General features: G+C 28.8%; 1 protein-coding gene across 3 annotated transcripts; it reads left to right on the forward strand.

The window, feature by feature from the left end:
• Positions 1-3,244: 3,244 nt before the first annotated feature.
• LOC129989278 (uncharacterized) lies at positions 3,245-58,636 on the forward strand. 3 transcript variants are annotated; one of them, XM_056097702.1, is made up of 5 exons: positions 3,245-3,370; positions 47,809-48,025; positions 49,373-49,516; positions 50,523-51,803; positions 57,234-58,636. In XM_056097702.1, the coding sequence occupies exons 2-5, from the start codon at positions 47,833-47,835 to the stop codon at positions 57,368-57,370; spliced, it is 1,755 nt and encodes a 584-aa protein (XP_055953677.1). In that variant the 5' UTR covers positions 3,245-3,370; positions 47,809-47,832; the 3' UTR covers positions 57,371-58,636. The 3 variants fall into 3 exon arrangements, with proteins under 3 accessions (XP_055953677.1, XP_055953675.1, XP_055953676.1); XM_056097700.1 differs by lacking the exon at positions 3,245-3,370 and adding an exon at positions 23,369-23,443; XM_056097701.1 differs by lacking the exon at positions 3,245-3,370 and adding an exon at positions 32,924-33,020.
• Positions 58,637-72,089: the final 13,453 nt, after the last annotated feature.

Raw genomic sequence — 72,089 nt, forward strand, 5'->3', positions numbered from 1 at the left:
TTTTTTCGGTAGGAAAATTGGCAGCAGCTTTAATGAATATATGAATTTTAGTTCCATAAAGTTTATTGAATTTTGATCCCAAATGTCTTTTGGAATCTTTTTATATATTGCTGTCGGTACCTTTGATTTCCTAACGCTTCAAACAACAGATTACGGCAGCTTAATTTATTTTTCAGCAATATTAGGCAGAAATGATCCAATATTATCGTTTTTATCGCTGAATAAGAAAAAATTATAGGATTTGAACCTAAATAACTCTGTTTAATTGTAAGTGATATCAAAGCCACTCTACTGTTTAGTTGATGGACATGTTTCTAGTACTATTGAAATTTCGATGCAATTAGTCTTCAAATTAGTATAGACTGCGAATATTTTCATTATGATCTTTTACATTTCAGCGGTTTCGCTGTAACCGTAACGGCTTCAATCGCTTAAAAGTGCAATTTACAATAGTGAAAAAATGCATCCATAAATCCCAGAGATTGAACTTTGCTATCTCCTAATGCTTTATACTTTTTTCTGACCAATCAAGGGGCACATTAAATCAGTCGGGGCGAAATGCCCTCACGCTGGTGTGGGGCGAAAGTATGGAGAGGAGGTGACTGCTCAGGTGTCGTCCACATCATCTAATCATGGTTCAAAATTACCGTCTAATTCAAGGACCGTCCCAAAATGTCCTTAGTGTTTCTTTAAAACGGGGAGGTAATATAATTAAACTAAACTAAACTGACCAATCAGAGATGCTTATTTGTTTATGTCTGTTGGTTCAATGTTATCAGTCGAAAGTAAGAATTAGTTCTCTCGTCGTTCATGACTTAGTTGTCCAAGTCCACATTCTTGGTTTGGAAACCTAACATCAGTCAGAGCTGAAAGTATTTTTAATCAGAAAGATTATTTTGATTAATTTATAATTGAGAATTTATACTAGAATTTATGCTTATAATTTATACTAGACTTGAGAATGTTTTCCTACTCAGTCGGCGTAGTATATAATCGCTTAATTTTCCTAAGCTAGACTGATGGTATGATAAAGAGCATTACTTAGCAATGCTTTTCCCTTTTAGGTATGTTACAAAATTAGGGATGAAAGAAAAAAAAAAAAAAAGAGTTCGGATAAAAAAAAGTCTAAACTAGTTATATTTTTTAATTTTTGTATATAAAATATTGGAAAAAAAAGAATGAAACTAAAATATGTCAGTTATATGACAATTTTTTAAAAATAAATTGGAAAAAAGGGCTTTTTTTAAAAGAGGTATAAAGCAAAAATCTTTTAGATTAAACGTTAATCAAATGATTTATTAAAACTATGCAAATAGCTTAACAAATATATTACTTAGTTCTTGAACTAACAAATAAGCTGTATTTCTATTCACTCTTTAAATATAGGCGTTCGTTTGATAAATAACACGAAATTTCCATTTTTTTTTCACACTGTGAAGCATTAAAGCAACTATAGAATATTTATAAATGAAATAGATTACTTATTATCTTGTTCAGGATTTGCAGAACATATTGAGAAATTATTATACGGAATTTTTATCAAAAAAAATATTCATTAGATTTTAATATGAGGGTTTTTTATAAGAAAATATAAACAAAGGAAAGAAATTGAAAAAAAAAATAACGTTCAAATTTGTAAAAAAGGCATTAAAACGTATATAAATGGAAGTATAAAAATCAGTGTAACTTCCCCCAAAAATAAGTTAAAGAAAAATCAAACGAATTTATAAAGAAAACTATTCAAATATTAATATTAAATAAAAACATTCAGATTTATGTAAAAAAAAAATGTATTTTCAACGAAATCACCTACCTTAACTATCTGTTGGAAAAAGATGAATTTTCTATTTGAACACTTCGACCTGGTCTGACAATTCATTGATTATATAAAAAGATATTCTAAAAAATTTTTTTATGACGGTGGTTTAATCGAAAGATGCGGAAGACACCAAAAATGATACAAAAAGGTCAGTTGTGTCATTTTTCTTATCTGTTGAACGCGTTAACGTGTAGAATTACACTTTAACGCGATAACTACAAAACGTTGAACAGAGGAAAAAATTTGATACACAAATTTAATTTCTAAAGTACAGATACGTATCAAATTTGGAACGATGTACGTTAAACGGTTGAACGTTAATTGGTCTGTGCTTACATTATAATATGTGATGCACTAACTCAAAAAAGCAATGACTTTAATATATAAAATTTAATTGATTTTTGTGACTAAAATTATAGTTATGAGTCTAATTTTGATTTTATTCGGTTGAATAAAAGGCATCCAAAATAAACAATCGGTTTTCTGACACTTGTGCATTAAACGCATTCCAGCGACAAAAAAATTGCTAAAGATTGCTCTTAAACGGGCTCTTCCGTGATTATTGTTTGCTAATAGCATATGATTAACGATAAACAAATACATTTGTTAGACGTATGGGAGAAAGCTGCGGGGAAACTAATCTTGTTCGTTATTTATACTTTCAATTTTTTTTTGTGTTATGATATACTTCTCCAAAATTGGCAGGCATGATTAAATTAATATTATTATGATGAATGAACAGTTGGTCGCCAAAGGCAGGCAGCAAATTTAAACGCCAAGACTTTTATTGATGCGACCTGATAACATTATTTAACACTTTCTAGGGCCGTGGGAAGTATGCTTCACACCAAATTTATCAATCTTTGTATGAAATTATGTAGGTTGGCATAAGTTCTAACAAATTGTTTCAGTAAGTCAGAAACTTAGATGCTTCAGTTCAAAATGATGTGTCTTGATTTGTTACTTAATTATTAATTAACCAAATTAATTAATTAGTCAAATTAAATTTATCTAATAAGCTAAATGAATTCCTTTTCTTATTCTAATTTCAAGCCCAAAAATATTTTAACTTAATATGACTAAAAAAAAATGGCCCTTTAAAGGGTTAAGAAACAAATAATTTGCTTTCACTTTCGAATTCGAAGACAAGATACACTTATTTGTTTATCAAGACTGACAATTTCATTGAATCAGTTAATAAAAGAATGTATTAATATGTAGAAAAGGATCGGAAAAGGAACATCTGATCTCAATGCACGTGCTATCGTGTCCGTGTTTTTTATTTTTCAAAGGCTTATCGTAAATTTCAGACTCGTGAATTAAATCATATCAGAAAATATAGATTAATTGTATTATTATTTCGATAAAGGAACCAAGATAGGAAAAATATTGTGGAATAACTTCCTTATTTTTACATGCTTGCCTTTAATATTTTTGCATTTCAGCAAAAAAAATATTTTTTGTTTTAAGTGCTTTTGAGATTAATGGAATCATTTGCTCTACATTCTCTGCGCATAACGAGGAATTTTTGGGAAACAATTTACTTTACAGGTAATTGTTGAATATATATATTTCTTTTATAAACCTGGTATTTTTTTCGCGTTTTGCAATTATTTTTTATTTTAGTTTAGTAAATACTCCTCTTTATAAATATATTTGTTGATCTTGGCATTCATTACAAGAAATTTTAAAGTACTTAATATAGAAATTTCCGTTGTGTTATTAATTTATATTTACTTATTTAAAAGTGATATTTTATTTTGACATATTCCTAAACTTTTTTTTTTCATATTAGCAAATTTTATGCCTATAAAGATGAAATTTTACAATTGATTTTTCTCTCATTTGTTGAAGTGTTATAGTTCTGAAATTCCGCCCGTTTGTGTGTATTTCTAAAGTAAATATAATATTTTAGTAATCATAGAACTCAGTTATCACCAAATTATTTAATTTAATTTAATATTGATTGATTACTAGTTAGCATTCTGCCAGTGCATTTTTTAAAAATATATTCCAATTTTTTGATTTAATGAAATGATAAATTACGAAATATAGTAATAAAAAAAATTAGAAAGTATTTTTTCAAAAATTTGTTGTTTAGGGGAAAAAAAAATGTGAAAAGCTGGATATTTAGTAGAAAAACAAGCCCCAACGAATATCATAATAAACATTCTTTAAAATTATGAATGGTACTAAATTTATGCGACTGATTTAAAATATTTATATCATCGCTTCACCCTTTTACGATTTATGTTTTGATTCCAAGATTTTAGATTAAAATTTATATATTTGAGATAATTAGGAAAAGGTAATATATTTTAATAATTACGGAGCTCAATTATCCCCAAATCGTTTGATCGAATTTCTTTTTTTATTACTAATTAGCATTATTACTAAAATTAAATCGATGTTTGATTTGATGTTGATGAGTTATCAATCCCCCAATTCGCAACCACAGATCCAATTTCGCTAATTTTTGATTTGTATGAAAATTTATGACCTTTAGATATGTATTAATGGTCGCCTGTACCCTTTCCAAATTTACAAGAAATTTAAAAAAGAAAGACTATTTAGTTAAATATTCTTCATAGGGTGAAAAGCTTACGACAGAGTCAAGTAGCTACATTTTAGTATGAAGACTCATGATCCCTTAGATACGTCATTAATGGTAGCCGGTCCCACCCCTACCCTCCCCCGCGTTCAGAGATATTGCAAGAGGAAACTTTGTCAAAATCTTCAGCTTTAACAACCAAAGCAAATCACCAATTTTATTCTTTCAAACATAACAAAGTAGTCAGAATGCTATAAGTTTATTGTGTAAATATAAGATAAAAATTTCTTTTGTTATGATAAATTGCAGTTCATCAAAATTGGTTGATGTTATTAAATTAATGCTGACAATTTTGTAAGCCAACAGCTAGTTACCAGTGGCAGATAAAAAAATTAACCTACATCATGAATAGAATTAAATACATATTTTTGATTTAAGAGGGAGATATTCGGGTCACGAGGGGTCAATATTGTTGGATGAAAGTCAGACCCCTCACAGAAAAAATCCCTGGTTTGAAACCCTGCCTGAGGTGAGACCCTTGAGAAAAACTTCAGGCAGGATTCATAATTTCTTTCTTGATTCTATTTTTATGCTTTTTGCTTATATTAACTTTTCTTATTAATTTGTTTTTTGTTTTAGGAGATATTTTCATCTATTTAGCACTCTAATACAAGAATATTAATTTTTTTGACAAATAGTATATTTTGATAACAATTATTAAATTTTCAATTTTTTAAGCATTTTCTCATGTGATTGGAGTTACTTTTTTATTATTTTGAGCCTTTTCCTGCTCAAATATTGAGACTGATAGACTGAAAATTCTTTTTTACTTTTTCGTATCCGAAATATACAAAGAGAAAGAGATTATCAAAAGATTAGATCTTGAGATTTCGACAGATTTCTACTTTTTATACCTCCCTCAGTCCCTCCCCCCTAAAAATGGAATGATATCTGTCTACCTGTCTGTCTCTGAATACCATTACTTAACCCTTTAAAGGGCCATTTTTTTCTAGTCATATTATGTTAAAATATTTTTAGGTTTGAAATTAGAATAAGAAAAGGAATTCATTTAGCTTATTAGATGAATTTAATTTGATTAATTAATTAATTTGGTTAATTAATAATTAAGTGACAAATCAAGACACATCATTTTATGTAAGATAAAGAACTAAAGCATCTAAGTTTCTGCCTTTCTAAAAAAATTTTCTCAGAACTTATGCCAACCTACATAAATTCATACAAAGATTGATAAATTTGGTGGGAGGCATACTTCCCACGGCCCTAGAAAGGGTTAAAAACGCTGTGAGTTCGAATGATGAAATTTGACAAGCGATCTTTACACCAAATTTGAAGAATTCTTTCGGATTTTAATCGTAAATCATACAGAAGAAATTTGCCTTTCTGTCTGTCTGACAGCAAGTAAATACGACAACTAGAAAACGTAATGGGACAGAGGGAGAAAATTTGATGCATACGTTTAGTATTTAAAGTATTAATCTGTATCAAATTCCAAGAAAATCTTTCAAGGAATTGACCGTCTGTCTGTACTTGCTCATGCATTTAAATGATAACTCAATAACGCTTAGAATTACGTGAGTGAAATTTGGTACGAGATCTTGACACTAAACTTGTAGTTCAGTATTAAATTTTGGTTTGAATTGGTTGGAAAAAAAAAAGGACGCCCAAAATGCTTATTTGTGAGACTTTGAATATAAAAATCTGTTCAATCATGGTTTTCACGGCCTAATTGAAGTTTCACAGTTTAGACAATCAAATTTTTCCTCCAATCCATCCAATTTTAAAAATTCATTGATATTTTTTTTTGAAAGTTTTGACGAATCAACATAGGATTTTAGTCGAAGGTATCAATATTTACATCGATTTCCAATTTTCATCAGTTTTTCTTGTTGAAATAAAGAAAAAAATAATGTTCAGATAACTCCCAGAGAATTAAAGTTACCGGATCTTTTTAATGGTCAAGCTGAATTTATTAATATTTGCTCCGAAACTTTATGAAAAATTCTATTTTTATGTTCTTATATTAAATTTTAATTCTTTTGTATTTGCCAAATATAGGGTGTTCATTAATTATTGTCGGGGTTTCCGTACCATATAATTTTCGAATAAAAAATATTACGCAAAAACCGATTACGTATTCGTAAATTACAACTCAAAGAATTATGAATACTTAAATTACAACTCAAAGAATTACGTATTCGTAAATTACAACTCAAAGAATTATGAATACGTAAATTACAACTCAAAGAATTATGTATTCGTAAAGTACAACTCAAAGAATCAATAAAATTCTTTGAGTTGTAATTTACGAATACGTAATCGGCTTTTGCGTAATATTTTTTATTCGAAAATTATGTGGTACGGAAGCCCCGACAATAATTAATGAACACCCTGTATTGCTCGTCTTTCAATCAGTTCTACATATACTTCCTTCATGGGTAAAATCAATGAGATATAAATAAATTTTTTTGTCATATCTTTCAATCAGTTTATTTTAGTTTAATTCTGCTGCACTCTAGAATGAAATAGATGTTCGATTCGAGATAGATATTAATTCTAATGTGTTACTTTATCTCCTAATTTAGCTGCTGCATTCAAAATTTCTAAACCAATTAATTTGATTATATTATTACCTATAATACTAAATCAAGTAAAAAATACTATACTATTCATTGGATTGCCGGAAAGTCATTATGGATGTTTCGATTCCTTCGAAATACGCTTCACTAATAGAGTTTTTATGCACCTTTGAAAGAAATGAATTTTTTTCTTTAATTACATTAAGCTAATGCAGTTATCGACGGTTTACTTGAATTAAGATAAATAATATTAAAACATCCAAGAATAAAAATAGCAGCTCTGTTTTAAATTTTTTGAATGCTATTTTTAAAGTAGAAATCGTTTGATTCAAATGCTATAAAAAAATCGTTTGGTGCAAACACATGGCGTTTAAATTTTTACCTCAGTTGGCTCAATATATTTGTTTTAATGTTTTTACTTTCTCGATTTAGCTCTCTTCGTTTTGTAGTTAGTGTGTTTATTTATATTCGAACAGCCAGACTTCCTCAGAATAAATTTTACTCAAAATTTGATAGAAATCTGCATAATTTGGTGTAAAGACGACATACCTAATTTCAACAATTTAGCTAAAAGCGCTTTTGAGTCATTATTGCTACAGACATGCAGACGGACATTTTCCACAAATATGTTTTCCTAACTCAGGCAGTTAGTTATAAAACGTGAAGATACATAAAAAAAACGAGTTCGAAATTTTTACGATTAATATACTTTAAGATTAATATACTTTACGATTAATATACGTACAAGAGAAAGTAAAAAAATGATTTATCTGATATCTAATATAAACCAATATTCTCGATGAACAGCTGATCGTCTGAGATGACTAATAGTAAATAAAATTTCTTTTTTTTGTAGTAAACTTTCTGGAGATTTACCGAAACTTTAAAAGTAAATTTATCTCCTTTCAAATTCCACACCAATACTAATGTTTTAATGGTAGATTCGTCAGGTTGAACAAATAATTTTGATTCGAAGAATTCTTTTTTTTTTATCAATAAATAACGATTTACTTTTGATTTTTTTTTTTACTTGATTGTGTATTTTTTAAATTTTTTTTATTTGACCTTGTGCGAGATCACAATGAAATAAAATGTTTTTTTTTTTATTGATTTGATTCATGACTGAGCTGCAATAAACAGCAATTTATATATAATAATCTAAGTTTGTTTGTCTGTATTTGATGCGCTGGAACACTGTTTCATCCGATGGCTATAAAACTTTGCCAACTTATTGCTTTGAACCTAGAAAATCCCTGTTTTTCAAGTGGCCAGTTGTAGGTTGGATGCTCTGAAGTCAGCAGCTACGATATTTATTTGTTTTTGCAGAAGATGGAAAAGCAAAAAATATTGTGTACCCTAAAGCACTTGAATAATAAAGTAAAAAAAAAAAAAAATAGAACAAACATTATTTGTACTTTTCCTTTATATATAATTCAATTTGAATGAATGTATTCGTTGCCGATAAGAAAATAAATATCATTCTTTCTATCATTTCCAATTAAATTAGACGGCTATTTCAAATTTCAAACGATTTTTTCTTCTGGGACAGCAACGTGCCGGATACCAGCTGCACTTAATAATACAGTATGTGAGAACATTGATGTTTTTCTGTCGGATTGATACCACGTGACTTAAAAAAGTGTTCTTAGATGCTAACTTGAAATTTGCGATAGTAGATTCTAATTTTTTTCTTTATTTTATTTTTTAAATATAATTTGATACTTTAACTGTAATGAGTTTAATGCTATGAGGAAATTAAAATTCATCGTTCAAAATATTCAATCGCATGCTTTTACCAGTGTTAAATTTGAAATAAAAAAATTGCTTTATTTTGACATTGTTATATATTTTTATATTTATTATTCTATTTTGCAGTACTTATTTCATAATAGCCAAAAGTTTTTTTTTTGTTTTGCTTGCAACTACCATCCGACTACTTCAATAATCATTAAAACGGAACACAACATCGTAATACCAATTTAATGGTCTTAAGTATGATGTAAAAATTTAAAAACCCATTTCCGACGTTTTACTGTACATGGGCGGTAAGCTTATCATTTAGTCATAAAAGCAAGAGCATAAATAACAGAGTTAAGTCCAGATGCTCTCCAAATTATAGGTCTTAAAAATGACGTATGGATTGCACAAATAACTTTTCTGAATGCTTCATCCAGATGATGTTAAGTATTCTTCCTTGTATTTAAGAATTACTCTCAGTAATTTTGCTTTTTACTTTTATTAATAACCATTTCTCCGTGAGTGAAATCTCCAACGGATAGAAAGGACACATTTTATACTCTCCGATTACTGTTTTTAAGGCTGTATATTTTCTTTGTGCTACAATTTCCCCATTTTTTCGGAAATTCCATTATACGAATGCTGATAATCTTTATGGCTCATTATTTGTTTTTATTTTTATTTTCTTATATATGAAATACATACAAAGAAAATATAGTAATGGCTATAAAAAAATCCATTGGGAGTGTAGTGTCCTCAAAATTTTCTCAAATTAAGACATTATTTCCTTTCCTACTTCCGTATAAAATTGTTATAGGAACGTGGAACGGCAGTGGATCTCTTGCATGGGTTTATTTTCCGGTTTATTAGTAATTTGTTAACTAATAAGGTATTCCAACATTTATCTTGCACAACCATACTAAGTAATCGCATTACCGTGCAATTACTCTATTCACATGTTATGTCCGGAGGTTAAGAAACTTGAGTTCAAGCACTCTGGTACACTTCACTCAGATAGGCAAACTTGCATGACTTTGGTAAATGACAGTTACGAAATACAGATCTTTGGCGGAATCTGGCCTTTCTACAGAATCTGTCGTGTGATCCTTGGCGATTTGTTTTAGTGATTAATTCCTGGATTGAAGTTAAGAGCACCCTAAAGTCGATATTTGAGTTTTAGACGCATTTTGCCCACTGATTCAAACCAAAATTTGACACAAAACTACAATTGTAGTCATAAAGTGACATATTAAATTTCATATATATAAGCCATTGCGTTTTACACCTATCGCATTTTTATGTTTTTGAAAGTACAGACTGATATAATGGTCAATCAAACGGTCAAAATCTGATAGGTATCCACACTTTAGGTGTTTAATCTATGCACCAAATTTTATACATCTAGAACTTTTTGTTTTGTAGTTATCGTCTTCATTATATGTGGTTTAGTTTAGTTATATTAACGTCCCTTTTGAAGCAACACTAGGGCTATTTTGGGACGGACCTCGTCATTTTGAACCGCGGTCAGATGACGAGGACGACACCTGAGCTGGCACCCCTTCTCCACACCACACCACACCAGCGGGAGGACATTTGGTCAGGACGGATTAAACGTGCAACAGACCCCCTTACACGATGGTTTTTCGGTGGAATCGGGTCTCGAACTGGAAACCCTCCAGTTCCGAAGCCGAGACCTTACCACCAGGCCACCACGGCCCTAACAATATGTGGATAACCAGACAGACGGACTACGGATTTCGTTCAAAATTTGACCTACCAATTTACCATATAACAACAATTTTCTACTTTTCTTTTTGTCACAGGTAGTTAGACGGATAGACATACAGGCATAATAAAATTAATTCATTTTATATTCCTTAAAAACAGTTTTCTTCTTCTTATCAATGCATGAGTTCTCATTTCATATTCATTTTCCACTGAAGCAAAAAAAAAAAAAAGAAAAAAAAAAAAGAATGCAATAAAATATCATTTCAGCTGCAGCGCAAAAAGAAAAGAAAATAAAAACAATCCGGCGACTGAGAAAAAAGATCGTCTGAAAAAACTGTAGAAGTAGTACTTTCGATATTTTATTTCCTATCGTTTGAGCTATTGACAACCACTTGGAATTTTGTCTTCAAAGCTCTAGTAAAGTGTTCGAAATCGAACTCTATGCATATTCTCGGTATTCTATATCTGATGCATTAAGGGAAAATGCTTTTTGGAATGTACGAAGAAAGCTGAAATATTTTTTCTGAATAACTATTGTTGTGTTGCAGTTCTCTTTCGAAAATCAAAGTTCTTTTTTTTATATCAAAAGAGGCTGTTTACATATAGTATAAAATAAATTCACTTTATATAAAGCTCTTCTGCGCCAAAGGTGAATCTCTTATCTTTAGAGTCTTGTGAAATGAGTGTTCGGTACAAAGTATAGGCTTTGCTCCTTTATTTTTCAGAACTTATTGTTTTTATGTGCAGAGAAAAAAAGAACTTAAAGTTATTTTCATTTTCTAGAATTTCACTGAACTAAATAATGTTTTTGTGCGATGTCCCAGAATTCATTTTTTAAAAATATAAAATAAGATAGTTTTGTAGAAAGAAAGAAATGAAGGACATGCCGTTTTCCATTAAGGTGTACCTACACACTAGAAGATTTTCTTTTTAATTTTAACTTTAAAAATCCAGTTTTTCCACAGTAGGTCATTAATATATCTTTGAGCTCATTTGAGTGAGAAAAAAACCATATTACACTCATTATTAATTAATTAAATAATATTTAATGAGCTAATGAGCATATTTTTTTGAAACATAATATCTTAAATTCTAATTTATGCAGACACACAATTCTAGTTGGAAATGATGCCTAATATGAGTCTTCATGTTGTCTGCCTCCATCAAGTTATAAAAATATATAGTTTTTTTTTTTAAATTTTTCCATCAACGATGAATAGAAAAAGTGAGATTTTTCTGTCATTTTAACTTTTAAATAGCTATTAAAAATTTATTTCTATAAATATAACTTTGATTGAGGCACAAAACATCCGCTATTTCATACAGATTATTTGGATAGATAAATAATTGCATTTGGTTAATTTCTTGTTGAGTTATGATTGTTTGAATGAAGCAACATAGTAGAAAAATATCATTCTTCATAAAATGAGTTTAAAAAAACCGTAACTAGAGTTTTTAATGAAAGCACCTCAAGAAAAATAATTATAACTCGAGAAATATTTCGAATATTGACAGCATCTTGGTATCATTTGAAAGCTAAAGGATCAGAGAACATTATTAAGCAATAAAAAAAAAATCGATATTTTGAACGATTTTCGAAGTTTAAAGAGAAGACATTTATTATATTAGTTTTAAACTTGCATATACAAAACCTTAAAATAAAATTTTAGCTCAATGAATTAAGTAAAATGTTGTCTCTTTGTTAGTTTTTGTTTTTCTTAAAGATTGAGTCAATTATTTCTACATTTTATTGCAAAATATATAGACATAAATTGATACATAAAATCATCGGTATTGTTTAAAAAAATAATATTGATTTTTCGATAAAAAAAAATGGATAAATGCTGATATTTGAAGTAACTGTGTTTGTTGTTCACTTTTGGGAAGAAAGAATAATTAAATCTGATTTTTTCAAATGCGAGATTACACTAAGAGAAAGAAATGTAACTATCGCAGAATTCATCCATTAGACTATGATGTATCTCCATATTTCCAAACCTTTATGAAACCGAAAAAAAAAAGAAAAGAAAAGAAAAGAAAAAAACATATTTGGAATTATGTCTGATTTTCTTTAACACGATAACTCAAAAATGCTTTGAAATAGGCAATTAAGGCTCACTAAATGGTGTTTGCATGGTATTTGTAGATATTTGTTAAATTTTGCAGACAGGATCCAATAACGGGAATTCTATCTAAAGGGTGTTCCAAAATTAACGCAAGATTTGAATTTGCCACCATTCGTGCAATGAAGTGTTGATAAACCTATAAAAAAACCCATTTAACAGCTGATAGTTTAGGGATAGTAAAAATGGTGCGTTTATGGCGAATTGAATGGAGCGAGGATAGAACCTGGGACCTTGTGGTTCGTAGCACAGTAACATGACCACAATACAAAAGCAATTCCCCGGATAGCGTAGCTGTTAACTGGCTTATAAGCTTTCACCACAGACTCTCCCTCCAGTGAGTCGGAGGTGAGACGAACGATATGGTTGTTGAGTGGGGATGTATTATTTATTAGCTGTTGAGCCTAATGTGCCTGTACCCATTTGAGTAGCGCGAAGCGTTATGGCGAGCGTGTGTGGTAGCTGATGCTGTTGCGCTAAGTGAGTCTGGGGACTTTGATTACTGCCTCAAGTGAGTCTGACGACTTTGGTTGCCGGTAGATGGCGCCACAACAGTTGAACGAAGGTTGAAAGTTCATCGCCCGAGGTCACCAATGTGGCGAATTTGCGATGAGCGTGGATAGAACCTGGGACCTTTTGATTCGCAGCCCAGTAACATGACCACAATACAAGAGCAATTGCCCGGGTAGCGTAGCTGTTAACTGGCTTATAAGCTTTCAGCACACATTATACAATATAAAAACGTGTTAAAGCAAGAATCGAGTTAAATAAAATACAATTTTTTTCCTTTAAATTTTTATTGAATTGTAAAATACAAAGGATAGGGATATATACGGAATAATATATAGGCGAAAAGGCCTTCACGGTTTTACTGTCACATACGCACTCTTTTGTCGAAATTTTCCGTGACTACTTTGCATAAATGTGGCTGAATTTCGTTGATGCAGAGTTGAATTTCTTCCTTCAAGGCTCGCTTGTTGGCATAGGCCCTAGATTTCCAATAGCCCCATCAAAAGAAATCCCATGGTGTTAAATCACACGATCTAGGGGGTCTAATTCTCACATTTTGGAGCAATGGCTACCAGACTTTCATTGTTTTTGAAATATTGTTCAACAATGAAAACACGTTTTTCTATCCTGTAACGCTCTATTTTTACTAACTCTAAATTATCAGCTGTCAAATGGTTATTTTAATAGGGTAACCAACCCTTTACACGAATGGTGGCAAATTCAAATCTTGCTTTAATTTTGGAACACCCTTTAGCTGACTATTTGTCCGAGAGCAAGTGAACAAGATAATTACAAAGCGAAACCGGTTGGAGTTGTCTCTTCAGAATTTTCTCGCATACTCCCTCATATGCCCCGTCTCTCCAATCTAAAATTGTGAACTTGCAGTAAGACTGCGAATGCTTTGCATGCATTGTTAAATAATAATTTAGAAATATTGATCCTTGGAGTAATTCTAGCATTTTTACTGAATCTATCGTGTGATCTTTAGTGATTGTTTTCGGCGATTAATCAGAGGTCACGGTGGCCTGGTGGTAACGTCTCAGCTTCAGAACTTCGGAGGTTTTCAGGTTCGAAACCCGATTCTACCGAAGAACCGTCGTGTAAGCGGTTCTGGTGTACGTTAAACAGTCCTGGCTAAACGTCCTCCCGCTGGTGTTGTATGGAGAGGGGAGTGCCATCTCAGGTGTGGCCCTCGTCATCTGACTGAGGTTCAAAATGACGAGGTCCGTCCCAAAATAGCCATAGCATGATTTAAAACAGGACGTTAATATAACTAAAACTAAATACTTCGGCGATTAATCCCCGGCATATGATAATAACAACCCAAAATCAAATTTGTATTTTAGACACGTTTATTAATACTGATTGAAACAGAACTTGACTCAAAACTACATTTAAAGACAAGAAATTATATCTGAAATTCCTTATTATATCCAAATTATCAGTGCTTTTTGAATTATTACATGATTGTGAAAGTACAAATCGACAAAAAGTCAACACATTGACAGATCCTATTCCAAATCTGATAGACATCGACACTTTAAACGCTAAACATGTGTACCAAATTTTATTCATCTAGCTTTTTACTCGGACCGATACACTTTCTCTGTATAGATTTCGTTCAAAATTTAATAGAAATCTATAGATGCGATTCGTATACTAAATTTTATTTGTATATCTCAAAGCGTTTTTGAAATATTGCATTCACAGGCAGACCGATATAATTTCAATAATGAAGTTACGGATTCCTGGTCTGAGAGTGGAGATTCGTCAAAATATCGAATTTTTTCGGCGATTACAATATTTTCTCTGTATATTTCGTATATGCGAAATAACTATTTAAGGCGTATGTACACACTTGAAACTTCGAAAATCGTTCAAAATATCGAATATTTTTTTATTGCTTAATAATGTTCTCTGATTACTTAGCTTTCAAACGATACCAAGATGTTGCCAATATTCCAAATATTTCTTGAGTTATAATTATTTTTCTTGAGGTGCTTTCATTAAAAACTCTAGCTACGGTGTTTTTAAAACTCATTTTATGAAGAATGATATTTTTCCGCTCTGTTGCTTCATTCAAACAATCATAACTCAACAAGAAATGAACCAAATACAGTTATTTATATATCAAAATAATCTGTATGAAATAGCGGATGTTTTGTGCCTCGATCAAAGTTATATTTATAGAAATAAATTTTTAATAGTTGTTTAAAAGTTGAAATGACAGAAAAAATCTCGCTTTTTCTATTCATCGTTGATCAAAAAAAAAAAAAAAATGGTTAAAAAAAACTATATATTTTTATAACCTGATTGAGGCAGACAACATGAAGACTAATATTAGGCATCATTTCCAGCTAGAATTGTGTGTCTGTACAAATTAGAATTTAAGATATCTTGTTTCAAAAAATAGGCTAATTAGCTCATTAAATATTATTTATTTAATTAATAATTAGTGTAATATGGTTTTACTCACTGAAATGAGTTTAAACATACATTAATAACCTACTGTGAAAAAACTGGATTTTTAAAGTTAAAATTAAAAAATATTCTCCAAGTGTGTACGTACACTTTAAAACTATTTGTAATTTCCTCATATTAATTTAAAAGTCTTTTATATTATTTTTACCATCAACCTCTCGCTGCCCTAACTGTGGTACAAATAATAACTATACTCTGTTAATTCAAGTAAAGCATTAAAAAAACTTTATATCCACTATCAACGTCTTAATAGTTTGATATTTCAAGCGTCAATCCATCAAAATTTATGCTAAAAATTCCTTAAAATGAAAAATAAATCTATATGATATCCTGTTGAAAGTCCAGGTTTCAGCGCTTAAATATATTTTATAACAGCCAGATTCTCTTTTCTCCACTAAAGTGAAATATTTATGCGATGTATTACTCACAGCTGTCTGTAATAGTCACTGGTATTAATATAAAAAGTTATGATTAATGGGTTATGAAATACTTCCTTTTCCTTTTTGAGTACTTTTTGAACGTGACCTTAAGAACTTCTATTGTACATTTCGTAGACTGAGGAATGGTGAGGTGGGCCTTGGCAACTGCTTTCACACAATATGTTAAATATTTGTGGAACTTGGGGTTGGTTATTAATACATTGCTCACAAGGCAAATTCGAATTTAGCTAAGTTCACTTTTTACTGAATAAAATGCGTTGGTTTTATTTAAAGGAAAAATCATAAATTAATTTAAGCAAATATAAATCAGTGCTGTAGTAAAACCAGAGGAAGTTGTCTCCCCAAAACTTTCTCGCATACTCTCTAATAAGGATATTAACTTAGTGCCTTTCATGTCATTGGCATACAATAATTAGGAAATATTTTAAATTTTGATTGAATTTAATATTTTTACTGAATCTATCGTGTGATCCTTAGCGGCTGATTTGACGTCAAAAGTATCCAAAAATCGAATTTGTGTTTAATTGGTGTGACTAACCAATTAAAGTAAATATTTGACATAAAACTACACTTAAAGTCACAAAATCACGTACCAATTTCGATAAATTGCATTTTTGAGTTTTGCGTTTACATATTTCTGAAAGTACAGAAGGATCAAACCTCTATTGGATTTCGCTCAAAATTTGATAGACGTTATACTAAATATATTAAATTTGTACACCAAATCGTATCTATCTAGCTCTCTTCATTTTGTAGTTATCGTTCTAATTTATATTCGAACAGTCGGACTTACTCCCAGTGGATTTTGCTCAAAATCTGATAGAAAATTACAAATTTGGTTTCAAACCTTTATATGAAATTTCATCCAATTAGCTCAAAGCATTTTAGAGTTATTCGTATCACAGACAGATGGACATTTTCCAAAAATATGTTTTCCGAACTCCGGGATGTCTGGAACGTAAAGATTCGTCAAAATTTCGAGTTTGAATTTTTTTTGACGATTTCTATACTTTCTCTATACTTCGTATACGAGAAAATAATAAAATAAAGATAAATGAATCATACTTAAAATATTATCATGCTACGTTGCTTTAGGCAAAAATTGAAATTCTTTTGAATATTTAATAGGAAGGCAAGATATTAAAACAAATAGCAAATATATTTTTTTAAACGTATAGAAATTTAAGATAAATTAAAAGCTGATTATAATGATTTACAAGATTTTGTTGAACTTTGTCCATAACTTTTTAAAGTTAATAAATACTGTCTAAAGACACAAACGATACTCAAGTGATACAAAAAAATCTACAATAATTTTTAAAATTTGGGTTTCGAGGCTATCAAGTCAGTTTTATGATGGCGCACCATATATTTCCTTTCTAAACGCCGTAGATTTGTCTTGACATCGCAGACACACTTTCTTTTCTAAATATAGTTAAATGATTTTCGGTCTAAATTTTAAAATTTTTCTATATCGTTTCGAGAAAACTATAACAGAAAGATGCGTATTGCAGTTGATTCCCAGTTGAATTATGGTGTCCAGTTTCCATGTTAGCATCAGTCGCGGATACACAATGAAAATCAAATACGTTAGCAGGCCTGGAAAACTTTAGTTTTTGTCTAAGCAAAAAATTATAGCCTATAGAAATATATATTGTTTATTGATTTTTATATAATAAGAAATATATCTATATCTATACTTATACATAAAGCTCAATGTGTGTGTGTGTGTTGGCGCTCTACAGAAAAGACCATTTGACCTACAGCTACCAACGTGGTACGTGTATACCTTGGAGGTCGGGAATGTACACCTGGGGTCCATTTTTTTGAAATTTTAATTAGAATTTTAATTATTAATTAAAAACTAACTTTCCCGCCAAAAATTCCTTTCATTTTCCCCACCGCCAAATGAGTAAGGTTTCAGTTTTTTTTCCAACAGCAATGAGGCTAGGGCTAACATCTTTCGGCCGATTATTTCAAACGATTCTGTTTATTTTCTTAATATTTTATGCATTTAAAATTAAACATTGTTAATGAATCGATATTTCAGATTCATTCTGAAGTACTTTTGAATTAAAATAAAACAGATTAAAGGAAATTAAAAATTTCTAATCTACATAGCGTTACCCCAACTGGCGTAGAAAAATTCACGCATTTACGTTACCGTAACTGGCGTTGAAAATTCATGCATGCGCATTGTATTCTGATTGTTTACATTTCAACGGAAGTGGACTCGATTTAAATTATTTTTAGGTTAGTTGTATGCTTTTGTAATTAAATTGCATTTATGTTAGTTTAAGTTAATCGTTTTTTAAGTAATTTTTTTAACCGGTTTTCGACCGATTATTTTAAACGATTCGGCTTATGTTCTTAGTGTTTGATGCATTTAAAATTAAACATTGTTAATTTATATACCTGCTCAAGATGAATCTGAAAAAATTTTGTTGACAAGTTCTTGAGATATTACATAAATTAAGAAAGATATTCTTTAGGGCCCATAAGGTCTAAATCCCCAGTGTCTCTGTTTTCAATAATCATATTACAAAAAAAAAAAAAAAAAAAAATGCTTTGTTTCAGTAAAAAATATTATTATATAAATTGCAGATTAATCATTTCCACTTTAATTTAAAGCATAAATTCTACGGGAGCTAACAGAAAATTGGAGAGATACAGATTCCGTTATGACTGAAGGCCTTTATAATTCTGAGGGAATTGAAATGTGAAAATCTTTTAATGAAGAATCTATTAAAGTAGGAATTACATAAAATAGTTAATTATTAAAATTTTAATGGGCATTAAGATTGGCGAACCGGCTGGTCGCCAAAAGCGGCTAGTATTTAATAAAAGTGTAATCATTTTAAACTGAAGTCGTTCTAAACCGAGAATAAATAACTTCCACTGAATATAAAATGAAGAGAAGCTTTGGCAAATATTCTTAAATAAAGAGATGGGAGACAATGAAAAAAAAAATACATGTATCATGACATGTAACTGTATCAAGACATCTTAACTGAATGCAAGCTGCAAAACATATTAATTTATAAGAAACATGAATGAAAATTCTGATATTGAATCGGCTTTCGTAACTTGAGAAGAAAATAAAGAACTTCAAATGCAAACAGAATTCTGAACTGTTTATTCTGAGTGATCTTACGCAACTTTTATTACGCTCCAATTGTTTATGTGAAATTTTTGTGGAGGTACTTAAAAAGAAGAAAGAACATCTTTACCAACCTTGGCGCTTTAATAACTGAGCAATAAAGATTTTTCTAGTTCAACTTTGTATCGATTTAAATTTTTATTTTTTATATATAGCTGATAAAGTTAGAAATTTGTTCGAAGGGCAATTAAAAATTCTTCTTTCATTCAAACTTAGAATGACTTCTCTATTTATATCAAATTTTACGACTAAACTCAGTTAGATCGTAAATTTGTATTCTTTTTTTATTCCATTACAGCTAGTCAGCCCATTACCACAGAATTAAACCGTTTAAACAGGGATTGTTGTGATTGGTCGTTATGCTCATTAATTATTCAAATTTTTGCATAGGAAAACAACGGCCAACAAAGAAACTTCAAACTGTTGGTAAAAAGCTAGAAATATTTTCTATAATTTTTTTTAAATATTTTTAAATTTTCAGGGCATTGTAATATTGTGTTAAAATTGAGTCTATTTCTCCACATATACAATTGTTGTCTTGCATCTTTCCGAATCTATAGAAGTATTTAGGAAATCTTCCATGTCCTGATATAATTTGTACTAGCATCGAGTGAAATATTCTTTTTATAATTTTTGATTCCGGTATCCTGTTCTTAATGAAGGCAAAGAATACATTTATTTATTAGTTGCAAAATTGCATTCTTGATTAGTTTGATTTAATAAACAATTCACACATAAAAAAAATTCGTAAAACTATTAGTAATTGGTTTCATAAAGTGAATGTTATGTTCTAAAACATTTGCAGCTAGTTTTATTGAGATGTTCGAAAATCTTTATAGTGTTAATATTTCGCATACGGTTTACTACGTATGCATGTTAATTGCATGTATTAAGGTATACGACTATATTCGGGATGAATTTCTTTTAAAACCTTCGAAAATAGTTATACTTTTTGAATATTTGCATAAAAAAGAGAGAAAAAACATGTATAAAACAAAAATGTACCAATTAAGTAGCAAAAGTTTTTTAAAAATTGGAAAAAAAGGGATTTTTTTTTGTTTAAAAAGAAATACAAAGCCAAAAAATTCTTAGTTTAGAGATTTATTAAATGATTTGATCAAAATTTTGCAGGGAGTTTAAGAAATATATTTTTAGTTCCTGAACTAAATAATAAGATGTATTTCTGTCCATTCTTTAACTATTGAGGTTCGATTGATAAATAACCCGGAATTTTTCACGTTTTTTCAGTATGCGAAGCACTAATTCAATTATAAAATATTTCTAAATGAATAGATTACTTATTTTCTGTTAAGAAACGCAGAATATATTGAGAAATTATTATACCAAATTTGAATAAAAAAATATTCATAAGATTTTAATTTATACGTTTTTCATAAGAAAATTCTATCCAAGGTTAGAATTTGAGAAAACAGCATCTAAAGATGTAAAAGGACATTTAAACGTATGTAAATGCAAATATAAAATTCATTATAACTTCCCAAAAAATAAACTTAGAAACCAAATTCTAACGGTATTATAAAGAAACCTGTAGAAATATTAAGAATATTAAATAAAATTATCTTAATTTCGCTTTTTAATGCAATTTCAATTAGAATTGATAAGATGTAATTAGAATTTGAGAAAACAGCATCTAAAGATGTAAAATGACATTTAAACGTATGTAAATGCAAATATAAAATTCATTATAATTCCCAAAATATATACTTAGTAACAAAATTCTAACTGTTTTAAAAAGAAACCTGTAGAAATATTAAGAATATTAAATAAAAAAATCTTAATTTCGCTTTTTAATGTAATTATCTACTTAAAGGAAAAAGTGAATAGAAAAAAATAATAATAATTGTCACGGAGTCATTCGTGAGTGATGCCAAAAAAAAAAAAGGTACTAAAAAAGACACTATTTTGCAATATGCAAAATAGGATTCTCAGGAATAAAAATGCCTCGTATTTAAGTGATAAATAAATGAGTTTGTCTGACTCAGGCCGATGATTTCACAGTGAAATTAATTGTTAGCTCTTTACCATGACTTCAATTCACCATTTTTTGCAGAGAGCGATGTTGAACCCTTCGGGGAATAGAAGCGATTCAAAACCAAACTTTTGCAGCAGTTTGAAAAAATAAATTAGAAATTAAATAGACATCAAAAGGTTCAAGACATATTCATGCAAAATATTTCTTATAATATGTAAATCTAACAGCTATTTACAAATCTTAAATATTATGAGAGCTTCGATCAGCAGATTCAAATTCCTTTATTTTTTAATAATCATATTACTATAGCCGAAAAGTACACAGAATAATAACAGAAAATAAAAGATAATTTATTAGTCTAAGTTTATTGTTTTTCCTTCAAAGTAATCATCTCTGACTGTAATGCACTTCTGTCAACATTTCTTCCAGTTATTATAACATGCCATAAATTTATTTCTTAGAAGATCAATTAGATTTTGTAATTAATTTTCTTTTATTGAATTAATGAATTCAAAACGGTAACCATTAAGAGGCGGTTTCAATCATGGAAATAAAAAAAAATCATATGGTGACATATCAGGTGAATAAAGAGCTTAGGAAGCCTATTTGTTTAATGTTTGGTTAGAAACTCAAGAATAATATATAAGTGTGGGATGTAAGTTTAAAGGAGAGAACAGATCTAGTAGAGTTTTTAAATGTAAAGAAAACTATTTATTGTGTATGGTATTTAACTATTAATAATTATATATATATATATATATATATATATATATATATATATATATATATATATAGTATAAGTAATAGAACATTATTTTTAAATTTAAACTCTGACATTAAATAAATTACTCACCCCCTCTCCATATATAATTTTTGGTGACGTCTCCTTTTGCATTTCATCTCTGCAAACATAATACTTGCACTGTGAGAAAGCGCATTATCGTGATGCAAACAGGAGATTTCTCGCGATATCTTAGACTGTGTTCAACAAATCGTTTCACGTAAACGATTCAAAACATTCAAATAATAATCTTTTTGGACTGCCTAGCCAGTCGTAAAAATTTATAATGCACAACATCAAACAGTAAAAAGAATAGTCACCATTACTTTGATCTTTGAGAGATTTTGGTGGTCTTTCCGGTTTTACTTCAGCTTTTTTCATTCACTTGACTGTTGAGTTATTTCTGTAAAAGATAAATATCTAAACTTCATCAACGATAATAATGCATTTTAGAAATGTATCAGTTTAAGAAAGTATATCTTGACTCGTATGAGTGTGTCTTTGGAACAAATTCAGAATTTTTGAAGCAACTCAAGAAGTGATGCATCACAACCTGAATGACTGAATTAAGTGTTACTTGACAAGAACCAAATTTTACAGAAATTTATTCAATGATATCACTTATGTAATTGATGCTAAAGGTCTATAACCAATAACCAGTTCTTTGTCTTATCAATATCGAAGTAATCGAAGTGGAGGGTTTACAAAGGTGGCGGACTTTCTACGAACGGATGATCTACCATCTACAAACTTCTCATGTCATTCATATATTGTTGTTTTTAAATTTTTTTTTCTTTGCAAAATTTCAAATGCGTTTATAGCATACATTTCAATGTGAAAACAAAATTTAGCGCATAATCTTTGTTCAATAACATTCGCCATTTCAAAAAATAAACATGGCAAAAGTTCTTGTCTCTTTAAAAACAGATTTATTTTCAGACGAAAAAAAGGAAATAAATTCCTGACTGTTGTTCCAAGTTCATAGAAATCGTAAAAATGTTTGATAAGAGTTTGCAGACGATATTTATTATAGATGTATTTTAAATCAAGCATCACGGCAGTCTACACCTGGAAAGGCTCAAAGCTCACGCCATTCAGATTAGCAACGGCAAACCAATAGTCGAAGAATCTGCCATGAAACACAATCTTTCTTTTTAAGACTTTTAAGATTTGGAATTTTAAATAAGGTTAGCTGTTATAACACCTGGCATACAAAAGTATTATAACATAGAAACAGTTTGAAACGTATCAAAAATAGCGTCTAGAATTTCAAACAGACTTATAGGATGAAGTTGAGAAGATGTTTCATTCATTTCAGGATAAATGAATAAAACATCTTCTTTTAAATATTTGAGCACATTATAACTGCTTTTGTGGATGAACACTGCAGTTTTCTCTCATCTCTTTCTCTTCTCTCTTCTTTTCTTTTCAATAAGTATATTGAATTGAGAAGACTCAAAGAAAGTCTCGGACCTATGGACAACGAATGTGCAGACCAAATACCAAAGAAAACGCCCAGAAAAGTAATCCCTTTTTTTCCCCTAATATTTTCTATTATGCCGGGTTTACACTCGGCCAGTTATAAGATGGCCAGTAAGCAGCGCATGGGCAGAAAGAATCAAAAATGCTATTCGGTCGATGGCAAGTAATTCTCCCAATGGGACAACAACATACCGCAGTAATGTATTTTTTCTTATTGATCATGCGTCTGTAGAATTTGGCGGTTTTTTGGCATGAAAAAAAAATCACTAATCATAGATTAATTTAGACAGCTTTTTCTCTCTGTTCTTTCTAATGCAAGATTGTGTTTTTTTTTCATTTTATTTGCCATTTCTTTTCTATAGTCTTCCTAATTTAGTTATGTTAAACTTTTGTTTATTTTACCATATTTCTTTGTGTAAGTAACCATTATTTTAATATGATGTTCAACAAAAAAGAAAAATTCATGGATGTTGAAACGGTAATTTATAGCCACGCATGGAATGCCTGAATCTATCTTATGAAATTATGGCAAATATAAATCATTCCCTTTCTGCGCATGCGCAGCCTTCTGGTCTTATAAGTGGCCGAGTGTAAACCTAGCATTAATTTAAATTTCAAATGAGAGCAACTACTTTTAAAGTCTCGAAAAAAAAAGGGGGATAGCGAAACTATCAGATGCACATATGAAATACAATTCAGAGTTTTAAACAAGGTGAACAATCAACTTGAAATTAAGAAAAGATATTGAGATATTTCAAGGTATGTCTTTCTCTTCGTACTTTCTTCAGTTCAATCTTTGAATACATGATAACTGTTATTGTAAATAAAATTGCGATCTAATGCACTATGCTACAAAATATCTGCTCCGTCTATTGGTATTCTTAAACATCTAAACTATTGAAGAAATTAAAGTGGATAAAAGAATATTCATTGCTATTTAGTATTTATTGTTCTCACTGTACATATTACATTTTAATTTGTCACATATATTTTTGGAAAAAAACTTATTTCTGTTTCTTTATTGCATTATTAAAAGTATGTTTTAAAATTTTTTGATTTCATTATCTTCTAATTTTTAGTCTAATAATTTTTATAATTCTTTTTTATAAATAATAAGAAACCTGGAGGATTTTTTTTTCTCAAATTCATCACCAGACGGCGCCTCACATGTGGAATAAAAATTTAATTAAAATAAATCAATTAATCAAAGACTGGGTTCTGAAAATAATGAAATATAGGACGATATTCATGGAAAATATATCACTGGATAAAATTTTAGAATTCTAGCACTTTAATAATAAGTGAAAGATTGATTTCAAAGTTCCATCTTTGTAAACATGAATGTCAAATAAATTTTCATTAAAACAACAATTAAATTGATCGATGAAATGTAATAACTGCAAACAATCAAACAATGGCTATCCTCAGTTGATAAAAAATACTTATTTCTTTTATTCTTTCACTTTTGGAAAAATTCCTCAACCGTGAAATATCTTTTGTCTTTCTAAATAAGAATAATACTTCATGGTGAAACAACCTCATTTCAAAATTTTGTTGTTGATCACTGAGGCACATAATGTGTTTTACTTTTTCTCTTATTATAAAGGTCTTGTTTTCATCGAAAATATTTTAATTGACTTCATTATAAATCCCGGGCGATTTTTAATTTAAAAAGATTATATTTTCTCATATTTAATTTATTATTTTGAAAACTGAACTTTTTATCATTTAATTATTAAAAAAAAATACATTGCTATTTTAATTGCATTTACTTTGAGAGTACTCAAATGTATTTATTTGCATTTTTCAATGTTAAGTAATTGCTCATACAAATTTTATTGTTTATTCTACTTATGTAGCCTTTTATCACTGAAATTCTTTTTTATAAATTTCATTTTTAATGTCAAACAATGCCTTACTCTTTATGTAGAAATAATTCAAATTTTCAGCATTTGATAAAAAGATTTTAAGAATTTAAATAAAATGTTACAAAGGCTTCTTCAAATAATTATCGATATCAAATAATTAAATGCTTATTCAAATATTTAGAAGAGTCTCGTATATATTCTTTTGGAGTGTCTTGCTATTCTTCGCAAAATATTTTCACAAAAATACAATTTATTGAAACATTATTACTGTTATAATCATGATGCAGTTAATTTTCACTTTTATTCTTTTAGATTTATTTACATTTCGAAGAATTCATGATTATGAATTGCTGTCGTTCATTTAGTGACGAAATCATTGCGTTTATTTTATAACATTAGCGTTTGCATTTATTTTTATAACATTAAATAATAAATATTCAATTGGAATTTGTTGGTTTTAGGTTCTTTTAAATAAATAACAATTATTGTATTTTTAAATAAAATAATATTTTTGAGATGCTTGAAAGTGTGCTTACACATTTGTGAAAATGGGAATTAGAATAATAGTTAAAAATGGAAAAAAGAATAAATGATAATCTTCCATTCTCAATCGACGTCAAGCTAAAATGTTTTTTGTTTTGTTATGGTGCCAACATTAATTAAAAAAAAAAAGATGTATCTGTGATTTGGCGAAATATTATTATTTGGCTGTTGTTGCTTGAGATTGAATTAAAGGAAAGATAGCAAATAAATTTAGTAAAATTACAAAAAGGCTTTCATATAAAATCTTATAAACATTATGTCAAGACAAGAATATTATTCTTAAATATATATATATTTTCATTTTAAAACTTTTTTGAATTTCAAACAAAAAGCTACTTTGAAACATTTAAAAGATACAGAATACCTAACAATTACTCATTATTATAAAAAATTACCAAGAATAAAAAAAAATGAAGCGATAATAATCTTGAGTTTGAAACCAAGTGTCAAATTTACTTGTATAATTCATTGATTTTCTTATCAAGGTCGTATATTCGAGAATGGACAGACGGATATTAAAAGTTTTTATATTGAATTTGACTAAAATTTGCTATTTTGGAATCAAAATTAAATTACATTTCATTAGCTCATTTCAATTTTGAACATTAAATTCTCAGAAAAGCCAACACGATATTAATCCAAAAATAATTTTTTGGAATCAAAAAATTTAAATATCGCGAAAAATTCTAATATTTTTGGCAATGTAAACGCTTTCTACTTTATAATTTGTATGTCATTGTTTCTTTGAACTCACGTACTCGCGAACGCTCTGAATTTGTACTATATAGAATAAAATCTTATGCACATTTTTACTGCCACATTAAAATTTCTCTTGTTCTAAAATGCCACAGACATCTCGTTTGAAATAAAACGACTTTAATATCTTTCAGTTTGAGTTCAAAAAAGTCATATATACTTAAAAGGAGTCAAAACACTAATAAATATGAGAAATACAAGGTATTTCCTAAAAAGATAAAAGCTGAATGTTTCTAGTTTGACAGAAAAGAGAAATTCAACAGTTATAATCTAATCTGTCTAGTGATACAGGCAAAGTTTTATTTTTCCAGTATCAATTATTCCACGATTTACGGGGATTAAAGTTACTTTCGAAATTCATTCATTCAGTGTATTTCATTTTGCCTCAGACATTTTAAAAATTTAAGTATGGCAGCAAAATTATGAATTTACTATATTTGGGGATATGCGGAAATTAACATCAACTTTAATCTGAATTGTTCTAAACTGCAAGTACAGAAACTTAACATTCTATATTAGTTATTCCACGATTTAAAGTTACTGTTCCAAGTTAAAGTTACGTTAATATCTCATATTATGAATTAAGAATTTTGATTATTTTATATACTACTAGCCGCCTTTGGTGACCAGCCGGTTCGCCAATCTTAATGTTTGTTAAAATTTTAATAATTAAATATTTTATGCAATTTCTACTTTAATAGCTTCTTCATCAAAATATTTTAAAACTTCAAATTTTGATTATCATATAATTCGTTCATAATATTATAAAGGCCTTCAGTCATAACGTAATATGTATCTCTCTCATTTTCTGTTAGCACCCGTAGAATTTATGCTTTAAATTAAAGTGGAAAGAATTTATCTTCAATTAATATAATAATATTTTTTACTGAAACAAAGCATTTTTTTATAATCTGATTACTGAAAATAGAGTCACTTAGCGTTTAAACTTTATGGGCACTAAAGAATATCTTTTTAAATTTATGTAATATCTCAAGAGTTGGTCAACAAAATGTTCTTAGATTCATTATGAGCAGATCGATTCATTAACAATGTTTAAATTTAAATGCATCAAACACTAAGAAAATAAAACGAATCGTTTAAAATAAACGGTTGGAAACGGTAGAATTTATGCTTTAAATTAAAGTGGAAAGAATTTATCTTCAATTAATATAATAATATTTTTTACTGAAACAAAGAATTTTTTTTATAATCTGATTACTGAAAATATAGTCACTCAGCGTTTAAACTTTATGGGCACTAAAGAATATCTTTTTAAATTTATGTAATATCTCAAGAGTTGGTCAACAAAATTTTCTTAGATTCATTATGAGCAGATCGATTCATTAACAATGTTTAAATTTAAATGCATCAAACACTAAGAAAATAAAACGAATCGTTTAAAATAAACGGTTGAAAACAGGTTTTAAAAAAACTACTTAAAAAACGATGTACTTAAAACTATAAGCATATACAAAAAATATATAACTAACATAAATACAATTTACTTACAAAAGCATGCAACTAACCCAAAAATAATTTAAATCATCCATTGATAACGTTGTCATGGCAACAATCAGAACAGAATGCGCATGCGTGAATTTTCTTCGCCGGTTACGTAACGCAAATACGTGAATTTTTCTACGCCAGTTGGGGTAACGCTATGCGGATTAGAAATTTTTAATTTCCTTTATTCTGTTTTATTTTAATTCAAAAGTACTTCAGAATGAATCTGAAAGATTGATTCATTAACAATGTTTAATTTTAAATGCATCAAACATTAAGAAAATAAACAGAACCGATTGAAATAATCCGCCGAAAAATTTTAACCCTAGCCTCATTACTGTTGGGAGAAAAAAAACTGAAGCCTTTCTCGTTTGGCGCTGGGGATAATGGAAGATATTTTTGGCGGAAAAGTTGGCGGTGGGGAAAATGGAAGATTTTTTTGGCGGGAAAGTTAGTTTTTAATGAATAATTAAAATTCTAATTAAAAATTCGAAAATTGAAACCCCAGGTGCACATTCCCGACCTCTAAGGTATACATGTACAAAATTTGGTAGCTGTATGTCAAACGGTCTGGCCTGTAGAGCGCCAACACACACACACACACACACACACACACACACACACACACACACACACACACACACACACACACACACACACACACACACACACACACACACACACATTGAGCTTTATTATAAGTATAGATAAGAAGATTTTAAATCCATTGTTTTGGTTTTTCTGAATATGAAGAATTTTTTTCTGTAATCTAATCTATCAGAAATTGTTTTTTTTTTCGTTTCTTTTAGTTATAATGATGACCAGACGATAAAAAAACACACGATCAGACGATATTAAAATTGCAAATAAAATTCATCCATATTTATTAACTTTTTCCCAAATTCCTCAGATTAATATTATATCAGTAAATAATCTCATTTTTTAAAAAAACTTGATTGTTTTATTACGGTATCAAGATTTTGTACATATTAATTTTTTTATGAATATGTCTTTTATTTGTAAGATAACACTTAAATTCTTCCATCACAGTAATTTCACGTGATGCTGCCACAAAATAAAAAAGTAATTTACTTTATTGCTTGTAAAACATAATTGCGAAATGTATCAAAAACACGCTTGACAGTTTCGTGTTTCAACTGCAATATATAATGAAATCATCAATGTTTTTCAACAGACATTTCATTCTATCTGTCTTGGATATTTATTTTAGGCAACTGAACTTTGAAATACTAAAATTATCTAAATTATAACCAACGTTCAACGAATATAAACTGCAGAGTTCTTTCATTCCTTTTTTTATAGTTTCCGACCATTATTTGTTCGTATTCACGCATAGTTATAAATCATAAAACGTGAGTGGCAATACTAAAAACAAAATTTTTGAATGATGAGATATTAAGAAAGTTTATAACTGATAGAACGCATAGAATAACTGATCACAAGAAAAAAGAACATTTATTTAAGTGCGGATGGAAGCTATCTGCTCATTATAAAACTACAAAATATTGTAGATTTATTTACATTATAGGATACTCGAGGTAAGTAAAATAATTTTTAAACTTTCTTGAATAATTTTGGATGATATCACTAAATATATATTTGTGTGTGTATTTTATAAAAAATGGCAGAGACGCTGGCTTTTCTTTAGAGTGCTTAAGCTTGAAATATCTATTTTATTTAAATATTCTATATGTCATTAACAGTTTTTTTTTGTATGGAAACAAACATAACATAACATAACGCCATCCTGTGTCCCCGGTGCCTATAACACTGAATTATAACTAGTTGAATGATTACAATATATATATTTACTTACTTCTATAAAGTGGAACTCTTCTATAAATCCAATTTTAATTTTAAATGAATTTTTTTTAAAATTCAAGTTACTATGGAAGAACTGGTTTCTGTTATTTATGGTAAATAAGTTGATATACCTGTTGTTACTGTTGTATGAAATATTATCATGTATAAAATTTTTAGCGTAGAAACTACTTTTGTATAAATTATTATAATAGACAAAGACATTTATTGTCTAAAATATTTATCGTCTGCCATTGATTAAAATTAGAACATCAGTTGAATCATACGAATTTTGAAAAATACAGTTAGCTGATTTTCTCCATAAATTATTAATATTTGTTAATATCTGAAAGACCATGCTTCACTAGGCAAATTTTTTTGTTGCAAAATCCTGTTTTGATGGAGAAAATATTTAGATACGAATCCCATACTGATTACATAGGAATATTTTTCATTCTTATCCACATATGAACTGATCATTTAAATAAAAAAAATCATGAATGTACTTAGTTCTACAAAATCAAATATCAAATGTCAAAATATCATGGTTGATTTTTTTTATGACTATTCAAATTTCGGTTTTTGTATTTCTTTTACGAAAAAGTAAGAAGATCTTACTTTTCCTGTTATAAGAAATTTTCACTTATTTGATTTCAACAAATCTAGCTTATCTCGGATAATTAAAACTTTACTGTACAAATGTTTTTTGAACGTACCGCTTTCTTCGCTGCAATGACAAATGAATTACTGAGTCGGATCATAAAATTCCAGAACTAACAGGTAATTCAGAGAGAGAGAGAGAGAGAGGGAGAGAGAAAGAGAAAGGAAGAACGAGAGTGTGTTTGATTTATTAACCTTCCAAAGTTTCAAAACTTTTAAATGTTTCATCATTAAGATAGCAACCAATCAGTGACGCAGTCCCAGGTGACGTCACATATTTACGGAAGGAAGAAATTGTTTTACATGTTTCCCATTTAGCTGTCTCAAAGAAAATTTCAAATATACATTTTTAGATAAGGCTTAGCAGTTGAAAGATGTTGACAAGAGTGTTTGCAAAACTTTCTGTTTATAAATAAAGAAAGCAAGAATGGGGTACTAAAGTTTAAAGATATTAAAGATTAATTCTTCTATTCTTAAAGATAAATTGCTTTAATATACAGTTAATTAATTTACGATTTTATATAAATAAATGTCAAGAACTACTTATTAATGTTATCTAAATAAAATTAAACTTTCATTTTTTTTTTTGGTTTGAAGTTTGTACAATTCCATATCTCTTTAAGTATTAGATCGAAATATGGAGAACATGTTTCTTAGAATCTGGCTAATCCACTAAATTGCTAGCAGAAAACGATGCCTTATTCCAAGAATATTCCAGAAAATACGTGGCATAAATAGCAAAACCTCAGTCGAAGTATTCAAAAGAATAGCATTTGTAGGAGTTAATAACTCAGTCAGACAATAAGTTACTAATTAGAAAATAATCAATGACAAAGTAATAATTTATCATGTCACCAAGATTAATTAATTAGTTTGAGTAGCTTTCTGACATGGCGCGATGTCATATGCAATTTTCAAGAAGGATTTTCTAATCTGGTTCTTAAGAGAAATAATGCCATAATTCTTGTATTTTCCAGAAACTTAATTTTTTTTCGCCAAAATCATTGAAGTTGTCATGAAGTCGCCAAGATCTTAGGATATTTACTTAACATCCATTAAGAATCTCTGTAAATTTCCTTCTAACATAAGGCTATCATTGTAAGGAGAGGATACTGCAGATTTGTCGTTATATAATATATTCATATGTCTTTCCTATAACTACATTCGAAGTGTATTTTTATATTGCAGATTATTTTTCGAGAGTTCTTATCCTATATTTACTAGAACAAAGGCAATTTCATACTGACACTCTCTTACGAATGAGTATGGTACGAATGGTATGAGTTACGAATGAAATAATACAAAGAAAAAAATAATACAAGATAATTTGATAAAAAATAATACAAAGAATCAATTATAATTTTTTAAAATGCTCATTTTTGAGTGAATTAAATATAATTTTTTTTTGATTTTTGGTGGTAAAATAAAGTTACAGAAATGTTAATCTTGCTAAAAATACTCATAGTAAACTGAAATGTTAATCACAATTTTAATAAATATTCGGAACAATATATTATATACATTGTGACTAAATTTATAGTATTGTTTACAACACTTCAAGCAGTTTGTATCTTCAGGCATTTGACGAAAAAATTATTTTCTATTTTTATTACATTAATAAACAGTATTTAAATTTTTAAAAATATTTTCTATGTTATTGTCCTTCGTAGGTTGCTTGGGTGTAATATATTCCATTATTATAAACCTAAGAAATGTTAATGAACTATAATTAATTGTCACGAATTATAGTTTATTTATAGTTAAATATTTTAATATAGAATGACTTTATCTCCGAAAGTACATTACCAGATGGCGCCTCTTGTATAAAATCAAAATGTAATTCAAATCAAAGATACTAATATTGAAATATTATGTTCGAATTAGAGGAATGAGTGGGCATACAAAGTTTTAAAGTTTTAAAAGACAAAAAAAAAAAAAAAAATCGCACAAAAATCTGTTTTTGCAAATATAAAGTTTGCAAATATCAATGAACTTAAACAAAAGTATTTGAAAAATTATCAATGAGGAAATTGACGTAAGCGACGAAGAAACATATTACCTTTGGTTTAATAATCCATTTTCCAAACAACTAATTTTTGATGACATCAAAATTAATTCTTTTCCGGTATTCCAATCAGCAATAATAATAACAACAAAATACAGATAAGCAAATTGATGAAACATTAATTCATAAAGTTGTAACTTTAAGTAAATATGAACAAAGTTTAAAAGCCAAATATTCCCTCAAGAAGTGTCTTATCTGGATTAGCAATGGAAAGATATAATTCTAAGTTATGTCCCATAAAATGACATGCCAGTGAGTCGATAAAACAGGTGTTGTAATCATTATGGGGCAATTTAAAGGTTGTAAAGAACACATAGCACGTTTTTAAAAATGTTAAAACGTTATTCCGGAACATTTTAGTATTCTTTCTAAAGTTGAAAAGAGCAAGAAGGTGGCTGCAGGGTAAGTATGGCTATATTTTAGGTTTCAAAATTAAATTGGGAACTAAAAATTTTTTTTAGATATCTATTAATACTTATGTGGAATTTTATGAAAGAATTAGAAAGTTTTTGAAAGAAAATCATCTAATATTTTGCTAATAACAATGTTTTTTTGCAAGTAAATAATTAGAAGTTATACAAAATTTTGCATTTATAAAAAGAATGAACTGTTTTTTAATATAAAACTGCTAAAAATAATTTGTTGTTTTTTAAATTCTTTTATATTAGAAAATCGAAAATGTGTTGTGATGCTATTATCACAAGAAACATATTATGAGAATATAGGTTCAATAAACATTATGAACTTATTTCTTTTTAATAAAAATGAAATTTAAAAGAATTATTGAATCTAAAAAATACATTTTTCAGTATAAATAATCTTTCTAAAGATGTACTTTTGCCCAGAAATGAGTTACAAAAACATATTTAACAGACATATAATGATTATAAATGTGATAGTAATTGATTTTTAAGATTGCAGTTTAAAATATTTATACAAGCACTTTGATATTTAAAAGAAAATATATTATGAGAAAAAGGCAAGCATTCATTTTTTTGTCACAGGATGTCCTGATAATTACATTTGTAAAGTCAGTTTTCAAGCTGTCAGCTTTTAAAATCAATACACATACATTTCGTTACCCAGTTGAATATCCTCTGTTTTATGGGACTAAAAAAAATGGCTTTTTTGAAGTTTACAATCTTTGCCAATTCGCTTACAGCAAATGTGTGTATACAAAATTAAAAAAAAATAATAATTGAATAACGAGTTGTAAATCGAAACTTAATTTAACAATTTCTTTTTGTGAAATCTTATTTATTAGATTACTATATTAACTAAAATTCAGATTTTGACATTTCAAAATAGTTCGATTTTCGAGATTCGTCAAAGTCTAGAATTCAAATTTTTTTATGATTAATATACTTTCTCTACACTTCTTAAACGAGAACGTAAAAACGTTGCCTCATGCATTCGTAATATGTATATATACGGAAAGGAATTTCAAATGTTTTCAATTTTATGTATATTACTAACAACGCAATAGCATTTCCTTCTATCAGCCGTAATGTGATTCTTTTTCCAAAAAAATCGAAACAGCATTCTTATGATAGTATTTGTACAATATTTCGTTGGATCCAGTTTATAGTTTTTTTGCTTAGGAGACTCCTAAATAATCTTTGTTTAATTTGGATTACAATTAAAAAAGATTTAATGCTGAAAGTTTGGAGAGAAATGACAGCAAATAAGTTTAAATCAAATGCATAATTGCATTTTTTTTTTTATTTAACAAAAAGAGATCTTCTGACTTCGTACTTCAAACGATTTTTTTTTGTTTTATTACTTTATTTTGCTCGGGATTATTTTACTGCAGAAATAATTTTTGTATAAAATAATAAATACTCAAACCTTCTGAAATAGTTTTCAATTAAAATAAAAAAGACAATTTTTAAAAGCCGCAAACAGTTAATTCCCCCCCCCCCCCACCCTATAAATTAATAATATATTTTTATCTAAGTATTTTTTTAATGCAAATACTGAGGAATAAAAAATTATAAGGAATGCTACGAAGCCCATAATAAACAATTTTTCATTTGTGAAAACACAAAAATATGCTAAATCAATAGTTGTTCCTAATATAAATTGCTAATTTTGAATTTTCCTTTGAATCTTTTTATTTAAAAAACAATAAAAATCGTTACCAGAAAATATATAAAATTATAAACCAGAAGTTTCAAAAAAGAAAGAAACAGTTGTCCCAAGTTTCTCTATTGCTTAGCATTGAAATACATATGAGTTTCTTTATTTCAAAATCGTCTGCAACTGTTCAATCATTTAATTAATTTTGAAAAATTAAGAAAAAAAATGAATAAAATATGCATGAAGTTGATATAAGTGACAAGGTAAAATGTTTATTTTAAGATGGTATAAAAATATTTCTTGAGTAATAATTTGCTGCGAAAATACTGTGAAAGAAATGTAAAATTTCGATTGATTTCTAATAAATTGTTTGTACTTTGTAAAGTTGACAGTATTCTTTCTTTAAAAGGCGATGAACTTGCAGATGTATTAGCTCCAATGACAGTTATTTATTTATTTTTAAGATAGATTAAATTTTTATTATAAAATATTTAATAAAGTGCGAAATTATAAAATGCAGCAATTTACTTTTTAAATTTAATATCCTGTTTTAATGGAAATTTAGTTCATTATAAATGCAGTGCAATGAAATTATAAAATGCAGCAATTTACTTTTTAAATTTAATATCCTGTTTTAATGGAAATTTAGTTCATTTCTTTGCTTTTTTGTCAAAAATAAAAAAAATTACTTAACATACAGTGGCTAAAAAAATTGAGAGTACACCTTACTTTTACTAGATAAATCCGACTTTCAATATAAATAACACGTTACTGGGAAGTGCAAACATGTTTTTATTTTAACACATAACAAATGGTTTAATTTAGAGTAAATATAAAGAAAAATCAACCAAAAACTTCTAAATTGAAAATTTTCGGTGGCATTTTAAATAAACATACGCAGAATTTTGCCTCAAAAAATTGAGAATACACCAATGAAAAATTTGTAATATCACGCATAGAAACAAAGTGTAACTATTAAGTTGCATGTCTTTTGGCTCTTATAATGGCCTCTAAACGTCATGGTACCGATTTGACCCAATTTTGGTGGTATCTTAAGATATTTTACCCCATTCTTTTTTCAACACTTGTTTTAAATGAGTTCTGTTTCTATTTTTGTATTTTTGAACCTCTTTTTCGAGTATGGCCCACGAATATTCAATGGCATTGATGTCGGGGTACTGTGGTGGTGTGTGTAACTGCTGTTTACGATGAAAAAGACTCCATATTTTGACGTTACTTGCATTCTGTTTGGGGCCGTTTCCTGCTGGAAAATGGAATTTCCATCTAATCCCACTTTTTTAACACTTTCTTTAGATTGCTGCGACCATATGGTTCATCCAACTTGTTGCAGAAACTTTACAAATCATAGGCAGAAATATAAGTGCTGAAACTCTGTGAAATGCCATCAGACATGCTGGATATAAAAATCACATTGTTAGAGAGAAACCGTTCATTAGCTTGCAAATTCAGAAAAAGCATTTGAAGTTTGTAAAAACTTATCAATTGAAGATCAATAACCTTTGGAAGAAATCTATATTTAGTAATGAAAGAAAACTCAACATTTTTGGCAGTGACAGCCATCGTACAGTAGGAAAATGTAATATTGCTTTGGATTAAAAAAATTTACGTCCTACAGTTAAACCTGATGGTGACTGTGTTATGATTTCAGGTTGCATGGCTTCATCCGGGGTAAGAAATATAATTTTTTTAAATGGCATTATAAACGTTATGGCTTACTTGGATATACTTAGCAGCAATCTAAAGGAAAGTGCCAAAAATTTGAGTTTAGATGGAAATTTCATATTTCAGTAGGACAACGTCCCCAAACAGAATGCACGTAACGTCAAAATATGGTGTCTTTTATATTGTAATTAGGGATTGCAATACCGGTATACCGGGATACCGAATACCGGTATTTTGAGCCATTTTACAATTTCGTAATACCGGTATTCACAAGTTTAAATACCGGTTTTTCGGTATTTACCAGAAATTTTTTAAATTGTCTCCACTATGTGTTCAGGGATCGCAAACATAGCAAAATAGTATACGTTTTTGCTTTTATGTCTCCCAAACTGGCGAAATTAATTAGCTAATTAATGGCTTAATTAATTGCTTAAATCTTATTTAGCGAAACATGGATTATCCCTGAAAGAAGATATTGTATCTATAACGACTAATGGAGCAACAGTTATGAAAAAATCTGGTAAGTTGATTGGTGCAAATCAGCAATTGTGCTATGCTCATGGATTTCAATTAGGGGTAATAGATGTATTATACCAAAAAAATAAAGAAGAGAAAAATCCAAATACTGTGGATATAGAAACTTCGGATTCCGACATTGAAGAGAGTAAGAGTGAGAGTGATATTGACAATGAAGATAATGCAATGTAATTGTGGAAGAAGATATTGCTAATGAGGATGAATTATTAACCCATCAAGAATTGCTTCCTATAAAAGTTCCTATATAAAGTTCGAAAAATTGTTAAGATATTTAAACTTTCCTCTACAAAAAACTCCATATTAAAAATATATATACTGACTGAAAATAAAACAGAATATATGTTAGTAATATATTCTAAGACACGTTGGAACAGTTCACTCCTAATGATGGAACGGTTTTTGAAATTTAGAAATCCAATCCAAAAAGCAATAATCGACTTAAACTTGCAAATTAATTTTTTCAGACAGTGAATTCGTCTTAATATCCAGAACTATATCAGCTCTACTTCCAATAAAACTGACTATAGAGGCATTATGTGGGAGAGATTTTAATTTATTAACAGCTAATGCAACAATAAATTTCATGTTGCAATCATGAAAAAACAGCACAAATCACTATCTGAAGAACGTAGACGTAGATGCCGAAAAGTGGTTTCGACAGCTGGTAATTTTTACACAAAATTACTTTTCAGCTTTAATGACAGTACAACTGATGCTTTATGTTTTTTAAGATCACATTTCAAAAATTTGTAATAGTATCACAGACTGAATAGTGATATTTACACTTTTTTTGTGATTTAAATAAATAAGTTGTTCCTTTACTTTTTTGTGATTCTTTATATACTGTTATAATTTATAAGTTCCATGTTATTTTTTGTTATATTACACTCTCTTATAAAACTGGCAAATAAAACAAAGAAACACCTTGTTTTCTTTCTTTTTCTAAAATTTCTAATACCGGTATTAAGATCTAAAAAATACCGAATACCGGTATTGAAATTTTGGTCCGGTATTGCAATCCCTAATTGTAATCAACAGTTACACACACCACCAGAGTACCCCGACATCAATACCATTGAATATCTGTGGGCCACACTCGAAGCAGCGGTCCAAAAACGCAAAATTAGAGACAAACCCATTTAAAACAAGTGGTGCAAGAAGAATGGGGTAAAATATCTTCAGATACCACCAAAAAGTGGTCGAATCTGTACCACGACGTTTAGAGGCCATTATAAAAGCCAAAAGACATACACTGACAAGTTCTTTCTATGCGTGATATTACAAGAATTTTATTGGTGTATTCTCAATTTTTTGAGGCAAAATTCTGCGTATGTTTATTTAAAATGCTTCTGAAACTTTTCAGTTTATAAGTTTTTCGTTGATTTTTCTTTATTTTTACTCTAAATTAAATCATTTGTTATGTGTTAAAATAAAAACATGTTTGCACTTCCCAGTAACGTGTTATTTATATTGAAAGTCGGATTTATCAAGTAAAAGTAAGGTGTATTCTCAATTTTTTGAGCCACTGTAAATATTTTTTTGTTAATTTCAATAATTCTAATTTTAAGAAAATCGCATGTTAATCTTAGAAAATCTATTATAAAATGCTATTTTGTAAAAATCGGTATTATTAAATATAGATTTATACATTTATTTTTTTATATAACTCGACTTTCATAATTAAAATTGAAAAATTTAAGATGCCTGTAGTTGTAATTCCATATAATTACGGAAATGCAAAGCAACTCAATGTGAACGGATTGAGATAGGACTGTTACTGGCAGGCTATAAAAAAATTCTAGTGCTGGATCTTTAAAAATTGATTTTTGCATTATATAAATATTCTTTTGCAAATCAATACTTTTTAGAATTTCTGCAACGATTTGTATTCTTCGAAAAAAATTCTTAATTATCAACTACTATATTTAGTTCACGATTGCGCAACTGTCGACATTTATTGAAATCCACAAAAATATTTTGAATATGGAAGAAATCCATTTAGTTAGTGAAATTTCTAAATTAAAAACCAAGATCAAAGCATAAAAAGAATTTAATCAGCTTTACACTGTTATGAAGAATCGAGAAAGCATTTCTAAACTTTTTACGATTCTTAAAAAGAAAGAATTATTAAAAAAAAAAAAAAAAAAAAAATACAGGCACATGATATTATATAAAGTGTAACAGCTTTGTTTATTTAATGCAAGTATCTTGTTTGTAACAAATAAATATAAATTTTCTTGTTTCTAAGAGTGATAGTGGAACTCATAAACTTTGCCGTTGTGTCTCATCACGTGATCATTTTTTATAGAGAAATTAAAAGCATAGTAAAAACCTTCTGCTATCTTGTTTTTTAGTCAGTTCCAACAAAACAAAGCTATAAAAGAATGTCGATATATTTTTTTTTGAGATGTCACATTTTTCTTGAAAATTATAGCAGTTATAAAGATGCTTTAAAAATTTTAAATTTTATTAATAATTTTCAGATTCATTTTGGGAATACAAAAGAATTTAATAGTTAGTGTTGCAAATTTTCTATGGAATCTTGTGTTGTGATAATGTTAGTTATTATCTGCAAATATGCTTGATTTTCAGTAAGAATTTTTTTATAACTAACTATCGATTTTTTCACAATCAATTAAAGAATTAATAAAAATTAAATATAATAAATTAATAATTCTTATATATCAACGCATTACTTAAAAAAAAGGCAATAAGCATAATGGACGTATTTTAATACATGATCTTGCTATTGCTTGCTTGTTTAAAATTGTTAATCTGAATCAAATTTTGGACAAAATTTTTCAACGGAATAAATAGTTTATATTTATTTCTGCTTTTATGTATGAATGCTATAATTTAAGAATGAAATAAGCTAGATGAATGACATTGATTACAAGTTTTTGAGTTCATATCCTGTGTAAACTATATCTACACCAAAAGTATAGATCTGCTTCAAAATTGGACTCAACTGAAAGTAGATGGAAAGAGGTTCAAATTCCCCTTACCACGCTAATTTCCTCTTATTATACTACTAGCCACCTTTGGCGACCAGCCGGTCCGCCAATCTTAATGTTCGTTGAAATTTTAATAATTAAATATCTTATGCAATTCCTACTTTAATAGCTTCTTCATCAAAATATATTAAAAGTTAAAATTTTGATTGTCATATAATTCATTCATAATATTATAAAGGCCTTCAGTCATAACGTAATATGTATCTCTCTCATTTTCTGTTAGCTCCGTAGAATTTATGCTTTAAATTAAAGTGGAAATGATTAATCTGCAATTAATATAATAATATTTTTTACTGAAACAAAGCATTTTTTTTATAATCTGATTACTGAAAATAGTCACTAAGCGTTTAAACTTTATGGGCACTAATGAATATTTTTCTTGATTTATGTAATATCTCAAGAATTTGTCAACAAAATTTTCTCATATTCATCATGAGCAGATCGACTCATTAAAAATGTTTAATTTTAAATGCATCAAACACTAAGAAAATAAAACGAATCATTTAAAAAAAACGGTTGAAAATATTTTTAAAAAAACTACTTAAAAAACGATGTACTTAAAACTATAAGCATATACAAAAAATATATATAACTAACATAAATACATTTTAATTACAAAAGCATACAACGAACCTAAAAATAATTAAAATCCAGTCCGCATCCGTTGATAATAATTGTCAACAATCAGAACGCAATGCGCATGCGTGACTTTTCAACGCCAGTTACGGTAACGCAAATGCGTGAATTTTTCTACGCCAGTTAGGGTAACGCTATGCGAATTGGAAATTTTTAATTTCCTTTTTTCTGTTTTATTTTAATTTAAAAGTACTTCACAATGAATCTGAAAGATCGATTCATTAACAATTTTTAATTTTAAATGCATCAAACATTAAAAAAATAAACAGAATCGTTTGAAATAATCGGCCGAAAAATCTTAAGCTAGCCTCACTAGATTGGGAAAAAAAAAACTGAAGACTTACTTATTTGGAGGTGGGGAGAAATGAAAAGATTTTTTGGCGGGAAAGTTAGTTTTTAATTAATAATAAAAATTCTAATTAAAAATTTAAAAAAAAGGTACCCCAGGGGCACATTCTCGGCCTCCACGATATACACATGCCAAATTTGTTAGCTGTAGGTTAAACGGTCTGGCCTGTAGAGCGCCAACACACACACACATTGAGCTTTATATAAGTATAGATAACCACAATAGGTCACTTTCACTGCTACTAAAGCGCACAGATTTATCTGGTTGACCTGACCGAAACGACAGCAACATTGGCGGGAACTAAAGTTGAGTCCTAAGGGCCATCGTTGATCTAGGTAAAGCCCTTCCCCTGGGAAGCATGTCACGTCATCGGTAGGAGGTAGCGACGGCCACCACTTCTGTACTCATCTGCGTGGCGAGAACAAACGATCATACCGAATGCTTCTCATCTTCATATCTGAGGTGCCCCCTCGTGGGAGCTTATTATACTATAAAGTTGAACGGGGATATTGTATTCATATATAAAAATACAGAGGAGGAAATTTCCTTTAGCTTTAAAAAGCACAATTTTGGCAGAAAACAAATAAACATATAAAATATTTTAAAAAGATATAAAGCAGTAATCATTATTTTCATACATGTTCAATATAAAAAACGAATGTAAAACAAGCTTGTTTTTACAAAAATAATTACTTTAATAATTTTCATATTTCATGCATTCAGTCACAAATTCTTTTAACTATTTTTGCTAAACACATTTTCGTTTATATTCAGTTAGAGTAGACAATAGACTAAATATAATAAAGGAATAATAAAGGAAATTTGAATTCACTCGTAATAGAATTTTTTACGAGTATGCTGTGAAATAAATATTTATATTTTAAAAATTTCTATTATGTAAATGCTTATTTACGAGAATTATTTATATTAAAAGGGATCCGAATTCGTTTTTCTTCAAATTAGTCATGCTATCCTAATTGGAATTAGCAAGAAATTCGATATTATGAATTATTTTTTAAAATACTGCATCAAAAGTGTATTTATTTGAAATATTGATTACATTTATTCAGTTTGCTTAATCTAATGAATGCTCAAAGTTTTCATTTAAATTAATTATTAAATCTATTATGATAATGTTTAAAGTTATTAAAATCTACTGAGAACATTTTTTATAGATTTTAATTGTAAGCAAAGCACTCTATCAAACAGTTCATGAAGGAAAATTTCTCAACGAAATAATTATGTAAAATAAAGATAAATATACTTCAGCTTTTTTTAAAAAAAATATCTTATTAATATACATATTCAAGTATTGGAATCATTTTCTGGTAAATGTCGTCTATTTCACAAGATTATAAGTTAATAACATTTTATTAACATGTTAATAAATATTAAAATTTAACTTGTATTAATAAGTTTGTATTATAAGTATGTTTATTTAATTTATTTATGTTATTAAGTAATAAGCAATTTAATTGGTTTATTTTTGTATGTTTGTGTTAATAAGTTAATTTGTATTAATAAGTTATAAATTTTTGACGAATAAATTTTTTCCCCTGCTTATGAGATGATCAAGGATTAATGAAACTACTGAATAAAATTTAATGCATTAATCGCACTCGTAAATCTGTGATGAAAGAAAACATTTGTCAAATTATATATTGGAAATAAACATATTTTAAAAATTAAAAATATTCTTTATTGCATTATCATTATTATTCTCATTGTGGAATAAACATATTTTTTAAATTAAAAAAATATTCTTTATTGGATTGTCTTTGTTGTTTCTATAGCAGAAATAAACATATCTTTAGACAAAATATTTCTAATTTTTTTTATGTCGAAAGCTTCAGTTTCTAGGAAATATTTTAAATTCTACGTAACATTTGCAGTATAATGAATAAATTTTTATGACTTAGATTTAGTCAAGATTTTTCACCAAAATTATGTTACTTAATTAATTTTTTTAAAAAAAATATTAATTTAAAATGGAATTTATATAAAGTTTAAGTCCTATTAAGTCCTTAATTTAATTATATTCATATAAGTTCTTCTTTTCCTATCAAGTTTAAAATATTTCATCAATTTTCTATGAACTTTTCATCCTTCTGAAATGGATATTTTATCTAAAAAATTTTAATTTCAGTAAAATCTCACGTAAAATGTTAATGATTATTTTTACAAAGTACTACCAATTCGTTGCAGCAAACTTCTAATGATGAAATAATTATTGGAGCAATGTGGTGTTCGTATCTCTTTTTTTTTACATTACTGTAAAAAATATATCTCCAAATGCATGTATTGAAGTTTGTTCTTTATTGCAAAACCAGAGTCCATATATAAAAATATTTTAGAACTTAATAGATCTTGGATTGACTAAATGCTTGATTCATTTGATTTTGGAGCTGAGAATTAAATCCTGTTAATTAAGTCTGTTAATTATTCATTATGTTTCTTAAAGACTAAAAACTAAAAAGAAATGTGATGATTTTTTTTTTTCAAAAATTGCGAAAATTTCTTCAAATGAAAATGTTTACACATATCTAAAAATGCACATTAAAAACGTTTTTATAATTTAAGATAATCTCAAGATTAGCCTAAATGAAATTCTTAGATTCAACTTTGTTTACGGAAGCAAGCAGCCAAAACTCGATCCTTTTAATCTGAACTGGTTTTTCTTTCTGAATTTGCATGCAATTTCGAGACAAAACCGGTATTATCAAATTCAAGTCAGTTAACCGCTTAACTGTTTTGCCCGAGTGCCATACGTGCATCTATTTATCGAATTTTTATAGTTGTAAGTAAAAATAAAATAAATTAATAACTATTATAATTCAATATTAAAATTATTTCGAATACATAGATAAATAAAGTATGCATTGGATTTCCATTTGAATCAAAATAAGAAAATATTCCTAAAATAGAAGATGACATCTTATTAGATAGTAATGAAAATGAAACAGTTAAGGGGTTAAGATAAAATGTAGCATGGAATTCTTATATTATTCTGGTTTGTTTTGCTTATCATATTTTGAGCAGGTTCATCCTTTTTGATTTTGTACAATGATTTATGCGAATTCATTTTAAAAGATTTATTGCAGAAGAATGAAACAGAGTAAAGGGAAAGTAGGGAAAGACAGTTTACACAATTAATCCTTTTAAAAAGCTAGATTATTTGTTACTAGACGTGTTATTCATTTAGATCATTAGTTATTTTGCATGAAAATATCTTTAATTTTTGTTTGCCTTGCAACAATTGACTTCATTTTCCCACATTTGTAAGTGGATTTGTACATTCTGACATATAAAGGTGTCCCAAAATTAACGCTAGATTTGAATTTGCCACCGTTCTTGCAGTAAAGTGTTGGCAACACTATTAAAAAAACCATTTGACAGCAGATAGTTTAGGGTTAGTAAAAATGGAGCGTTACACGATAGAACAACGTGTTAACGCAAGATTTGGATTAAATTAAAATCACAGTTTTTTCTGTACATTATTATATTTTTATTGAATCATTAAAGTATACAGAACAGGGTTGTGTATGGAATAACACATCGGGCAAATGGCCTTCACGGCTTTACTGGGACATACGCACTTTTTTGTCGAAGTTTCCCAGGACCATTTTGCATAAATCTGGCTGAATTTCGTTGATACAGCGTCGAATTTCCTTCTTGAATGCACGCATGCCTATGGGCTTTTTGGCATAAACCTTTGACTTAAATTTTTTTAATTGCCATTAATCAACAATAAATTATGTTGTTACTCTGAAACCATTTTCATTGTTTCATTAAATATTCAATCGCCTAATAATTTGAGCTATTTCTGAAATACTAAAAAAGAAAGATTCTATTTAATATCTGTGTAGTTTACAAGACGGTAAGAAAAGTGAAAACACAATAATGTGAAATTTAAGAGACAGATAAACCGGACATTTATATTTTTAATAGCGCAGTGATGTCATAGGACTGTTTCCATTAGAAAGGTTTATGCACGCAACATATGTAAGAAATAATAAAAAAAAAAAGAAACACGCTTTGATGCCCGACAGAATCATGGGCATGAAAATATATCTAAGCAATTTAATGGTATTGTAGTGGATTGAGATGCGTGAAGATAGAACCTGGAACATTGTGGCTCGCAGCCCAGTAACATGACCACAATAAAAAAACAACTGCCCGGGTAGCGTAGCTATTAACTGGCTTATAAGTAGGGATTGCAATACCGGACGAAAAGTTCAATACCGGTATTCGGTATTTTTTAGATCTTAATACCGGGATACCGGTATTAGAAATTTTAGGAAAAGAAAGAAAACACGGGTGTTTCTTTGTTTTATTTACCAGTTTTATTAGAGAATGTAAATATCACAAAAATAATTTGTAGCATATAAATTATAACGGTTTATAAAGAATCACAAAAAAGTAAAGGAACATTTTCTTTATTTCAATAACAAAAAAGTGCTGTTGTTGTTTCTGATCCAAAGTGGTATAGCTGCACTATACCACCTCCATGAAATCAAAGATCTCTAAAAAAGTCCAAAACAATAGCGAATCCCTTAAAATCTCAAAAATCGTAAAATTTAAACATTTAAGAATATGATTGGGGGAGGCTTGATCTGCCTTGCACCAAGGACATTCAGCAAAGATCCTCCGTCCCTGTTGGAAGATTAGGGATTTGGCATGTCCACTTAAAAAACGAGAGAGAGCCGTTTTCTGTTTTCTAGAGACATTCAGACGGTGACACCAATCGAGACTTTTACCAAAGTACCAAGGGTGAGCAGGTGGGACTCTCCAAAGTGCATTCGACTCCATCTTTTTGATAGAGGAGATTTCAGAATAAGTTAGTGTTGCATCACTATGAAATATGTCTGCTTAGGCAGTCTTAGCTAAATTATCCGCTATCTCATTACAATTTAAACCAACATGTGAGGGGACCCACTGAAAGTGTATAGAGTGTTCAGCAGAGAACCTAGCAATGATAATGTTTAGATAAACAAAAAAGTGTTAACATCACTATTCAGTCTCTGGTACTATTACAAATTTTTGACATGTGATCTTAAAAACATAATGCATCAATTGTACTGTCATTAAGACTGGAATGTAATTTTGGGCAAAAATTATCAGCTGTCGAAAATGCTCTTTCGGCATCTACGATAGTTGGTGGTACTGTTAGCAATTTGTGATATACTTTTTCCAAATATTTACTTCTAAATACCTCATCTTCAAATAAATCGATTACTCGTCGGATGGTTTTGGATATAGCTGATTTCTGTATTGTATTTTGGTTTGTTGAATATTTTTATTTATCGCTAATTCTAATTTTTGTTCAAGGGACAATTCCTTTTCACTATCGACATTTGTGCCATGATAATCCCCGATAACTGTACCAAATTCTTCTGAATGTGGATAGGTTTGTGGGTAAAAAAATTTTAAGAAAATTTACTATAAACTTGATCAGATTTGAATTGATTAGTCACTTCTTCTTTTTCATTTTTAAAATAATTATAATTATGTAAATACCGTAAGACATTTTATATTTCGGTATGTCTTTCTTCTGTGCGATTTTTCAATGTAATATATAATTCTTCAGATAGTGATGTGTGCTGTTCTTTCAGTGACTGTAACATGAAATTTATTGTTGCATTCGCTGTTAATAAATTAGAATCTCTCCGACATAATTCCTCCATAGCCAGTTTTAATATTAAGTTATAACAACCTGTTCTGGATATTAAGTCGAATTCACTATCTGAAAAATTAATTTGCTGGTTTAAGTCGATTATTGCTTTTTGGATTGGATATCTCAGTTTCAAAAATCGTTCCATCATTAGGAGTAAACTGCTCCAACGTGTTTTGAATCTCCTCCTAAACATCTCCTTTCATCTTTCCTCTCACTCCTATTTTGTCAAAGTAAACGCAAAGTTGTGCGCAAAAGGTGGAGGCTTTAACAATCCATTGTCATTCAGTATTTTATCACTTCTCTTGATTGTACGATGCACCTTTGTATTCACAGTCTAATTAATTTCGCCCGTTAGGGAGACATAAAAACAAAAACGTATACTATTTTGCTATGTTGGCGATCCCTGAACAATTTAAAAAATTACAAGACAATTTAAAAAATTTCTATTAAATACCGAAAAATTGGTCTTTAAACTTGTGAATACAGGTATTATAAAATTATACAAATGGCTCAAAATACCGGTATTCGGTATCCCGGTATACCGATATTGCAATCCCTAAATACATCTATTACTCCTAATTGAATTCCATGTGCATAGCACAATTGATGATTTGCACCAATCAACTTTCCAACTTTTTTTCATAACTGTTGCTCAATCAGTCGTTATGGATGCAATATCTTTTTTCGGGGAAAATCCATGTTTCGCTAATTTAGACTTAAGCAATTAATTAAGCCATTCATTAGCTAATTAATTTCACCCGTTAGGAAAACATAAAAACAAAAACGTATTGTGCAGCTTGAGGTTCGAACTCGCAACGTTAGGGTTCATAGCCGAGTAACAAAGCCACTAGACAAAAGTGTACACTCTTCTCCGGAAGTTGTTAACTGGCTTATAATGTTACCACCACATGTATACTATCTTGCTATGTTGAACTTATAGTGGAGACAGTTTTAAAAATATTTAGTAAATACCGAAAAACCGGTATTTAAACTTTCGAATACCGGTATTACAAAATTGTACAAATGGCTCAAAATACCGGTATTCGGTATCCCGTTATACCGGTATTGCAATCCCTACTTATAAGGTATTCACTACAGTATTAAAGATACTGATATCTTTGGCGAACCAGGCGACTTATTAATAATAAAGATATTATTTTTCTTACCTTGTCCAATTTTCTTTTGGGTAATCCTGCATCTTCTATTTTTTCTCATCAGGCATACGTAACTTCCAGCAGCCAAATGGCAAGAATCGGGCCCGACAGCAGGCGAAGCTGGATCGTGGCTGTGGCCTGCTTCTTTGTACAGGTGCTCACCTTCGGCCTCACTGAAGCTTCTGGTCTTCTGTTTGTGGCCACCATTGAGAAATTCAGTTCCAGGAGGGAGCAGGCTTCACTTCCGTTTACCTTAGCTTACTGCGTCAGAAGTGCAATAGGTAAGGCATATTTCTTCCATCATGTTAAACATAAATTTTGAAAAAAAAAAAAAAAATTGGAACAACAAGATTTGTATAGGAGTGTACACCCTTATAAGTATTTTTCAATTTAGTTTGTTTGCCTTGAGATAGACGTTGTTTTCTTAGAAATAAAATTTCGATAATGAATGGATGACAAAAATTTCAATTTTCCTTACATATTTAAAATTTCACAAACCTTGCAAGTTAAGAGTTATCTCCATTTTTGAGCTTTATTTTACTTGGTATATTTGTTTGTTTTCACAATGCCCGTAATAATAAATTGTAAAAAATGCAAACCATCCCCAATCTCATGTATAATGAAACTTGGCGATTGTGATGTAATGTGAAAACCGCCAAGTAAACCGGAGGCGCTAAAATTAAACAAGTGTAGTGGACCTGCTTTCATCAAAATTACGTCACAGTTTAAATTGAGGGATCCTGCAAGCTGATTTATTATACGTGCACGAGATATTATTCAACTGCATTTTATTATACTGCACCTGTATCTTTCTTAAAAACAAAAATAACATCTTTATTTAATGGAAACATTAAGTCGGCACACTCACGTGACGCAGCATCAGCAACCACTCACCCACACATGCTCGCCATAACGCTTGGCGCTACTCAACTGGGTACAGGCCCATTAGACAACAGCTAAAATACATCAACACTCAACAGTCATATCGTTCGTCTCACCTCCGACTCACTGGAGGAAGAGTTTGTGGTGAAAACTTATAAGCCAGTTAACCGCTACGCTGCACGAGCAATTGCTTTTGTATCCTGGTTATGTTACTGGACTGCGAACCACAAGGTCCCAGGTTCTATCCTCGCGCATCCCAATCCGCTACACAAGTATATTTTACTTATTATTCCAACGACCATAAGTGTTCGTGAAGATGCTATCAACACTTATGGTCGAAACTCATCTGGGCCATATTAAACACATCTGGGTGAGCATATCTAACTAAAAAAACATTACCAACTACGGGTATTCATTCAATCACATTTAACGAAACGGGATGGAAATTTCGCAGTAACATCCTGAACTTTTAGGAGTCAGTCGTGGTTTTGTTGAATTGGCTTTTCTGCATTGATGGAGCACGTTTTGAAACTTATGATTAACATATTTAACTCTCATATATCATATAGTTATCTATACTCATACTAAAATAAATAATACGCAAAATAATTATTCGTAAAATTGTATCACTATATAAATTTGAATTCTTCAGTAAGAAAATTATCAATGACATTTCTGATCATCTATCATTTCAGAAGAAAAACAAAGTCAATACCTGAAAATCCATAATTTATTTTTTATTTTAGGCCCTTTCGTAAGCTATTTGGGACAAAAATTTGGAATTCGCCAAGTTACACTATTTGGAGCTGTTTTATCTGCTATATCTGTTGGCACTTGTTTCTTTGCAAATGACATCATCGATCTTACTCTACTGTGGGGATTAGTATTTGGTAAGATTTGGTACTTACTTCTGGATATTTTTCTAAATATTACTGATTATTCTGGATCTAAGTATTCCAGATTTCGTTCCTCATCATTTTAAATTAAGAGAAATTCCTAGAGATTTTCTAGATTTAATATAAGAGAATCTTCTTGCAGAGTGATCATTATTGTCTTTAAATGTTTCCTTTATCCACTAAAACTTTGCGCAATTTTTTAGTACACCATATATACTCACTTTTATTTTTATTATTTTTTCCAATTTATGTCTTAGATTCTTTATAAGAAATAATAATTTTTAATCGGAAACTTTATTAGATTGGTTTCTTTTGAGTGGTTTAATAATAATAAGTCAACCTTACACCATCAATTCTCTTCAAATGTACAGCTATTTATGATTAAAATTAGAGATTAATCATTGGAAATTCAAACTGAAAAAAAAATGGCGTTTAATCCTTTTACTCCTCATAATATTAAAGTTAAAGTACCCCAGAATACTGGAACGTCCAAATTTCTATCGCATAGATAAAAAAAAAGTTCCTAACTTCCTTCAAAATCCTCAATGACAGATCACTTTCGTAAAATATTGATATAAACATGGCTATTAATCAAACTGATACTCGGACATCCTTTGAGTGTCCCCAGGAAACTTCCCTATTCCCCAAACTCATCGAGGTGGCTGTCTTTTACGAATAAAGTAAGTGACTAAGAAATTGAAAGTTTCAGTTTTAATGAAAAGCAAAGAAATTTCACACTATTATTCAGTTAGGGACGTTGACCGTGATTTTCTTGAACTGGCGTTTGGGGCATATCAGTATTTACAGAGTTAAACGATTTTTCTTTATGAAATATCTCTAATAATTTTCATTTCTAAGTTAAATATCCAACTCTAACTTAATTCTAAGTAATTTTATTCTTAGGTAACTGATATTACTGTAACTATATTAGATAAATGATTTCTTGTAAAATAAAACTGTTTGTTTAACTTATTCACTATCATGAATCATTATTTTTCAGGCTTTTCGTTGGGAATGGAAACTTCAATGCTGAATGTGATTCTTAATGAGCACTTTATAAAGCACAGAGTGAAAGCAAATGGTTTAAATATCTCCGGAGCATCTCTGGGTACTTTGCTGTTGTCTCCCCTCATCGAAAACTCAGTAGAAGCCTATGGACTTTCTGGAACGTTCCTGATTATTGCTGGACTGATGCTGAACAGCATTCCAGCTTGTGTGGTGATGCTGTTAAATATGCCAGCTGAGGATGACCCATCATCCGAAAATAAATCACCTGAAGCTGAAAATAATATTGACATGATAAAATGTGATAACAATTCGCTGGCTGCGCTTTGTGAAAGTACAGTTATTTATAAATCTATAGAAAAGAATAATAATGACAAAAATACAAAGACTGACTGCCTAATCGGGAGTTACAAAAAGAGAAACTCGGATTTTTCAGAAATAAATAGAACTCCTTCAGTTATACTTGATGTATCTCAACTACCAAATGCATCTAAAAATTACAATCACATAGAAAACAATTATTATCATTGGTTCTTAAAAATGTTTTCATCATCTTCCTCATGTCATATCAAATCATACAAAGTTCATGCAATCGATGTTCCTAAAAGCACTATTCTCTCCCATCCTACATTAAACGGCGAAATTCTTAAAAAGGAACCAAAAGTAATCCATCAAAATGGTGATCTACCGAACGGTCATGCATCAAAAGAGTTGTTATATGTAAATAAAGTTGATTGCGAGAACCATCATGAACCATCAGTCATCAATGATATATCATCTGAAGCCTCATCTTCGTCATCATCAAAATGGAAAATTTATCTTTTATTTTGCCAACCGATTTACATAGTTTTAGTTATAGGCTCTGGCATCTACTACTTTTCCATAACAACTTTCTTGACCATCATCGTCGACCATGCAACAGACATTGGCATATCTTTGACGTATTCTACGTACCTCGTCATGTGGATAGCTGTGTCCGACATGTTCGGCTATTTTACTTTGAGCTGGATAATTGAGCGTTGCAAAATCTCTCAAATTAAATTCGCAGCCTTCAGTTACCTCGGTTTGTGTTTAATATGCATTGCTATAGTCTGGTGTCAGAACTATATTGTGCTGCTTGTCCTTATTACTGTCTTTGAATTTAGTCAGTGTGGGGTTATCGTTCTGTGTGCTCCAATTGTGGCCGAACTCATAGAAGAGGATCTTCAAGCAACTGCTATTGCATCAGTGACCATTATGTCTTCTCCAATCACAATGGCAATAGCCCCAATAATAGGTATTCATATTTTTTTGTATTCTTTCTTTTAACTTCTTTAGATTCATGCACTATTGGGGTTTGTTGGATCATAAACAAGCAAAGGCAGAAAATATATATTTCAGGGATGCGTAAGTCAAAAATAATTCAAGATATAACGTTTTATTTCAATTGAATAAGCATTATACGGTAAAATAGAGAAAATGTTAAATCATTTGATTCGAGAGGAAGTGATTCCTTCTTTTATATATCAAAGGCGTTTGGTTAAATTTAAATAGACCCATAACAAAAATTTGTTGCTAATTTTAAATTAATTGAACATAATTAAATGAGTACCTTGCACGCATTATCTTGAAAGTTATTCTTATTAGAGAAATGCTATAAACGAAGCAAATAGTTTTATTTAATGTTGTTTGACCAGTAAATGAATATTGAACAAATTACAATCTTAATTTTCCCCCGTTCTTTGGTACTATTAATCATATTTAATAAAGCGTCATTTGTCACGCTAATATTTGTTGTGTTGTTGTTTCTTGTGGCATTTGCCATGGACAAGTCCGCTGTCACGAAGAGAGTCAATTTAAGCCGATAGGTACATCTCTTGTTTTAGTAGCGCCAACTAGGGCCAAGAGTACGATTTTGCCTATACGCATCACTCATTCGCTTGCACAACCCCCTTTTTACAGGAGGGCACATTCACACATCTCACAGATTGAACAGTGGAAGAACAACCATGCCCTAACCGGAACTCGAACCCAGGACGCCCAGATCACGGGAAAGATACGCTACCCCTATGCCAGAATGCCGGCTAACACTAATATTTTAACCAGTTAACTGTTTTTGACGAGTGTACTCGTCATGGAAAAAATAACATTTTGCGTTATGATAAGTTTATTCCAGGAGTAATAAGTAATGACAATTTGCAGTTTGAATTACAGTTTTAGTAAATATATTCATAATTCATAAATTTCAAGATGTTTAAACTATTTTGAGGCCAATCGAAATCAAAGGATCAAATAAAAGATTATTAATAATTATTATAAAAAAACCAGAATATAACATGATTTTTTTTCTTAATTGTATTCCTGTGTTGTATTATTCATCCCAGAAGCCATTAAGCTGCCATAAATTGCTTTAGACTATTCGATAAGTGGCGTGACCGCTAAAAATATCGGGATGAGGATCCTTTTGTATCATGCTTTGCTCAATATCATTCTCTAACAGCAAATTAAAATAATAAATTATTTTTTATGTTTATTTTCGTTCATATGCAAAAAATGCATGTTACTTTAAGTAAATAAATATGATTATTGAAATAAAAAAATAAAACTCATTTCATTACAACATAATTTCATATTACACATACTCTGTGTTTCACCAATATATTCTTCGTCGATAAATTTTTGTGACGCAATTTAGATACGTATTTTCTGAAGAGGTCGAAGTAGTTAACTGGTTAAAAAAATCACCATTTTGCTTAAAAAATACGAATTCATGAATTAAAATTGTAAAACCGAATTATTGAGCTTTGAATTTTTTTTATTTTAACTTAACCAACGGCCTTTAAAGCAAGCACTGTTCATGGAATAAATGATACATGTCGTAAGGCTAGAAAAAAGGTCTAAAATCCGGCTAAGTTGTATTATTGAAAGCTTCATAATTTGACCAGTTTTAGATGTCTAGTGGAAATCCTTTGGAAGTGGAATTTCCTTTGCTTATATTTCTATGTGTTGTTTATATTTCTATTTGAAACCAAACCTATCCGGAGAATATCCGTCTATCGGTCTGTAGTTTCGCATGTATTTACATGTAATGACTTAAACAAATGAAATTCGGTGTGTGATCTTATGACTACAAATATATTAGTTCTACATGAAATTTTAATTGCAATATATTGGTAAAAAGGGTTAAAATGCATAGTAGATTTTTTAGAACTTGTGCATTAACTGTGTGTCAATGATTAATCAACAAAGAGAACATGCTAAAATCATGCCAAAGATTCATATCTCTTAATTATTTGTCAGTGCCATTCAATTAACACACAAATACATATTTTCTCTACTATAATGGGAAGCCGACAACTCCCATATGTGGGATTTTGAACACTCATAGCATTCATGGGCTTACTTAAGGTCCCCAATTATAATCAGATGAGTGGGGGAATGACAACCTTTATTAGAGAGTTTGCGAGAAAGTTTTAGAGAGACTATCCCCAATGGTTTCAATAAGAAATTTCAAATTCGAGGCTATTTTACTTGTACGTATGTGCTATTTAATATTTTCAGACAAAGATATTTTATAGTTATAAGTCACTACCACTATCAGTTACTGTTTGATTTCTAAAATTTCTTTTATTATTACAAAAAAAGTAGAATATAAATCTAGCATTGTTACTGAGGCTTTAAAAACTCTTCCGAGAAACATGGCAGAGTTTAGGAACAATTCTTCATTTTATCTCAAATAATCGTAAAAATTGGCAAAAAGAAAAAGAAGAAGAAGAAAAAAAGAACAGCATATTACATAAGTTGACATTGAGTTTAAAGAAACAAGATATGGTAGATTATATTAAGTTTTTCTTTACATTGAATTTAAAGAAACAAGATATGGTAGATTATATTAAGCTTTTCTTTCCAATAAATTTAAGATTAGGTTTTTCCATCGGAGAAAAGAATTTCCTTTTCAAAATGATCTTGTAAAATGAAAAGCGGAGGATTTGATGACCAAACGATATTATTAACATTTTTACATTTAATCTACGTTGTACTATGGAATTAAATTGCAATGTCATTATTGATTATATATAATTTTAAGAAAAACATATTCTTGATAAATAATAATTTTTTAAATTGATCTTAAGAACAGTGAACATATTATAAGATAATAAATTCACTGTTTGGTTTCTAATAAATAAAATTAGAAATTTTGCTTAAGAAACAGAATTACTCTCATATCTCGCTAGATTATTTTAAATGTATTACTAAAAGTATCTTAAACACTTAAACACATCATACGCTTATCTTAAACATAAAAGTATCTTACAACATATTTCTAAAAAAATTAAATTACATATTTGTATATTGTTACAAATTTTAACTTCTTAACTAGTTTTAAATTTTGGCCTAAAGTTATTCGCAATTTGTTGTTGTCAGTCACTGGCTACATACCATAAAAGGTGTGAGCTATTTTTTGGATTCAAATTGGAAAGTGACATTACTTGTATTAAGCTATATATAATTAATCTATATAAGATTAAAAAAGTAGCCCATATATATAAAACACTAACGTGAAACAGAAATCTCTCTTATTATTGCTTATCGTTTAATGGCAACAGCCAATTGAAAATATATACGAACGTTTCAAATAATTTTATTAAACAATTTTACTGCTGCAATAAATCGGGCGTTTTGCTGATTATTAAAGCTGCAAAATATTATTAAAAATGCTCTGGAGAAAATTAGCCGTGTCACCAAAAACTTTATTCAGTCAGAGAAAAGATGTAAAAGATAATAAATAAGTGTCAAACAGAAAGTTTAATCGAGTGCAAAAAGTAGGTCGAAATGCCGTCAGATGAGGAACTGAAATGACTTAAGTAAGGAAACTGACAACCATATCTTCAAAACTATTATCTCAGAAAAATGTTTTTGGTATTATCTTAACGTTAAAAAAGTCTTACTTTTTTTAATATCAATTTCATTTCAGTGCAATTTCGTTTTGAATTTTTAATATTTTTTTTTTTAAAAATTAATTTTAAACATAATTTCTAACATTTTTAATATTATGATGAAATTCAAACATATATATGAAAACATTAGCATGCGCGGTTTTGAAACTGTTACAATTAAAATAAAAAAAATACGTTCTTTTGAATTTTAGTTCTGAAATAAGAATTTCATGTTCACTTTTATTTCGTGGCATACACATTTTTTAGTTTGCTATCAAAGTAATTTATAGTGGAGTGATTCAATTAAATTCATGTTTTACAGTTGTATGAAATAACCAGTTGAACTTTTAAAAAAAGTATTTCTTATTAATCGTTTAACAGACTAAAAGTCAATACTCTAGAAAAACAAGTTGTATATCATAGGTGAGTAATTCAAGTTTATTGTACAATATAATTTAGCATACAATTGTATATATTAAATATTGAAGATGCATGATATACCAGTGTTGGAGTCAACGGATGTCTATTTAAAGGTCCACATATAAATATCATAGTTAAAAACTGATTTGGAGAAATATAGGGATTATTTGTTTCGTTCTGTTTAGTTAAAAAATATTACACATCCATGCATAATATTGTGTGTTATGACGATATATAGTAATGTCTTATTTATTTGTTTTTATTCATTTGAGATATTAGTTCGTCAAAATTTTATAATTGACTGATTACATTTCAATACCGTCGTGTCGATTTAAAGTAAGAGAAGGATGGGTCATTTATTGGAGAGGGGATATTACAGGGTGTTCATTAATTATTGTCGGGGTTTCCGTACCTCATAACTTTCGAATAAAAAATATTACACAAAAACCGATTACGTATTCGTAAATTACAACTCACAGAATTTTAGGTGGCAGCAATGCGATCTTAGCGCATTTGCAGCCTGGGTAATTATGACGTCATAAATAGAAATGGCGAACCGTGCAAGAAAAAGCAATGTGTGTATTGTAGTTTTTCGAAACTAAATCAGTCATAACTACTCAACGTCGCTTCAGGACCACGTACAAGAAAGATCCTCCTTCGGATAATTCTATCAGACGCTGGTTAACACAATTTCAGGAAAATGTTGATCGCATCCAAGAAACGTTTACTCGCAGTCCACGAAAATGAACGAGACAAGCAGCTGTGCAGTTACATACACCGCATATGACGATATGGAACGTTCTCCGTAACCGCCTTCTTCTGAATGCCTACAAAGTGCAAATTGTGCAAGCTTTGGATGCGATCAACATTTTCCTGCGAAGTGCTCGGTCTTCGCGCTGCCTTTCGGTGTAGAACGCTACCAGTTTCCTGAAATTGTGTTAACCAGCGTCTGATAGAATTATCCGAAGGAGGATCTTTCTTGTACGTGGTCCTGAAGCGACGTTGAGTAGTTATGACTGATTTAGTTTCGAAAAACTACAATACACAAATTGCTTTTTCTTGCACGGTTCGCTTTTCTATTTATGACGTCATAATTACCCAGGCTGCAAATGCGCTAAGATCGCATTGCTGCCACCTAAAATTCTTTGAGTTGTAATTTACGAATACGTAATCGGTTTTTGCGTAACATTTTTTATTCGAAAGTTATGAGGTATGGAAACCCCGACAATAATTAATGAACACCCTGTACAATCCAGCTGGTGCTTCTCCCCGTTATAGTTTAATTTTAACTCTAGATTTACCAAGAAATTTCTGGTTAATCTATTTGAAAGCAAGCTTAGTTTTTTTATGCTAAATGTTCTTTCTTCCAGGTTATTTCAGAGACGGTGGAGGATCTTATGATGGTGTTTTCTACGTCATGAGCGCAGCCACTTTCTTCTGCTGCATCTTATTTCTGTTCTTGCCAATACTGGAAAGGCGACGAGATAGCCGAAGATCCACAACCTGAGTTCTTACTAAATCTCTCAATGTGGCTTTATAAGAGAAGAATTTAGGAAGAAATCTGAATTAGAACTGAAGATAACCCAAACTGGCAAATTGTGGTTATGAAACTGTTTTCTTTATTCCGTAATTGTTATTTAGGCTAGTAGTCACCAACTGTAGCAATAACGATTCACTGAGGTAATGAATTATCTGTATAAGCATGTTAGAGTCGGTTCGAAAATTTTGAAGCAGAGGACTCAGTATTTTCAAGTTCTGGCAGAACAAAGTCTAAAAAATGATATATTTCCATGTATTAATGGCGATAAATAATGAAATAATATATATGACGACATATCACTTTACAAACATTAATAAAAAGATTGGGCAAAAAAATCCATAAAAACTTTAAAAATCTATAAAGCCCGGAAAAGTAAGCAAAATAAAAAGTGGTTTGCAGGTAAGTCACAGAATTTTTTTTTAAGATAAGGGGGGAAAAAATAAATAAAAATAAAAAAGCCGATAGGTGGCGTTTTGTACATAAGTGAAAAAAAATGGTCCGCAAATAACAAAATAATGTTACCAAATCACTTATTATGTAATATGTGTTCCATGTCCACCACCACAGGTGATAACACATTGCATTGTCTCAAATCCAGCAACGGTAAAGTGCAGCATGTCTGGCTGTATACAAGACAGCTCTCGGCGCATTATATTTTTTGATTGCAAAAGGTTAGATGAACGGGATTGATGCACCCGGGATTTTAGATTTCCCCATAGCCAAAAATTTGCTGGTGTCAGATCTGGAGATCCAGGAGGCAATGGAAGGTTGACTTCTGAGAGCTTCCCATGTACTGTTAGTCCTTGCAGCCAATTGTGACGCTAATGTTTCCATTTCGGCTGCAATGCGCCGAATGTGTCTGCCTTAGACTTGGTCGTCCTGGTAAGAATTTATAATCGCCTGTCTCATTTGCAAATTTTCAACTAAGTTATTCGTATCAGCGCCATCTATCGGCTGCTTTTTGTATTTTTTCTTATCTTAAAAAAATTGCGTGATCAACTAAAAATTAAACCTGCAAAACCTGCAAACCTTTTGTTAGTTTTGGTTATTTTTTTTTTTCAGTTTATATAAATTTTTAAAGGTTTTACGGACTTTTTGACCACATTGTTCAAATCACTAACATCTGATTGAAATTTGTCTCATGCTGTGCTGTCACGTCATTTTCTTTTTCCACCAGCAAGTTATGGAATGGATTCAGAATTATGTCAGAATTGTTCATTTAATGTGTTGTATGTGAACATTAATTGATTCCATTGTTTTGATCTTTTACGAAATTATCAGTTTGTATGGAATCAAAAATCTAAATGTATATATATATATATATATATGTAAATTAGTAAATAAATGAAAAAAAAATGAATGCTCGATTTTTTTTTTAAATTTTGAGAATTAATCGTTGGCAGAATTTATTTTTAAATATTTAACTATTTTGCTCATATTGTGCTTTTTATTGTTACACCTAAGAACATTGTAATATCACATCGTCAACTGCATAAAACTTCCGTTAATTGTTATTTCTAACAATATTAAATCTAACACTAAATTTTATAAGTTTTAGATTGAAAAATTTAATGTTTGGTGGCTGTATTGGGTTTTTAAGTCTGGTGTTTAAATTGTTAAAACTTATACTACCTCTGTTTATAATATTACATAAATAATAAAAAAAATGTAACAGAAATTAGAAAAAAATGTAGAACATTTCATTTAAAAATAACACCTGAAAACAAATTAAATAAAAATTACAAAACGTTAGATAAAAGATAATTTAGGAAACTTTTAAAGAATTTTTATTGTTGCCAATCGAGAACGTTTACTTGTATCAGCAATGCACAAATAAAATTATTTTCCATCATATTAAAATTGAGAAATTCAAGAAATACTTTCGATGGTTACATAGGAATTATTTCCCAAAAAATTATTTATTTTCTTCTCTTCAAAAATTTTACGGACCCAGACTTTTAAGATTTTATATTTGTTAATTATATAATTTGAATTTCTTTTGCTGTTTTTTTTTTTCATTTTTTTCTAATTTTTAACAAAATGAACTTCAGAACCAGATGCGCATAAAAAATATATAGTTGATACCAGCAATTTTTTTTTTATATTTTAAGTCGTATCTTTTTGCAATGCAGTGCTTTATCCGTTGCTTTTTTTACTTTCCTTCCAAAACAAAAATCCAATACTAGATATGTATGAAACATTTTCCATCTGGCAACGACAACTTCTAAATCTGACTTATGCACGTATGATTTATCTCAACTTAGGTTTTGTATCGAATTTATCGACATTTTTTGGAAAAAGAGAAGCAGTTTTGGTTTTCATTTTCTATTATTAAATGCTTTATATTTTTTTTTCTGATTTCTGATTTCGTTGCGTCTTATTCAACATTCATGTTTTTTTATTTTTATCGTCTGTCTATTAATCGTCTGTCAATTTATCTTCTTACAAATTTGATAGATGATTACTCGAACAATTTTCGCATTTTACTTTTTAAGCATTTCAGATTTTTTCAATAACATCTATCAATGCTTATCGTATCATTTTTTTAAAGGCAGAAAAGTTATAAATGAACTTCTTACTTCTTTCATAACCTCGAAAGCATACTTTTTTTCGTCCAAGATTTTAATAAAAAAGATGCGTTTTATCATTTTTGACAAAGAATGATTCTTTATAGAGGCAATAATAAATTCTCTTTCTTTTGAAAGTTTTCACTTGAAATGATTTTCCTCCATTTTTGTCCACTCTCTATCCTCTAGGAGAATAAAAAAAAACATTCTCCATTTTTTAGGTTTCAGTTCTAATATTAACAAATAATTTAGAAGAAACTTTCATTTAAGAGCTCACGAAATAAACCTAGTATCACATAATAATTTATTCAATTTATATTTGTTTTATTACTATTTTGTACCTTTTAGTTTATTTTCTATTAGCTTTAAATTATTGATAAACTTGTTTATAATATATATGATTACAAATATTATATTACAATTATAAATTATTTACCTGTATTGCAATGATAAACTTTAATAAATGCTAATTTACTAAAATGATTTTTCCCAATGATAAACTTTAGTAAATGCTAATTAAATTCTTCGGTCTTAATTTGGGAGGGAGAGAGGCAGCAGAAGTTAATTCTTTTCCAATACTACAACTCTTCCAGGGGTTCTAAGCTGAAATGTAAACAAATTTGAGTGAAAGCTATCGAATTGACCGACAGGAAGAACTTTTTTAAGGAGGTTCTTGAAGTCTACAAATATTTTAATTTACGATTGCTACCTTCGGATCTGTATCAAAGCATTATGTATTAGAGTAAATACAGTACACTCCCGATTATCCGCGGAATTGGGTGGCGCGGCCTCCGCGGATAAAAAAAATCCCGGATAATCCGAAAAAAGCTAAAAACGGGTATAGCAAAAGAGAAAACAGTCATTCCAACTTTGAAAAATCGTTTTATGTGCAATAAAACGTAAAATAAACAGCAGGAAATGTTTAACTAACGCTTAATATTTTAGTATATCACTCAAAACGAACCTAAAATGCATTTTGTTAATGAAAACAAAAAAGTGCTTTGTACTTACTAGAGGCGTCAAGGAAACACAGAAAAATTAATACATATGTACTGTTTTAATACTCTAATGTATTATGTAATTACAAAAGCATAACTGTAAAACTACACCTTTTTGAAGAAATCAGTCATTTGTGTTTGCTTCTTGCTTTGGAAGCATTTTCTCTTTGCTTGGAAGCAAAAAAAAAAAAAAAAAAAAAAAAAAACTTAGTGCGGCAGGCGCGGATAATCGGGAGTCTACTGTATAGATATTTGGCCTGAATCTAGCATTTTTACTGAGTCTATCGAAAGAATATATATTTTAGACCTCTTTTTACTGGCCGCTTTATAAAATATTTTATCCAAAACTTCAGTTGTAATCATACAATAAGATATTGAATATCGATTATGTAACATCGATTTATGTCATTACGTTATTTTTACATAAATATATAAGTATAGACGGACAGACAGTCAACCGTTAGACGAATTTGGATCCAAATTTTATAATTATCAATTATCTATATTCTGTATTCTAAATCTGTGTGCTAAGTTTATCTATCTGAATCTTTGCTTTTTGTAACTATCGAGTCCACTTGTTCTCGAACGGCCAGCCAACCAGACTTCCTGCAAATGTATTTACTTGAAAATTTGATAGAAATTTTCAAATTCGTCTATTATTCTATATGCCAAATTTCAGCTGTCCAGCTCAAAGCAGTTTTGAGTTATCATGTTCATAGACAGATATAATGTTAAAAATGCGTTTTTCGGAATTCTGAAGTGTGGATATTTGTCAAAATCTCGAGTTCGAGTTTCTTTGATGATTACAATAATTCCTTTATAATTTGTATACAAGAAAATTAAAATCTTCATTTCAAAAATGCAAAAAAAATATATTTACGATCATTGCACAATATTTATCATTAAAATGTTATAAGATGCTTTTAAATTAATTTCACCTTAAATAATTTATACAAGCAGCTAACCATCTTAGAATATAAAATGAATAACATAAATTATTTTATTTTTTTGGACTACTGATGTAAAATAGTTTTAAACATTCTTTTGTTAATTGTTATCATTTTCTGTTTAGTTCCTATAATCCTAAGTGTTGCTTGGAAGAGATATTAAAACTATTTATAAAAATCTCTGTTATGTAAATTCAAAGGGGACCAAGTTTCGAAATAATATTAAATAAATTATATAAATTTAAATTTATAAATTAACAAAGCGAAAATTCAGATATCTTCTATTCAACAAAAATTGAAGTATATTTTCAATATTTTTCCAAAATATTTTGATTTATTTAATAAGAAAAGATTGTAGTTCAAAATTATTCTTATAATCTGAGTGAGTTAAAAAAACAAGTGCATTGTCTTTTAAAAATATTAGTTACTGAATATTGTTTTCTTGTATAACTGCGGAAAAATAAGGATAAATAACTGGTTAGAAAGGAAAAGATAAAAAAAAATAATTCAACAATGAACGGCTCGTATTAAAGTAAGGATTTTCTGTTATTATAGTGGAAATTTATCCCCCCCCCCCAAAAAAATGAATAAAACATCCACTTTATGCATAAAAATTTTAGAATTTTTTGAAATGAATTAATGAATTCATAATATTTTAAAAGGCTTATTTACAAAAAAGAAAAAAAAAAAATGATTAGTACGTCTAACTTGATTATTTCCCAATTATGCAGGTAAAGTACAAAATGCAAGAGCTCTACATGCTTAAGCGAATATTTTTAATGCTTTTAAGGGATTCATTATTTTCAATTACAAGTTTCTTATTTTTACTTTATAATTACCTTAAACGAGGGGAAAATTTTTATTTTTCTGTCAGAGGAATTGTTTCAATTGGATTATTTTTTTAATCTTCTGCTTCGTGATCGATGGCTTTAAAATAAAGTATTATAACAAAAAGAATATTTTGAAAAGAAAGAGTTTTGTTTCCTTACTATCGTCATATAAAATCGAATCTACAGATTATAGTTTTCTGCTGAGAAATATGAAGATTTATGATGAATTGAACTGTCGGGGAATACGAGACTTAAGAGAATATTTTGAGCCAAATTTTAATGTATGAATTAAAACACAATGCTACTTAATTTATTCAGCAAAATTTAAAAGAAATAATATGAATTTCAAGAAATAAATGATTGGTTAAAGTCTGCTGGTAGAGTATATAAATTTTTGAAATCTGTCTTACCTGGTTAATTTTACACTAATATTCATCTCATGGATGCATTATTTCTGATTTTTTTAGTAACTTACAGAAAGGTGAATTATATTTAAATGTTAGAAAATAATTTATATAACATCTTTAGATAGCTAAATTGAAATGAAAGTCGTCTTTATTGCATGCTTAAAAAATTTTGTTTTCAAGATTATAAGAATAATTAAAAAACTGATTAGAATTATTGAAAAAAATTAGTGTTTACATTATATTTATCCAATACTCGATATCTTTTACCGGTCGAGTGTCACCAATTGATGATAACTGGTACTAAAAAAAAGCATAGGGTCAAAATATCGAACTTCATTTCCAGAATCCTACAAGAATACTCAAATGACTGACATGTTTTATTAAAAAAATCAGTCGTTTTCTGCATATCTAAATATCAATTTAATGATAAATAATAATATGATAAAATCTACAATTGTCATAAAATAGCATTATCTTTCAGACTAAAATCTGAAAGTATGTTTTTTTTTTTTTTTTTTTTTTTTTTTTTTTTTTTTTTTTTACCTTTTTATAGAGATATGGACAGTAAATCCAATACTTCCGCAAAAAATTGCATTAATTCGAATATAATAATTAAAAATGGCAACAATATTTCAATAATAAATAAATATGTTTACTTTACTTATATTAAAGACTAGCCGCCTTTGGCGACCAGCCGGTTCGCCAATCTTAATGTTCGTTAAAATTTTAATAATTAAATATTTTATGCAATTTCTACTTTAATTGCTTCTTCATCAAAATATTTTAAAACTTCAAATTTTGATTATCATATAATTCATTCATAATATTATAAAGGCCTTCAGTTATAACGTAATATGTATCTCTCTCATTTTCTGTTAGCACCCGTAGAATTTATGCTTTAAATTAAAATGGAAAGAATTTATCTTCAATTAATATAATAATATTTTTTACTGAAACAAAGCATTTTTTTATAATCTGATTACTGAAAATAGAATCACTCAGTGTTTAAACTTTATGGACACTAAAGAATATCTTTTTAAATTTATGTAATATCTCAAGAGTTGGTCAATAAAATTTTCTTAGATTCATTATGAGCAGATCGATTATTTAACAATGTTTAAATTTAAATGCATCAGACACTAAGAAAATAAAACGAATCGTTTAAAATAAACGGTTGAAAACAGGTTTTAAAAAAACTACTTAAAAAACGATGTACTTAAAACTATAAGCATATACAAAAAATATATAACTAACATAAATACAATTTACTTACAAAAGCATGCAACTAACCCAAAAATAATTTAAATCATCCATTGATAACGTTGTCATGGCAACAATCAGAACAGAATGCGCATGCGTGAATTTTCTTCGCCGGTTACGTAACGCAAATACGTGATTTTTTCTACGCCAGTTGGGGTAACGCTATGCGGATTAGACATTTTTAATTTCCTTTATTCTGTTTTTTTTTTAATTCAAAAGTACTTCAGAATGAATCTGAAAGATTGATTCATTAACAATGTTTAATTTTAAATGCATCAAACATTAAGAAAATAAACAGAACCGATTGAAATAATCCGCCGAAAAATTTTAACCCTAGCCTCATTACTGTTGGGAGAAAAAAAAACTGAAGCCTTTGTCGTTTGGCGCAGGGGATAATGGAAGATTTTTTTGGCGGGAAAGTTAGTTTTTAATTAATAATTAAAATTCTAATTAAAAATTCGAAAAAACAAACCCGAGGTGCACATTCCCAACCTCCAAGGTATACATGTACCAAATTTTGTAGCTGTATGTCAAACGGTCTGGCCTGTAGAGCGCCAACACACACACACACACACACACACACACACACACACACACACACACACACACACACACACACACACACACACACACACACATTGAGCTTTATTATAAGTATAGATAAATATGTGTGTTTGTGTTCTATAGGCTGGACCATCTGACCTAAAGATATAAAATCGAACATATATATAATTTGGAGGGTTTGAATAAGGAAAACCTAGGATCGTTTTTTTATTTATTTATTTATTTTTTTTTTGAAATTTCTTATAAAAATTAAGCAAAATTTTGGCGTTTCCACGCGATAACTTACAAAAATATTACGAAACAAAAATTATTTTTATATTATCTTAAAATCAAAAAAGAATTCTCTCAATAATACCCATTTTTTCCCTCACGAATATTTTTTCTATATTTAATAAATTAAAAAATATTTTACGTATATTTTTCAAGAATCGTAAGAATTTTGAACGAATATTAAAAGTATCATGAACAATAATATAAAAAAATATAATGATTCTAGAACACCAAGCTATTGATGAAAGTCATTGTTAAAGTTACCAATAATGGGGATTTTGATGGAATATATAATTTCAACGAATCACAATCTCCGCCACCTGACAGGTATCTAAATTAAATCTTGCTGATATTGATTTTACTTAATGATCATGGACATTAACAGATTCAAATTAGTGATAGTTATTGAAGAAATTAATGAATTAATAAATAACTGGAAATGCATCATACACTAAATCACTCATCACCATATGTATGCAAGTCCGGCTGTTCAGATACAATTTAATCCGATAGTCAAAAAACGAAGAGAGCTAGACAGATGAAATTCGGTATACAGATTTAGCACCTGTATTGTAGATACCTGCCAAATTTTGAATCAAATCCTATGAAATATTGACCATGTGTCGGCCCGTACTTTCAGAAACATGTAAAAGCAATAATTCAAAGACGCGATGACTTAAAAATATCAAATCTGACATGTGATTTTGTGATTACAAGTGCAGTTTTATGCCAAATTTTTGTTTCATCGGTTGCGAAAAATGCATCGAAAACAAAAATTTGGTTTTTTGTATTCCATTAACAGCAAGCCATTGATTAATCGCCAAATAACTCGCCAAAGTAGATGTGATATATTAAAAAAAGCCTTAATTTATACCAAAGTTAAATATTTTGAAATTATTGTACGCCAATACTATGCAAGGCATTCTCTGGGATAACACCTTTATTAGAATATATGGGAGAAAGCTTCAGAAAGACCACTTCCGATGGTTTCTTTCTTGTTTTAAAATCGAATTCTCTTATGCTTAACACAAATTGTTACTATCAAAGCAGATTTCAAGAAAGAAAGTAATATATTTACTTAAATCTGGAGATAATAATCTGATAAACATTTCAATTTATATTTAAAATGCTATTAATTTGAAGAAAAATGCCAAATTTTACATTGTTTTTAGATAAGAAATTAAGTTATATTATTAAAAGACTAGAAATAGCAAAATGCATCCATTTTGAAAGAAGTTAAAAGGGAATTCACAGAATATAAGAGAAATGCTCAGTAAAATAAGAAGAAAAGCGCAAGGTTTCTAAAATAATAACAATTATATATCTATTGAAATTCGAAGCTTGAAAATATTTTCCAGAAGATGCCATTAAGATCAAGTTACATAAAATATTTAATTAAAACTTTTAGCGACCATAAATTCTGGCTAAATGCATGTTTGTCAAAGGCGGCAAGTTTCATATATAAAATATTATTAGGATTGGATCCCTTATAGCATTGAAGGATTCAATTATGATAAGGTAGCTCTTTCAAAATAAAGTTAAAAAAATATATGGTTAAGGCTAAACTATAAAATGTGCACACCATAAACAAATAATTCTTTGTAAAATTTATTTTAAACACTCCATTTCAAATGAAAACACTTTATTATCTTAACATTTATAATAAAGCCGTTAAAACTTCTATCCAGTGTAGACTAGAAAAAAAAAACAAAATAAGTAAACTCTTTCAATATTATATCCTTAAGCAACGGCTACACTTCATTTAGTATCGTACATAAACAAGAAGATTTAATACCGTGCATTAAGAGTTCTACATAAATCTTTAAATTATCGTTTGAAAGCAAATTTCAGATAAACTGCCAAACAAGGAATACAAAAAATAAGCTTCCAGGAATAATTTGTTTCCAATAACATGATTTAGAATAGCTTTAGGTCACATTTTTCTGGCTAGAAAGTTAAGCTATTTTTCGTTGAAGATCTATAGAAAGCTCCAGGAAATTTACTTCGCTTTCTGGGAAGGAATACATTTTTATTTTTAAAATCGATGGCAAAATAGCGAGTAAAAGTATTGTTTATATTTGTGACCGTAATTGATCTAAGTTTTTCTGCAAGAAATATTTTATTAAGGACTATACTTTTAAGCACTATAATATATGTACAAGTATTACACTCATAAATTATACTTAATCGAAATTAAATCCAGCATTTTAAATTAAAAATAAGTACATAAACCAATATCGGTACTTCAGAAATCTAAGTTTTAATTTTTAAAACGGATTTTAAAATATTCTATTTATTCGGTAGTATTGAATTCGTCATGTTAATTTACCTGCGGCTATATTTTAATGCCATAATTTTTGGTATACTTATATAACTAGAATAATAATTAAACTATTAACCTAAAATAATACCGGAAAATATCATAAATAATTGAACACTCAGTTATCCAATTATACTTGATATTATGGTTGACATTATGATTATTACTAATGTTTAATTAAATATTGAGTTTTATTAGACTATTGTAGAATAGAAAATTGAAGATGTTTCATATTCTTGCTAAAAAGCAATACAAAAGCAGCTTCTTAAAAATAAAAATAAAAAGTTTATTGTTAATGGAATTTATTTATATTTTTTATTCATTATCGTGCATTCAATTTTTTTAAAAATTTATCTCAATGTAAATTTACGTTTCTTTGAGTCAAATATATTAATTTAAAACTGTCTTTTTATTTTAGAGAGAAAGAATAAACTGATTATCAAGATTCTTTTAGTAGCACAGAAACTTTATTGGACTTTTTAAATCATAAATAATCTTCGAAAAAAATGAATCATGATTTCATTAAAGCTTTTTTTTAATGTTATAAAGCTTCCATTTGTTTTACTTAAGATATTTATATAAATTTATTTATTTGATAAACTGAAGCTTTGTAGCAAATTTTTCATTCAAAATCTAATGTATTAGAATTCTGAAAATTTGCTAGGTTTGTGTATTTTCTATGATAGTTTACTGTTCTGATATTTTCTGAATTTAATTGTTAATTAACACAGTAATTTAAATTAAATGTTTAATTCATGCTAGTGGTGCCTCCTGTTTAGAATTTTGTGGGAAAAAAGATTTCAAAATTATAAAATATTTTTGATAATGAATAAGTAATAAAAGATCAGAATTTAAAAAATGGCCAAAACAGAAATAGATTCCACTTTTGAGTGAATTGATAAAAATTTAATTTTGTCGTCAAATTAAACATAAATTTTATTCTATGAATAGAAACTATGATTGACATCAGAAAAGTTTTGTAATTCTTACATATTTCCAAATATTATCTATTTAGTCTCTCACGAAAAAGCAAAATTATAAAAACAACAACAACAAACAAGCAGAAATTAAAACAAAATATTTTTTTCTCAATTATCAAGAGACATTTTAAAATTTTTGTAGCTTTGCATGTGAAAGAAAGACCGACAGATGGTCAACTATTTGATGAATTTGGTTAAAAATTTAGATATTTTAGATACTAAGCACTTATATCAATATCTGTATCTGTAATGATTGCAGTACTTCCACTATACTTCATATACAAAAAAGTCAAAACAAAGCATCAATAGATAAAAATGTTTCTAAAATAAAGACTTCACTTTTCTGCGAAATGGAGCTTCGAGTATAAAATAAAAATGACTGGAAATACAAGATGCAAAAATGTAACAACTATAAACAAATAATTCCACATAATTTATTATTAATTACTCTCTCAAATAAAGCATTAAATTAAAAATTATTCTTTTTACATTAAATTCTTATTTGATAATATTCATGCTCTTTGAGCATTTGGAGATGAAAAATAAATAAATTTTAAAAAGTAATATATATTTAAAAATTTAAATGAAAAGAGATTAATATCTCTTTTAATTTTTAATATTGACAAGAAAGAGTAATAAACAGAAATTTATTCAATTGATCGTTTGAAAACAAATTTTAAATAAAAAAAAACACCAAACGAGAAAATAAAGCTTCAAGAATTCAATAACATTGGCTAAAAATAGTTGAAATTGAATTTTTCTGATATATTGTGAAATAATTTCTTATCATAAATATATAATTAGCCTCATAGGAGTACTTTTTTGTTGTCTGGATGTAAATTTCTTTTTTCTTAAAATCGATAATCGATGCTTTTAAATAATACTGAGGCTCGTATTTGAGAACTTTCTTAATCGAGATATTTCTGCCTGAATGAATGAATTAATGATATATTTATTCTAAAAGTCAAAAAGAATATTATTCGATATAGAGCTTTCATGCATGGAATATGATTCTTTCCTTTTTATTATTAGTAAATTAAACTAAAAGAAAGCGAATTTATAAAACCTTGTTATCGATATTATGTTTCGGATACTGTATATGAGAGAGATACTGAAGTGAATCAATCATGTAATTACTCTCTTTGGAGTGTTGTTCGTCGAGCGAGCTGTCTAGCTATACTCTGAGCTAGACATCTGGTATCCTCTTTCCAAACTTTTATATCACACCAACGGAAGGACATTTGGCTCATGACATCAGATTTAAGATGCACCAGGCCCACATACATGGTGAATCTTTAATGAAGAATGTTAATGAAAATGTTAGATTCACTCGAATTATCTGCATTTCATGACTATTAATCAAGCAATGAGCAAATTCATATAATAATAATAATACATTTATTAGTTCTTACTGAATTGTAAAAAAAGATTAAACAATAAATTAATGGAATTATTCATAAAACCTTTTCAAAATAATCATAATCGTAACCCACAATAAGATTGCTTCTTTTAAAAATGCTTGCATATAGTACATGTATCTGCACGAGGATTACATTAAGTGTAAATAACTAGAATTTCGCAAAAAAAAAAATTACTGAAATACGTCATCTTTTAGGGAAGCCTTGAATCCTAGTATCACACATACAATAGTGGGCAAAGGAATTTTTCTGTTCGTTTTTTCCACAACTTTTCTTAACTATCTTGAATGCTTAATTTGTTAAGTATCTTTACCTTCTTGATTTAATCGAGGTAGCAATATTGACCAATCACAGCGAACAATAGTATGTGCTATTAGCAATTTTTTTTCAAAGTATGAGAATTTAATGATGTGAAATAGACTAATATTTGTATATGACAGTTTTTTCTGCAATGAATTAATTTGAATTTCTAAAATAAATTTTTCTATTTAAATTTGAGATAAGTCCTTCTAAATATAGAAATGTATATTTCTTTGCAAATTTTGTTGATAGAAACATGACATTTTTTGGGTGTATAGATGAATATAAGATGAATTTTTCACTAAAAGGCACTTTTACACTATAGGGATCATATAAAAAGTTAATTTTTTAAACTTTTAATCCTTTGCATTTGGATGTCACCTTTTAGGCACCATTCAAGACGGTGCATCATTTTTGATATTTTAGTTATTTTTAATTTTGATGATTAAAATTACCTGAAAAGATATAAGATGAATTTCTCCGAAAAAATAATATATTAATTTTATGTATTTTTTTTCGTAGCAACGAACAATTCCTTGCATTAGATAAATAAGTATACATCGGACAGGTGTACATATTAAGAGTTCATAATCTTTCATATGAATCGAAAATTGGGGAAATTGGACCAGTAGTTTGGATTGAGCGACTAGTTCATTACTTTTTTTTATTATTTTAAATATTTAAAAATTTTAACAGAATAATATTTATAGGCTGGCATAAGTATTATTTATAAATTTTGACATGTATATTGAAAAAAAAAAAGAGTTTCAAAGTCCTATATGGAGCATTGTATCTACAGATAACCAAATTCGAATATATTCTTGCTTTTATGATAGATGATTACTAGGAAAGTTTTTAAAATTATGTTTCCCATGAAAAATGAATCAAAAACTGAACAATTTTCTTCAAAAACGCTTGGGCATATTGTTGTGCAAAATTTTTTATACCATTTCAAAATGAAATAAATACAAATAAATCTAATCAGTGATACTTTTTTCCGTAAATTATTTTTCACTAATTTTAATAAAATTAAAAAATATTTTTAATATATCATATTATAATATTTTATATGTTTTATTTTCTCAATTTATATTCACCAACATTTCAACCATCATTGACACTTTACTTTTTTGTGTGCATTTTATTCCACCAGTATAATTACGAGCAACTTTTAAAAATAAAATAAAGCTTTAAGTATCAAACCTAACATATTATCATGCTTCTGAACTTTGGACTAAAATTCGGAAAGCATTCTAAAAAGAAGCAAAACAAAACAAAAAAACAAACAAAAACAATTTGTTTGTTTTCTTAAATTTGTACCAAATATTATTGACATGTTTCAGGAAAGGTCAATCATAGGAAGCATTTGAGAATAACAGTTGTCATAACATCTGAACTACCATCATCAAGGCTATCGATTGGCTGTTGTATTGGTCGAATGTCAATCTGTGCTGTTTCTCTTTCGAATGTAGAACTGATCATCGATGAAAGCGAAATCATTCTTTTCGCAGCTGATATTTTCGTATTTCGATTGTGACTTGACATTTCTTAAGTAATTTTGGGTAATATTTCTAGAGTCATTATCTCGTGATTTCTGATAGTTTCTGAATATGGAACATAACTTATGTTTGGCATTTGAAACAAATATAAAAAACAAAAATATAAAATTATAATAAAAGGATTTTAAATCAAATAATAATATAATATAATTTTAAGTAAGGCCATAATAATATTTATGACTTTTTGATTTATATCCAACAAGAATAACATCAATAACTGTAATAGTTTGCTTATTATTTTATTAAAAACTGTCAATTCATTTTGC

This window comes from Argiope bruennichi, chromosome 10, assembly GCF_947563725.1.
Source record: "Argiope bruennichi chromosome 10, qqArgBrue1.1, whole genome shotgun sequence".
NCBI classification, from domain to species: domain Eukaryota; kingdom Metazoa; phylum Arthropoda; class Arachnida; order Araneae; family Araneidae; genus Argiope; species Argiope bruennichi.

Bases quoted from the DNA above. Each gene is read 5' to 3' on its own strand.
- LOC129989278 (XM_056097700.1), top strand. From the start codon at position 23,396: ATGGACAACGAATGTGCAGACCAAATACCAAAGAAAACGCCCAGAAAA. The intron at 49,517-50,522 runs GTAAGATTTGGT...ATTATTTTTCAG, and splicing joins ACTGTGGGGATTAGTATTTG to GCTTTTCGTTGGGAATGGAA. The intron at 51,804-57,233 runs GTATTCATATTT...TCTTTCTTCCAG, and splicing joins GGCAATAGCCCCAATAATAG to GTTATTTCAGAGACGGTGGA.